Consider the following 72,089-nt stretch of genomic DNA (forward strand, 5'->3'; position numbering starts at 1 on the left):
TATTTATCTACTTGCACTATTTTGGCATGCTTTTGAACTGCTAGGTTGGCAGGAGCTGGGATTGAGCAACAGGAGCTCACCCCATTGTAGGGATTCAAACCGCCAACCTTCTGATCGGCAAGCCCAAGAGGCTCAGTGGTTTAGACCACAGTGCCATCCGCGTCCCAGCAAAGTCAGGTTGTGAGATTGCCTTACCCTAAATAGGTTTGACCACTTCAATCTGTGAAACTGGCACTGTTACAGGTGCCACAAAAGACCAGCTATGCAGTTGTAAGAAAGCAGGTAATTCCTGAGTGTGGGTGCTGCCACACTGAAAGATCCAATTCTTACAAACGTGGCATCTGTATTGTGTGGCACCAATTTCACAGAGGAGATGTTGGCAGAGGCTGCTGTGTGCATACTGAACACTGTAGAAAGAGACAGTGTTCTGTACTCTCACTGTGGCCAACCAGATGCCCCAAAACAAGGCCCAAAAGCCGAACCTGAGCAGGCACACCTGGTTCTACCCAACACTGTGGGTGCCTGGTGTATGTGTGTGTGTGTGATGTCATGTGCAGCAGCCATGGGGAAATGAGGAGGTCATCCAGAGAGAATATACAGAAGCAGCCTGTCCTATTAGAGGGAAGCCAAAGGAAATGGGAGAAAATGAAGAGAGACAAGGCAGTCCAAAATAGACCTAGAGGCAGACATAAAGCGTGAGTGAGCTGAGGCGTGTGTGTGTGTGTAGTAGCTGGGGAGGGGCAGTCTGTATAGAAAGCTGCTGCTGTCATTTGGGATGTTATTACGGATGCTCACAGTGTGACGCACACATGCAGATTCCCATCTGAGGAGCATGATTCCCCTTTCCCTCCCATTCTCTTTGGAAAACGGGTGTTAATTGGTCACAGAGATATTCATCAAGCTGCTGCCTCTTGGAGCAGGTCAGTCCCAGAGACATCTGGCGAGCCCGCTTTCCACCCTGCTTCCAAAAAAGCAGAGAGTCTGGCTTATGAAGAGCTGCAGTTCTCCCTAGTCCCCGCTCTCTGTCTGCTGGAAAAAGGCTGCAGGATGTAGCACTGAAATGGCTTTAACAACACAGGCCGAAAATATTTCTTTCTCCTCATCCTTGACCCAGAAGAAGGGTCCTGCAATGCTAAGTTCCCTGTGTACCAGGGATGGGGAACCTCAGGTCCAGGAAGGAGGAGAAGGAGGAAGGAAGGAAGCAGAACTCCACGTGGTGCTGGCTGGAGGAGGCTACACCAAGGGATTGGGGCCATGACTGGCTGCTGCTTCGTATCCCAGCTTGCCATGAATGTGTCTAATCTACTTTTGAATCGACATTGGTGGGCATCAACAACGGGAGCAAGTTCCACCGTTTACACTGTGTGAAGAGGGACTTTATCTGCCCTGAATCTTCCAACATTCAGCTTCATTGGAAGTCCACAAGTTCTAATATTAGGAGAGAGGGAGAAAACACTTGTCTCTCTACTCTTTCTCCATACCAAGCATAACTGTCTAAACGTCTATCACAGGCTTCCTCAACCTCGGCCCTCCAGATGTTTTGAGACTACAATTCCCATCATCCCTGACCACTGGTTCTGCTAGCTAGGGATCATGGGAGTTGTAGGCTAAAAACATCTGGAGGGCTGAGGTTGAGGAAGCCTGGTCTATCATGTCACCTCCTCTTCCTTGTTTTTGCTCTAAACGAAAAAGTCCCAAATGCTGCAACTTAAAGGATTTGTTCCCCTTTGCCATGCAGGCCCCTGCATTGACAGACATGGGAGCCAAACAATAAGGGTAGAGACAGAAAGAGCTGGGGAAGATTTAGCTCTTGTATTATCAGTAACCATGGGAAGCTCATGGTAGCCAGAAGCGCAAACCTGCCCAGCTTATACACTGTGCTTGACTTGGTCTCCCTTGAGCCTGAGTGGAGAGAGGGAATGCATTCGCGTTTCCAAAAACAATGAGACACCAGCTGTCCAAACCTTCCTAACCCAGCTCCCAACCAAGTTCTAACTTGGCTTGGCAAGACGCCAAGATGTAGCAAGCTTTTCTCTGCTCAGCTTGGAAATGTCCCACTATTGACAACCTTCCTTTGGCAAGTTGTCATGGAGCTTTGTAATGTGATGGCAATTGATGGTGCTTGCGGATTTTTCTTTTCTTTTTCTTTTAATTAAAACTAAACAGAACATTTTTATCCCTGCCCAAAGGCTTCCAGAATGGCTTACAGATACCCATGATAAGACAGCCCCTGCCTTCAGATTTACAATCTAATATACATCACACACGGTCCCTGCTCCTGCCAACCTAGCAGTTGGAAATCACCTCAAAGTGCAAGTAGATAAATAGGTACCGCTCCGGCAGGAAGGTAAACGGAGTTTCCGTGCGCTGCTCTGGTTTGCCAGAAGTGGCTTAGTCATGCTGGCCACATGACCCGGAAGCTGTACGCCGGCTCCCTCGGCCAATAAAGCGAGATGAGCACCGCAACCCCAGAGTCGGTCACGACTGGACCTAATGGTCGGGGGTCCCTTTACCTTTACTATACATCACACACAAACACAATGCCAGGGTGGGAGGAGGAAAAAGAAAAGCCCATGCTCTAATTCTTCGCTACAGAGTTGTACCAGGAAGTACTTTCTGTGGGCAAGATATTTTGACAGTGGAGCAGACTCCCTTGGAAGGTGGTCGACTCTCCTTCCTTGGAGGTTTTTACACAGAGGTTGAGTAGCCATCTGTCATGGATGCTTTAGTTCAGGGGTCAGGAAACTTTTTCAGCAGGGGGCCAATCCATTGTCCCTCAGACCTTGTGGGGGGCCGGACTATATTTTTGGGGAAAAAATGAACGAATTCCTATGCCCCACAAATAACCCAGAGATGCATTTTCAATAAAAGCACACATTCTACTCATGTAAAAACATGCTGATTCCTGGACCATCCGTGGGCCAGATTTAGAAGGCGACTGGGCTGAATCCGGCCCCCGGGCCTTAGTTTGCCTACCCATGCTTTAGTGGCAATTCTTGCATAGCAGGGGGCTGGACTAGATGACCCTTGGGGTCACTTCCAACTCTACAATTCTATGATTCTATAAGTTATGCTCTTAAACTCACCACCATCTGGCATCAAACAGAATTGATTGTGGGGCTGAGTCATGACAACCGCTAAAACCTCTATTTAACCAACCCGTGCCATTTTCTTCTAGTACGCAACAATTGCCGCAACTGAGATTTTTCTTCCTAAGCTTCAGTCTGTGATGTATTATTTTAAACTGTTCACCAATGATTTTGTCATGTCATCAAAGCTGACATTATTTTTAAAGTCAATAGCGAGTTCTCAGCCATGAAGCTCACTGGATGACCTTAGGCCAGTCACTTGCTATTAGTCTAATCTGCCTCATAGGGTTGTCCTAAGCAAGCCTTCTTTACTGGATTCCCATTTCCCCCACCTTTGGTGGTTCTAAACCCACCCACCACATCCAACGTTTTTCAGCCTTGCACCTTTATGCAAAGAAAAACTTCAAAGAATAGGAAGAGGTTATCAGCTTGGACCACCCCCTTGTGGCTTAGTAAATAACAGAGATTTAAATAATATGTGCTTGTTATGCCAGGCGTGTGTTTTGTGGGTGTTGCGTTGACTTCCCCTCCTGCAGTCACACAAGATTCCCTGAGAATGCTCGGCTTTGAAGGCCCGCTAATGAAGTCATTAATTGAACAGAGCCTTTGATAACTGCAAAAAGGCTTTTTGTGTGTGTTCCAGCAGCACTTTCCCCCACTGATGTTTCTCAAAACGTAATCCATCATGTTCTTGTTGTGAAGACTCAAGGTGAATGTAATAAAGTGCCAGTTCACACACACACACAGCAGACACCAGCAAGCGGCTTCACACTGTGGGTTGAAGCAAAAACAACCTGTACAACCTGTAGCATCTTAAAGAAGACTGGAGACCCTCTCTAGTCTATATAAAAAGGTTTTTTCCATATGCGAAGACCACAGGGGAGTTTGAAGTGTAAGAAAATAGCAGAACATATTAAGAAACATGTTAGAGAGGATGAATTAGATAAGACAGAACCTTAAAACACAGCTGCATGTCATTTGGGTTATAAGCATTGATGCTGGGTGAGCGGGAAGTGACTAGTTTTGTTCAATTGGAATATGATTGTTGAGTAACAAATGTAACTTTCCGCATGGAAAAAGGAACAAAATATTATTATATTTAGAAAGACTTCTGTAGCATCTTAGAGAGTCAGGGTGCATCTAGGCTGTTACTATTTTCATGTGGGATTCAACCACATACCAGAAAATTTAATGAGCATTTAATGTGTGTGTGTGTGTGTGATGATTTTAGTTCACAGGGAACGTGTTATGTACTGAGCTAGGATCCTAGACCAATAGGCAGGTAGGATCCTAGAATGCAATAACCGGATTGGCCTGCAGGAGCAGCCCAATCAGGCCCCAGGAGGAAGTTAATCAGCCTATTAGGTCAGGAGGATCCTAGAATGCAACAACTGATTGACCTGCAGGAGCAGCCCAATCAGGCTCCAGGAGGGAAGCAGAGTCAGCCAATCACACGGGACCCATTGTGTAAATAATGTATATAAAGCCTGACAGGGGTTTTTTGGGGGGTGGGGGGTGGGGACTCAATTCACTGTTACGAGATGCAATACAGAGCATGAAATCACTATGCAACTCCGAGTATATTTCAGAAGGGCTTTTAGCACCTCCCCTCTCACATAGGGAGCTATGATGGTATTCCTGGTTGGAACACCATCAGTCCAGAGCGATCCATTAGCAGCTGCTATCAAGTCGTGTGCTTCCTCTCACATTAGCACCTCAGCATCACCCGGAAAGTCTTTGATCATTTCCAAAGAAAGGGCACTTTTACAATCAGTTAAAACATGCTCCTCCACTGCTCAGGTGATGCTCTTCTCACTTCCCTCAGTTGTCATTGCCTCTGCCAGTCTCCAGTGTCACTTCCCATGCGACTCTTGTATCAAGCGAGTAACCACCCTGGAAAGTTGTGGCAATCCTTTGTGCCTGCTACCTCTCCTCTTATATAGTCCTCAGTTGCTGGGCACAGACTCTCCACCTGAGTCTTGGCTCCATCGGTTTCAGGTGCTGACCTGGCCCTTAACTGGCTTCAGGTGGTGAGTCATGAGCTCTCAGTCTGGCACTCCTTCATAACGGTTGCCTCAGCTGTTCTGCCCTCTGCCTTCTGGCCCTTGGAGGCAGCAGGGGTGGGGAGTTATGCTTCTCCAGCATCCTTTAAAAAAAATAAAACTACTCAATTTTACAAATATATTTTAAATTCAAATATCAGTCATACTCTTAAACAAACTAGGATTCCCTGAATTCTAAGACTTCTTTGTTAAAAAACCAGAAGCTTTTTTATTAGGTATAGCGGGTAGAGAGATACTGAGACAAGATAAAAAATTATTCTTGTATGCAACAACTGTGGCAAGAATTTTGTTAGCTCAAAGATGGGAACAACAGGAGTTACCAACAAAAGAAGAGTGGCAGATGAAAATGATGGACTTTGCAGAACTGGCGAAACTCACAGGAAGAATCCAGAACCAGCGAGACCAAGAATTCCAAAAGAACTGGAACAAATTTATATTATATTTGAAATACAACTGTAAGCAATTAACAACATTAGCAGGGTTATCTGAAGATCTGTAAGGTGAAATAGCTACCTATTCAGGTTGAGTAATATAATATATTAGGTAATGATATAACAAGGATAGGAAACGAAGCAAAATGTAAAGATGTACAGTTTAATTTTGTAAACCATCAGACGAGAGGGAGGGAAGTCCTTAGGCTCAGTCGAGCCAAAGAGATAAAACAAGAGGATATGATGTTACGTAATGTGATTATATGTAAAACCAATAAAAATCATTTATAAAAATCCTAAGACTTCCCTCCACCCCTCCATGGTTTCTGTTACTCTGTCAGAAGACATCTTAAGGCAGCCCTGTTCAGGGAAGTTTTTAATGTATGATATATTAGTGTATTTTTGGTATTTGTGGAAGCTGCCCAGAGTGGCTGTGGAAACCCAACCAGATGGGCGGGCTACAAATAATAAATTATTATTATTATTATTATTACTAGTCTTTTTCAACTGCATCTTATAATATCTTCCGTTTTTTCTTAAAACTCTTACCATAGGTCTTGTTACAAGTGTTATAACAGTCCTGCCAATGTTTTTAGTTCTTTAGAGTGTTCTCCAAGGGAACTTATAAATTCCCCCCATTCCCTATTAAAGTTCTTGTCTTCCTGATTTCTGATTCTCCTGGTCATTTTCCCCATTTCAGCATAGTCCACCAGCTACTCCAGCATCCTAGCTCCCTCTGTGTTGGAGGGCTGTGGGATCTCTTCTTCTCTTCTTCCTGCTCTCCCATTGGCTTCTCATCCACCAGCTCCTCTGATGCCCTTCCATGTTCCACTTGGGTGCTGAGGTCTCCTGGCCAGAGTCCCAAGGACCCCCAGTAGTTGCTGGTGTGACTTCCTCTGGGTCATCCTCTATCTGCCAGAACTGTGACCCCCACTGCTCCACAACAGGAAGTGGGCTTGTTGTGCAAGGCATTCCAATTGACTATAATGGTTCAATATAAATTTGCTGGTATGTGAGCACCGAGTGTGGCTGAGGGCTCCCATGTAGGAATGCTGTTCCATACAAGCAAAAATCCCGTCTACTAAAAATAAAATGCTGGAGGGAAGTGTTAGCAATTCATTTAAATAATGCTGACAGTGTCCAGAGAGGAAAGTCTGGATATTGCTTTATTGAGGAAACTGGACAGAAAAACAGTGTGTAATTTGTAGAGAAAGGAACGGAGAGGTTTTGTCATTCTTAGTTTAGACCAGTGGTTCCCAATCCTTTTTTTTTTGGCCATGCCCCAACTAAGCATCTCTAAAATCCTGATTACCCTGCCCCCCCCCCCGTGACATATAATTCTTATTATTCAAAAAGTGAACTCCGATTCACATGGAGGAAGCCTAAAACACCATTAACTTGGTGTTAACTCATTCTCAAATTGCCCCCCTTAAAAATCAAATTGCCCCCCTGTGGGGCATGTGCCTCACATTGGGAACCTTGTACATAGGGAGCACTTTTTACTAAACAGAGGGAAGACACCCTCAGAACCACACAGCCAACCAGAACACAGTGCTACCTCAGTGAAGATCATGTCACTCTGCTTGGTTGCTAAGCAACACCCCCCTCTTATTTAGCTGATGTACTGGTAACAGAATTAACCCTTAAATTGCAAGGAGAATGATCCCTGCTGTTGGCCTTTCAACAGGGTGGTGTTTCCACCCTACCCTTCTCCCTGATGTGATAGTTTTCTACAAAGGGTTCTTCTTTTTGCTTTGATACGAGGAGAGTTCAGTCAATTCAGACCTCAGCTGCAGTCTGCATTGATGCATCTCACATACAGGATTACCTTCTTAACCTGCCGCCTGTGAAAACCAGGCCTATATCCAGAGAAAGTGATTGTTGTAAGTGAGGATGGCATACCAACGTTTTAATAAAGAACTACAAGAAGAAACAGAAGGCAACAGTGACTTTAAAATAACTGGTTTAATAACAAATCAGCTAGACCACAGCAAAGCAGTCACTTGGGTGATCTGGAAAATTCAGCTTGTTTTTTGAACTCTGCAGTTTGATTCAGCTAGAGAACTCGGTCATGAGTTCAAATCCACCTCAAGTCTTCTAAAAGCTGGAACTCTTGAAACCAACTGCTTTCGGTAGGCACCTTCTACATACTACATCCCAACGACTTTTGTTAAGAAAGATAGAAAAGGAAAGAAAACCAAGCGGCCTTTCTAAGTCCACCTCAACCGTGTGTGTGTGTGTGTGTGTGTGTGTGTGAATTTCGTTTATTTTACATCGGCCACATTACATCTTCTTGAGGCCCTGGCATTTTCTCTTCCTGTAGAAATGTCAACAAACCCAGCCATCTAGTTTCCAAGGATCTTCGGTTCGCCTTTCTGCAGCAAGACGCCGGAGAACTTCTAGCGGTTTCCAGAAACCAAAGGGCACCCCTTCACTTAAGAAATAGTCACAGATTGAAAGGGAGAAGCTCAGTCGACATCTCTTGGATTGATGCCCTTGGAGAACCGGCCGTGGCTGCTACTCCTCACTCCTCACTCCCCTCTTTGCTTTTTCAGGCAGATCTAAGGATTAACCCCCACCCCTATTCCCCCCTTGTTACCACTAAGCCAAGAACACAACACGAGCCAGAAGTCTGGCTTCTTGGCCAAACAGGCCCTACCTACCAACTCACAACACTTGGCCTAACATTTAGTTGTCACGCTAAAGTACCCACACAAACCACAGTGACTTCCCAAGCTTGGTTTTCTTTTTGTGGGGTGGGGGGAGGCTGCCGTTAAGTACCAACCCCCTTCTGCACCCAGCCACTCTCCCCTGCCTGGGTCCGCTTCTCTCACCAGTCCTGTCCCTCACGTTCCACCCGCGAACACCAAACAGCAACACCATCAGAGGTTGAGCACAACCTGTACCCCGGATACAGGTCTCATGCATCCCCCATTCTGGACGTCAACAAAGAAAACCAATCCCACTACTGCCACCACCATCACCACTTGCTGCTCATCTGTGCCTCCCCCTCCCCCTTCCTCCCATGGGGCATAGCCTCTAGGAAAGTGGGTCCCCCAGAAACCCCATCCTACGTGGCCCCCTCGCACTCCCCCACAGTGAGTTTCAAGGCTCCTTGCTGGTGCAGCGCCTTCAGGGCTTTGAACTCCAAGGGCATGGTGTGAGGGCTGGCCTGCGACGTGTAGCCATATCTCAGAGTGTCATAGTAGTGATACTTCACGGGGTTGTGGTCTTGATCTTGAGGAAAGGGCCAGAAGCCGTACAGATGGATCCGGTTGCAGAAGCGAGTGGCCAGGGTGTACATGAGCAGTCCGGTGGTTGGGCGTTTTATGTACACTTTGTTTGTCAGCCAATACCTAGGAGGGAAAAAGAGAAAAGAAGGCTGGAACTCATCGACCAAGGAAAGTGGACTGCGGTGGGTCAAGGACAGACAAAAGGAAAATGCTGGCCACATCCAATGTGTAAAATTAAAGCGCTCTTAGACAACTTCAGCAGTCAAGAAGACTCCTGGGAACTTCAGTTTAAGGGTGCTGACCTCACAGAGCTATAAATCTCAGTCTGCCCTCTTCTTTCTTCTCTTCCCTCTGTATTTCCTGGGAACCTGTCTCTTTAAGGCAAGGATGGGGACTCCCAGGCAGGGAAGAAATTTGATTCAAATTGACCTCATTTGCACTTTCTGAAACTCTGTGCGATCTGAAACACAGCCATTCTTCAAAATGTGCACACCTCCAAATTTTGCAGTTACAGTTCTTCATGTGTAAATGGGGTAAATGCATCTCTTAGTGAAAATGACATACAAAAATGCATTGTACAGGGTAAATAGTGTGTGTGTGGTGTGTGTGCATGTGTGCATATGAGAAACATTGCAAAAATGTTTATATTAGGCAAAAGTGTGTACAAAATTGTGTTAGGAGGAATTTGCACTAAAATGCTGGAGAATGATCACAAGGATTTGTTTATTTTTAATCACAAACCTGTGTACCTGTGGAAAACTGAACTCGTTTGGAGAAATGAGAAATTGACAGATTTGCCCCTCCTTAGTGTGTTGCAGGATCTCTTGAGGGTGGTGCAGAGGGAGCACTGAGGGCAGAACGTTTGAACTAGGGAGGGAAAATATCCTGGCTAGACTTCTAAATGTGGAACAAATTGCTGCATTATCTCTTTCTTCACACTCAGGTCAGCTTTGACACTGTCCATGTAGGCGCCAAGCACAGCTCTCCTGTTTTGCAAAACAGCTGAGGACCGTAACAAAAGCTAATTAATTTTGCAGACCTAAACGAAGGTGCCTCAAGTGCACGTGGGATGCCACATCAACGATGCACCTTTTGCTGCTGGAGACTCCAGGTTTTAATTAGGAAGGGAGGCTGTCTTGAGGAAGACTGTAATTATTTCCCCCCACTGCCGCCAAATTGGTCATACCAATCAGCCTTGCTGTTAAAACCTGAGATTTGTGTCGACTCAGAAAGCTGGGAAAAGGGCTGAGGGCCTGCCGTTTGATACCTCTTTTCAGCAAGCCATAGTGGCAGGGAGTATTTTCTTCCTAAGCCAGAAGAAGAGAATTTGTAAAAATAAATATCTGATAATAGGGACGCGGGTGGCGCTGTGGGTTAAACTTCAGAGCCTAGGACTAGCCTATCAGAAGGTTGGCAGTTCGAATCCCTGCGACGGAGTGAGCTCCCGTTGCTCGTCCCTGCTCCTGCCAACCTAGCAGTTCGAAAGCACGTCAAAGTGCAAGTAGATAAATAGGTACCGCTCTGGCGGGAAGGTAAATGGCATTTCCGTGCGCTGCTCTGGTTCGCCAGAAGCAGCTTAGTCATGCTGGCCACATGACCTGGAAGCTGTACACTGGCTGCCTTGGCCAATAAAGCAAGATGAGCGCCGCAACCTCAGAGTCGGTCACGACTAGACCTAATGGTCAGGGGTCCCTTTACCTTTTAAATATCTGATGGGGGGCTTTAAGGGCACCCAAGAGGTCCTTTTTATTGTGCACCCCTGATGATTTTCTCATGTTGACATAGAAACAGGAGAAGAACCTTCCTTCTCCCCATTTCTGATTCCCAGCAACTGTCATTCAGAGACATATTGCCTCCAGCAGTGGAGGTAAGACCCCCTGGCATCACAGTGACTTAAGAGACCCCTCTGGACTGCTGTCCCCCCCACTGTCCCATGCATATACTGCAACAAGTCACTGATGCAACACTAGTGCATTAGTGGTAGAATTACACTCAACCACCCACCCACCATTCTGCTTTCTTAGCTCTCCTACACTGCTTTCCCAGCATCCCTGCATTGTTGCCACAGGGCACTCCTGTGCTAAAGCGCAACAAATTGGAGTATGAAAAGTTAAAAGAACTTCAGCAGGAGGTTATGGCGCACACACTGATTGCAAATGAAGCAGCAGGTCTGCCCCTAAACCTTTGCAGCAGCTAGACTGGTGACTGGGGGCGGCCGCCAAGACCACATAACATTTGCTCCCAGTACGTTTCCAAGCACAATTCAAAGTGTTGGTGTTGACCTTTAAAGCCCTAAATGGCCTCAGCCCAGTATACCTGAAGGAGCATCTCCACCCCCATCATTCTGCCCAGACGCTGAGGTCCAGCGCCGAGGGCCTTCTGGCGGTTCCCTCATTGCGAGAAGTGAGGCTACAGGGAACCAGGAAGAGGGCCTTCTCGGTAGTGGTGCCCGCCCTGTGGAATGCCCTTCCATCAGATGTCAAAGAGATAGACAACTACCTGACATTCAGAAGACATCTGAAGGCAGCCCTGTTCAGGGAAGTTTTTAATGTGTGATAGTTTAATTATTTTTAATTTTTGTTGGAAGCCGCCCAGAGTGGCTGGGGAAACCCAGCCAGATGGGTGGGGTACAAATAATAACTACTTCTTCTTCTTCTTCTTCTTCTTCTTCTTCTTCTTCTTCTTCTTCTTCTTCTTCTTCTTTGCAGGTACAAACAGCCTTGAAAGCTCTACCTCAGAGTTTCCCAAACTTGGATCTCCAGCTGTTTTTGGACGACAACTCCCACCATCCCTAGCTAGCAGGAGCAGTGGCCAGGGATGATGGAAACTGTAGTCCAAAAACAGCGGGAGACCCAGGTTTGGGAAACCCTGTTCTACCTTCACTGTCAGAGGCAAGATTGGAGAGAGATGTGCTGTTGTTCTCAGGTCCTGCTTTTGTGAGCATCTGGTTGGAGAACTGGATGAGAACTGGGCCTTGGCCTGATCCACAAGCTCTTCTTATCTTCTTAGACCCTCACCTGGAGAGTGCACTGGTCAACCAGGTATAGAAGGGATGGGATGATCTCTCGGGGCCCTTGTTACCTGGGCAGGAGGATGCCATGGCATCTTGGGTGCAAAGGAGCAGCGTTGTGTAGTCATCAACCATCTGTTTGCATCCTTGCCTTCCCTCCCCATTGGAGCAGAGTGACATATTATACATGCCCACAAGACAGCTGGTCATCTTGCTGCCTTTTTGGCTGCAAGCGTGGACCTTGTCCGTGGCTTGGAGCTCTAATTGAATTAGCTCTTCCCAGCCCCAGCTGTTGGCTCTCCTCACCCCGCCCTCCCATCTTATTCATTACAGCGCGGACGTGTCTTTGCAACAGACAAGCCCTCTGCGCTTCTCTCGCCATCTGACCTGCTAGCCTGCGGCACCGTTTCATGGGCGGAAAACCAAACAAGCAGAGAAAAGCAACCCCTTGACGGACAATGTACACAGAATATTTGTCAGCTGGACAGCCGGTTCCAAATTTAGATGCAAGAATCTTCCCCGCTGTCACCAATTCCTCCCCCTCCCCTCCCTGTGGCATAGCCCAGGTGGCTTTCAAGGCCCCCAAAATCCAACAGCTGTTGAATTTCTGCTAGGCAATGCCTTAAAGGCACAGGTCCCCTGCCAGAAACAAAGAGCTGGCAGTCCTACTCAATCCCTACCATGATCTGCACTATTACACTTTGGCCCCATACCTTCCTGGCTCAGGATGAATCAGAAAAGGAGATCCAGGAAGAAGAAACAATGGAAGAGGATTGGAAGAAGTTTAAGGACTATCTACAAAAACATTATAAGTTGTATGAATGTTAAGTATTTGCACGATTTAGAAAACACCAGTTCCAGCAAATAGACTTTGTAAAATAGAAAATTAAGTTATGAGTAAGAAAAGGTCGAAATTTAAGGTATCACTATGTTTAACTTTAAGGTATGAGCAATTGATAAAAATTATTTTAAATTTAGAAGTATAATATATGGAAAGTACAAAATAAGGTATGAAACAAGGTAATAATTTGCTGACATTCTTATTATAAATAATGCAGGGTAAGGAGATGTGAGGAAGTCCAGTTAGTTATATAAGAAAAGTTATTCTGAACAGTTGGTTATATTTTTTTCCTTTTTCTTTTTTCTTTTTTATTTCTTTCTTTTTATATGGTTTCTTGGTGTATTTGTTCTGGCTTTTTGGTGTAGGGATCTTGTATTATGTATTTGAAAATTTAATAAAATATTTATAAAAAAAGAAAAAAAGAAAAGGAGATCCAAATCTGCTCATCCTCCACCTTGTCTGCCCTGGTGGTGCCTCCAGGGATCCAGGGAGCCTCTCCAAATTGCAGCAAGCCTGGCTGATAGCTTATGGCACGAGGCGACAGATGCAAGCACAGGTTTAGGAACCAGTTGATATGCAAAGCTTCTTTCATGAAATCCACTTAATTACAGCTCGGAAAAGAGCAGATTTGAGTAACAGACCCTTGTTTTCCTTCCGGTCCACCCACCCACCAACCTTCTCCTTGCTGTGGAGATGTAGGATTAAGCCAGTGCTGGATTTACGTATAAGCTAAAGAAGCTATAGCTTAGGGGCACACTCTCTTGGGGGGGAGGCCCCCCCAAAAAAATTAAAGGGGAAAAAACCCTGGATGTACATTTCCAAAATATAAGATAAAAAGCATATAAAATAAAACCTACCTACAGCAACAGTGTTTTGTGTTGTGTAGGCTCTTATGATGTAAGTAATGGGCCCCACCTGCTAGTCTGCTCCCTAAAATATCACTGGTTTGCTCATTTCTATATATAGGGTGCCTACATTCTGCATGTGCAAATGGCTTTAGATACCTATTAGGTCCATAAATTACCATATAGCATATAAGCAACACAAACAACAGTGGTAATTTGTTGTAGGACAGCTAGACATATAAAGGGCCCCATTACCTTCAGTAGCTTAGGGCCTCATCAAACCCTGGGTTAAGCCTACTGCAAAATGGAATCTCTCTCTCTCGTATGTTTAGCTACTGTTGACAGTGTCATTCCTGTTGGCAGACAGAGCAAAACTTCACCTGTTGTGGGCTAGTGGGTTCTGCTGTGTGTGTTGCTGGAGCCATTCAGGCTTGTGCACCTGCATGCAATGGGCTGTGATTCCTCTTCTGCTTTTCCTTGTGTTGGCAACAAGGAGCAGAACCACAGCCAAGGGTCGAAATCCCCACCTATATCTCCTACCATAGATGAGGCAGGGATTAATTCATGCATATATGTGTGCATCAATATTTAGTGCCGATCCACACATTCAGAGTAAACATGCTATTAAGCCTGGTGCAGGAGCCAGGGAACACCATACATTTAAAGCACATCCCTCCCTAATAGTTTGCCAAGGGTGCTGGGAATTGTAGTTCTTTGAGGGGTAAACTACAGCTCCCAGAGTTCTTTAAATGTACGATCTGTATAGAGTTATGTGTGCACGTCCCTTCTCTAACCCAACCAACAAACCTCCCTGCACAAAGATATATAGCTCATGAAGAATTACCTTTGCACTAGTTTTTAGCTCTCTCTTTTTCTTTTTTAAAATGAGCATGGCATTTGAACATGAAACAAACAATCCCAGAACATGCTGTTTTGCTGAAGGCTCTGAACAGCGTACAGTTTTTAAAAGCCATCGCTCAAAACTGAATTTGTGAGCGTCATCCCTGATGGGAGATGTGAGGCAGGCTTGGTTTAACTGGGATGCCTCTGCAGGGGACTTCATCTTTGATCGGTGCCACCAGAGGATGGCCTGGGAAGAGGGGCATTGCTTTTTCCTTGCAGGCTGTTTGTCTGCTGATCAAAAACAAGCAAGCATGCAAGCAAGGTACCTCTTCAAACTGCTTTATCTTCCAGCAGGGGAAAAAGATACGTGGAGCTAGTATATATTCCCCTACGCGTTAAAACAACAACGACACACAGTTGGATGTTGGTGATTTTGCTCAGTAAAACAGCCCACAAGGAAAGTTAAGCATCCCTTTCTCTCTGCATCTCTGCTCAAATTCAGATAAATATAAGCTAATGCAGGAGTAAGGAACCTTTTTTGGACTGAGGTCTGCATTCCCTTCTCAGCAACCTGTTGAGGGCCACATGCTAGTAGTAGACAGGGCCAGAGCAAAGGAGAGCAGAGCAATGAAGGTGAGTTTTATTCTTGTAAAGCAGGGCCTGTGAGGGGCGTGGCCTAGAGATTAGAGGTGTGGCCTGGGGAATAGAGAGGCTTGGAGGGCTGGATTTGACCCCAGGGCCTGAGGTCCCCCACCCCACATCCCTACACTAAAGCATTAAAGACAAAGACCACCAGGAACTGTTCTGCATGTCTCCCAAGAGCCCAATTTTGAGTGCTTTTTTGGCCCGGGGTGCAGAGTTCCTCACCCTCTGACAGCGTGCAGCAGCCGCAGGGATGGATAGGCGGTGTGGACGTTGATGTGGTGCTTGAGGATGAGCTCGTTGACCCACTCCACACGCTCCTTGCCTCCTTTGGCCATGAAGGCTGGGATCCAGAGGATGCTGCCGTTGAGGCTGTGCAGGCGCTGGACCAGCTTCTCCCGCCAGGTATCGTTCACCAGGTCCTCAAAAGCACGCTGGATGACCGATGGGTTCATGGTCACCAGATCTGTCTTGGTCCCCACGTCCCGGGTGTACTCTTGGACTGGGGCGAGGTTGCACCTGGAAGGGGAAATGTCAGGGCACACATCCAGGAAGTGGACATTAGAGCAGGCACCAAAAGAGGGTCTGAAATGATCAGGGAATGGGTCTATTTTTTGGCGAGGAAAAAACCTTTCTGACCCGAGGGTTCTATTCCTTTCCAGGAAACTTCCTATGGGTTTCATGTCAGGAGTGGTGGTGCATGAGGCCATGGGCAGAAGAAGGTTGCCCAGCCAAGAACGTGGCACTTGGACAAGGAATCCCACCTCCCTGTGTAGCATGTCAGCAATGGTAAATCCACAAGAGGAATGAAGCACTGGTCTTATCTTGAAGCACTGGTAAATCCACAAGAGGAATGAAGCGCCTCAGCCCCCATTGCTTCATGCTTCCTTTCCCATTGTGTAAAAGTCATACAGACAGACAACCCACAGAAGTTAAGAACAAGGCAAGAAGAGCCCTGCTGGACCAGACCAATTCTCCAGCATTCAATTCTCACAGTGGCCAACCACATGGCCCAGTTGGGAAGCCCACAAGCAAGACATGAGCACAATAGCATTCTTCTGCTCAGTTTCCCAGCAACTGCTCTGTCTGATCATGAAGGTGATACAGCCTTCATGTAGTGGTGTAATAGTCTGGAGTCCTTGGAGGTTGAAGACCCTTTACTATTTCTTAATCAGGGTACCGGCATCCTAGAGCTGCCCAGTTAGCATGAAAGGGGAGCTTTTTAGCCACCGTATGTGGCTAAATGAAGCATTTAGGAACACTCAAAACACAAGGGGCTTCCGTTTCAAGAGAATGGTGTTCAAGTTCTGTTACATACAGTGGAATGTCAAGAAAAACGCATATTAATTCACTCTGAAAGAAGATACTGGAGCACTGCAAATCATTTGCCTATGTATGTGCATGGAAAGTTGCTGAAAGGCAACACATGGAGATCTGCACTGATGCATCTCTACACAGTGCATCTCTTATTATTATTAATGTGATTATTGTATAATTACAAGATTACTGTATAATTTTGGCAGGCGGTATCAGCTTAGAAAAGGTGTGGCTGTGAGTGGGGAGTGGCTGTGACTGTCATGCACTTCTGAATTTCTCACTAAACTACTGGCATCAAAGCTTCAAAGCCTTATCCTCCGTGAATTTGTCTACCCCCTTAATCTATTCTGCCTTTGACTAGATGATCCTTGGGGTTCTCTACCAAGTCTACGGTTCATTTAAATGCAAACAGAATTGGATTTCTCCCCCACCCCTAGTTGAGATGCATGGTTTGGTTGGGGGTTATTTTAAAGAGAAGGCCTTCTTCAAAGCCGAGTGCTGCTTCATGGAAACCACCATTACCTTATCACAAAGTTGTGAGCATCTATCTCCTCTCCACAGCTGCTGTTCAACAGGATGCCTGAGTTGCCCACAATGGCGCATGTCTGAAAGTGTTTGCCTTTCAGTGGTGAAGTCCTGGGCAGGAGGGCATAGAGGTTTTGGGAAACGTTCATTGTGCTGTCTCTGTCAAACACATAGTGGATAATATCCCCAGGCTTGAGAGTTCCCTTTAGCACTGAGATGTCTTTTTCAGCATCCAGAAATTTCAAGATGTGCTTTCTTTTTAAAAGAAAAAAGGAGGGAGGGAGGGAAAGAGGCAATAAGTCTAGTTAGGAACACAGGAAGCTGTCTTCAACTTAGTCAGAATCATTGTCCTTCTAGCTCAGCATTGTCGACACCAGGGCTGGTAAACCTTTGGTCCTCCAGCTGTTGCTGGACTAAAAAGGTAAAGGACCTCTGACCATTAGGTCCAGTCGTGGCCGACTCTGGGGTTGCGGCACTCATCTCGCTTTACTGGCTGAGGGAGCCGGCATACAGCTTCTGGGTCATGTGGCCAGCATGACTAAGCTGCTTCTGGCGAACCAGAGCAGAGCACGGAAACGCCGTTTACCTTCCCGCCAGAGCGGTACCTATTTATCTACTTGCACTTTGATGTGCTTTCGAACTGCTAGGTTCGCAGGAGCAGGGACCGAGCAACAGGAGCTCACCCCGTCGCAGGGATTTGAACTGCCTACCTTCTGATCGGCAGGTCCTAGGCTCTGTGGTTTAACCCACAGCGCCACCCACGTCCCACCGTTGCTGGACCGTTGCTAGTCCACCGTTGCTGGACTACAACTCTCATAATCCCTGACTATAGTCCATGCTGTCTGGGACTGATGGGAATTGTAGTCCAACAACATCTGGTGGGCCAAAGGTTCCTCAGCCTTGGCTGACACTGATTAGAAGCAGCTCTCCAAGGTTTCAGACACGGGACCTTCCCAACTGTGCATGGAGATGCTTGGGATTGAACCAGGGACCTTCTGCAGCTATAACCCTTTCAGAGTCAGGCAGCTAGTTATGTAGCTTGCGGACTCAACAAGTAAAGAAGATGAGATGCAAGGACCATCACACTTGAGTAATGTCATTTCTTGCAGTGTTGCTGCACTGTATTATGTAATCCAGAGTAACCAATGTGATGTTCTCCAGATGTTCCTGGATTGCACCTTCCATAATTCTTGACCAGTGGCCCTGCTGGGTAATGGGAGCTGCAGTTCACCTACATCTGGAGGGCATCATGTTGGCTACCTCACATGTAAGCTGTGCCTTGATGCTATGGTTGTGCTGTCTTAATGGTATGGTTGTGATGTTGAGGGCCCTGTGTCATGGAGCCATCAGTAGACTGCATCTAGAAGGTTGCAGGTTCCCCATCCCAGCCTTACATTTTTTGTATGCCACTCTGCAAGTCTTTGGGGCAAAAGGATAGTGTATAAACAAACAAACAAACAAACAAACAAACAAACAAACATTTTTACATATATCTAAAAGGCTGCCACATATGCAGCACAAGAAGCATCATTTTCTTGAAGGATCTCTTTACACACACAAGCCATGTGTGCACAAACCCCATTCATGATGATGACAGGCATTTCACTGTAATAATAGTGAGTCTGCTGTTTGGAATTTATAATGCGAGTGTTTCAAGCAGCTCACATCGAAATTATCTCTATACTGCTTACATCAGCCACCTTGGTGGCTGCATTACCTCCAGCTGGGGGGCTGAGATGAAGGGATTTGCTGAAGGCTGCCCACTGAGTTGATAGCAGAGACAACATTTGAAATGGCGGCTTCGTGCCTTAGATGCTGCACCAGCAATCCTCAGTCCTCACTTCCCATGGTACTCCTACTTTGGCCCCCAGCTCCCTGCTGCTGCTCTGTCTGGAATTGCTAGTAATGCTGCCCAAACTCAAAATAACCTGGCTTGTAGATCTAATGCTTTAGTTGAGATTCCTACATTGCAAGGGGTTGGACTAGAATTATCAGGGGTCAGCAAACTTTTTCAGCAGGGGGCTGGTCCACTGTCCCTCAGGCCTTGTGGGGGGCTGGACTATATTTTTGAGAGAGAAAAAAGAATGAATTCCTATGCCCCACAAATAACCCAGAGATGCATTTTAAATAAAATCACACATTCTACTCATGTAAAAACATGCTGATTCCCGGACCATCCGCAGGCCAGAGTTAGATGGAGATTGGGCTGGATCCGGGCCCTGGGCCTTAGTTTGCCTACCCATGGACTAGATGATCCCTGGGGTTCCTTCCATCTCTACAATTCTATGATTCCATGAAATCTGCCAAGTTTGTAAATTCCCAAATAGAGAACGAGCTTTGCTACAATGGAATTTTTTTTTTTTAATATTTATTAAAATTTTTAAATACAAGTGTAAAAATAATAAACAATATAACATGTATCATAACATAGTTTCATAACTTCTTTGGACTCCCTCACGTCTCCCGCTCCCACTTACATCATTGTAAATTTTTACCAGCAATTTATCATCTTGTTTACCTTCTTGTGCTCCGTTCATTTAAATATAATCTAATAGTTCTCCAGAAAGTTTATATTTCTCACTTGTCATCCCAATTCCATCTAATTTAGTGGTGCTGCTACAACGGAATTTAATATTTTTTCAATTTTTTTTGAATAACTGAGATAAGTTATGGGTCAACTTATTCTTATCTGGGTGAAGTGGTTGTTTTATGTTGTTGGGTGATATTTGTGGATGAATGCTTTTATTGCTTTTCTGTTATGTTATTAGTGCTTGTCTTCTTTATAAGTATTTTTATATTTTCTCCGTAAATGGCCTCAAGCCTTCTGCTGACTGTGTGAAATGATGCACAAATTGAATAAACTAAACCAAACGGAAAAAAACCTGTAGATACGTCAAAATCTCGAAACAAACGCCAAACTTTCATCCAATCTTGTAACACTGGATTTTGATGTGCCCATTCCTAGAAATTAGATAGTACCTGATCTTCAAAGAGAGTGTCTGGTTGTGTTGCCATTTGGACGGAGCTGGATGGTGCTTAATACTTTCATTGCTTCTGTCAACAACAGCTGGAGATAAGGAGCCATTTATTAACACTTCGGCTCTGGAGAGGAGAAAAAGAGAGAAAGGGAGAGGTAGTGGTGGAGGAAGAAAAAGAGCAGGATCCATTAGCACAGATTCCAGCAAGATCTCTCAAGATACCCAAAAGAATTATGGGCGCTGTAGTTCACCCTTCACAGAGTCAGTTTCCAGCAACCCTGAACAAACTGCATTGCCCAGAATCCTTTGAGGGAAATCACGTGCTTTAAAGATATAGTGTGTACACAACCCTTGTGGAACTCAGCAAAGTGAGGGGCAAAACTAGAATTGTTTGGTGCTGCCTGCCATTGGCTCTGGCGCCACCTACTGTTGATCTCCCTGCTTTCTGCCCAATCAGTCTCAATGACTACAAGCCGCTGGTGGTAATGAGATAGGAGAGTACTGCGGGAGAGGTGGACGATTCTGGGTGGACAGAGGGATGATTAAGAAAATCTGCAGCAGAACAGGAAAGGAACAGATATCTATGAGGTGTGTGGAAAGAGCACCATCTCACATAAAAGAGAAAGGAGGGGGGGGGGAGAGAATATGCATGAGAACGTGTGAGCATGAGTGTGTGTATGAGAGAGAGAGAATGAAGCAGATTAATAGCCCTCTTAAAGCAAAACACAAATGAACGCAACATCCAATTTACGAACCTATTAGGTTTGCCATGTAAGCTGCTCAGTGCCGATCTGATTGCACCTCTGCTTCCAGAATTCCTACAGGACAAAGGAAATGCATTATTCATCAAACTGGTGCCTTTTCGCAAAGCTTTTGCTCAACCGTCGGTGTGATCTCCTCTTTGCTGTATAGTCTGGAGGGCTCCAAAGTTAGAAGCTTTCATTTATGTATCATGTGTAGGTTCCAGGGCACAACGTAAAGGCACAATTTGTGACTGGAGGCATTTTCCTGTAATTAAATATCTTCCAAGAATTCTACAGAATTCTATTGGCCACAATAAAATATTTACCCTAGCAGGTGGACTCCAGAAGTGATGGATGGCTAACCCCCATGAGCCCAGCCCGCCCAGCTGTCACCTGGTCACTGGCTTCCTCACTAGGCAGAAATGGATTGTATTTCTATTTAAATTACAGGGTTGTCTCTAAGATAGCACAAAATGAAAGCCACTTATACCTGCCCAGCTGGCGAAATGTTTTGCACCAGCAGAACTTCATTGTGCAATTGAATTGTGGAGCAGGTTGCTGGTAACTGTGTTGCATAGTAGATTGTGCAATCTGTTGCACAAGAGGTTTCTGCTAGCACAACAGTTGCATTAGATTACTCTGCTGTGCAAGTGCTTCCATTTGTTAGCCCGAGAGTCCTTGCTAGAATTACTATGGATACAGACCATAGTAATTCTTTCTAAGCCTGCATATAAATATATGTTTATTAATATGCACACACACATGCAATTGCATAATTAACATGTGCAATTATATAATATGTATAATCGGTGTTTTTTTTCTAGGGGTAGTCGAGGGTATGCAGTACCAGAACCATTTTTTTCCTAGAAGAAAAGCAATGTATATAATATAATACACACACACACACACACACACACACACCTGTGTCCTTTTGGGGGGTTGATGCTTATGTGGACACCCTACTAAGGGACCCTTTACTCCGGTATCCACAGGAAGCGGGTGGCACAGTGGTCTAAACCACTGAGCCTCTTGGGCTTGCTGATCAGAAGGTTGGCAGTTCGATTCCCCACAATGGGCTGCGTTCCTGTTGTTCTGTCCCAGCTCTTGCCAACCAAGCAGTTTGAAAGCATGCCAGTGCAAGTAGATAAATAGATACCGCTGTGGCAGGAAGATAAATGGCATTTCCGTGCGCTCTGGTTTCCGTCACGGTGTTCCATTGCACCAGAAGCAGTTTAGTCATGCTGGCCACATGACCCGGAAAGCTTCCTGTGGATAAACACCGGCTCCCTTGGCCTGAAGGGAGATGAGTGCCACAACCCCATAGTCACTTTTGACTGGACTTAACTTTACCTTTACCTTTTTTTACCTTACTCCAGTAACAATAGTGACTGATCGGATGTTTCTGGGAAGCTGACTAGGGTGCTTGGAAGCCACAGCTATCCCTCCTATTGTTTGAACACCACCCTGAGCACCTGATATTCAGAGGTCCTCTGCCTCTTAGATCGTATCCGGATCATATATCTAAAGCAGCTGTACACCTCTTTAACAGTTGTGTGGCTTCCCACAAATAATCCTTGGAAGGGTAGTCTGTAAAGGTTGCTACAGGAGCGGGAAGCAACAGTGACCTTACTGTGGGTGTCTGCTATAGACCTTCAAGCCAGACTGAAGACTTGGATGATGCCTTCCTAGAGCAGATTACCAAACATTCCGAAAGGAGAGCTATAGCAGTCATGGGAAACTTCAGCTACCCAAATATCTGTTGGAAATAAAACTTTGCCAAGAATGTAAGGTCCAACAAATTCCTCAGTTGCCTTGCTGACAATTTCATTTCCCAGAAGCTGGAAGAAGCAACAAGCGAATCAACTATTGTGGACCTGTTCCTCACCAACAGGGAAGAACTACTCAGTGAGGTGGAAGTAGTGGGAAACTTGGGAGGAAGTGATCATGTCCTCTTGGAATTCAGGATGCAGAGGAAAGGGAAAGCTGAGTGTAGTGGAATGTGCACTCTAGACTTTAAGAATGCCGATTTCAAAAAGCTTATAGAACTACTGGGTGAGAGCCTATGGTCAGAAATGCCCCAAGAGAAGGGAGCTCATGATGGATGGGAGTTTCTTAGAGGTGAAATACTGAAGGCACATTCACAAACAATTCCAATACGAAATAAAAGTAGGAGGCATCTAAAGAAACCAGTGTGGTTGCATAAAGAATTTATGGATGAACCGAGATTTAAGAAGAGATGAATAAGAAAATTGCAAAGGTAGGGTATACATGACTAGCCAACACTCACAGGGAGAAGGTCAGGTGGGCTAGAGCCCAGGATTGCAAGAGAGGTTAAAAATAATAATAATAATGAATTTTTTTTTGGCTATGCTCAGAGCAAGAGGAAGAATAAGGAAGTACTATTTCCTCTGTGTGAGAAAAAAGGAGAAATGCTATTGACCGAGTGAGAGAAGGCAGAACTGCTCAACACCTACTTTCCCTCTGCCTTCTCCCAAAAGCAAAACAGCGCCCAACCTGGTGATAGTATAATAAATGATGCAGAGAGGGAGCTGCAGCTCAAGATAGGAAAAGAGGCAGTAAGGAAACACCTAGCTGCTTTGAACTGCATCCAAGGGTATTAGAGTAATGTGCAGATGTAATCTCAGAGCCTCTGTCTATAATCTTTGAGAATCATTGGAGAACAGGTAATGTCCCTGCAGACTGGAGGCAGACAAATATTGCCGCCATCTTCAGAAATGGGGAAAAGAGAAGCCAGGTAACTAGTGACAGCTTGACATTCAAGCCAGGAAAAGTCCTAGAATAGATAATGAAACAGGTGGCCTGTGAGCTCTTGGAAAAGGAAGTTGTGGTTACTAAGAGCCAGGCTGGGTTTCTGAAAAACAAGTCATGCCAGACTAAACTTATTTCTTTCATACACACACACACACACACACAGAGAGAGAGAGAGAGAGAGAGAGAGAGAATTACAAGCTTGGTGGATCAGGGGAATGCTGTGAATGTAACGTATTTGGATTCAGTAAGGCTTTAGGCAAAGTCCTCCATGATATCCTTGTGGAGAAGCTGCTAAAACGTGGGCTAGACAATGTTACTGTTAGGTGGATTTGTGGTGGTGGTTGACTGACCAAACCCAAAGAGTGCTTACCAATGGTTCCTTGTCAGCCTGGGGAAAGTGGCAAGATAACTTTCAATGTACATTGTAGCTGTAACCTGCATCTGGAGAGACCATTTAGGGCAGCCAAGGTTCAGAAAAGGGAAACCAAAATAATGAAGGGGATGGAGTGATTTCCTGATGAGGAAAGGTTGCCGCGTTCAAAATGGTGAGGAAGAAGTGACACGCAAGAAGTTCATTAAATTATACTTTGCATAGAGAAAGTGGATGGGGAAAAGTTTCCTCCCTCTCTTATACTTCTGGAAGCCATGAACAGCCAAAGAAGCCAAATGCCAGAAAATTCAGGACAGATGGAACAAAGTACATCTTCATGCAGCTCATAGTTAAACTGTGGAACTCCCTCCAGCAGGAGGCAGTGATGGCTTCCAAGATGGGTGGCTTTAAAAGAGAATTGGACACATTCATGGAGGGGAAGAACAACTGGAGGGCCACAGGTTCCCCTTCCTGGTGGTCATGTACACTGTACTCCATGTGTTGGCAACTTTGAGGCTGGACTACAGCAATGTGTTCTCTGTGGGGCTTCCCTTGGGCCTAGTTTGTAAGCTCCAGCTGGTGCAGAACCAGGCAGCCAGACTGCCGGTGGGTGCATCTGGCTGACAACATGTGACGCCGTTGTTAAAACATCTGTACTTGGCTGCCCATCTACTACTGAGCCAGGGTCAAGGTCCTTGAAAGCTCTGAACAACTGAGGCCCAGGATACCTTAGGGCAGTGTTTCCCAACCTTGTGCCTCCAGCTGTTTTTGGACTACAATTCCCATCATCCCTTGCCACTGGTCTTGCTAGTCAGGGATGATGGGAGTTGTAGTTCAAAAACAGCTGGAGGCACAAGGTTGGGAAACACTGCCTTAGGGAACCCCCTGAACCCTTATATCACTGAGATCGTGAGCAGGCGTGTCATTTGCTGCTTCCCAAGTCTGCTTCCCCAAGAAACTGAGCCATTAGTGCTCTGTCAATACAGATCCAGCAGGTGACTTCGAGTTACACCTTTGCTGGGAACTTTTATTTGTTCTCAGGCTTATGCAGACAAGATTAACAGTTTCTGTGTTAGCTAGCTGATGATCTAAAAAAACCTGAACCACCTGTGGTTTTTATTGTGTATGTATAATTGTTGTGAACCATTTAGATTTTGTTGTTTAAATCAAATTTCAGGTCCCCAGTATTTTTAAAAGACAAATAAATAAACTAAGTGCCCATGTGTAGCTTCTTTTCTACTTTACTTGACACCTCGCATCATTTTCAATCTCTGCCATTCCTCCTTCTGGGAGTTAAGTGCTTGATAAGTACTCTGAGAAACAGTCGGATGCCCATCTTCCCAAAGCTGCAGGCAGCAGCCGAATCCACTCTGCTGGTTCATGTGTATCATTTTCCTCAGCAGATTCTTCTTCCCCTTGCCCTCCCCCTGCATCCCCACCCAGACCTTTCATCTTTATGTGCTCAGCCATTCAGTGGCCTTGGGAAGAGAGAGCTCACTTTCATGTCTCTTTATTGTTTGCAAGTCCCAGGGAGAGGAAATCCAGGAGAAAGGGCCCTTTGTTTGCTAAAGAGCAAAGGGTGTGTGTGTGTGTGTGTGTGTGTGTGTGTGCATTCATTTTGGCTTTACAGGTGGCCTAGGGCACCCTTCCCCAACCTGGTGCCCTCCAGATGTTTGGAGTGAAGCCCCAGCTAGCACAGCTGTTTGATCCATGTGTGGTTTAAAGATTCTCAACCTTTATGAAAGGAGTGGAAACCTTTGCAGTTAGCAGCACCTAGACAGCTGATGGTCACATCCACACCAAACATTTTAAACTCAAATAATCCTGGGAACTGTAGTTTATCCTCCCAGTGCTACAATTCCCAGCTCCCTTAACAAACTACAGTTCCTGGGATTCTTTGCGGGGGGGGGCATGCTTTAAATATACACTTTAAATATACCAGGCAGAGGGCCTTCTCGGTAGTGGCACCCGCCCTGTGGAACGCCCTCCCACCAGATGTCGAGGAAAGAAACAACTATCTAACTTTTAGAAGACATCTGAAGGCAGCCCTGTTTAGGGAAGTTTTTAATGCTTGATGTTTTATTGTGTTTTTAATATTCTGTTGGAAGCCACCCAGAGTGGCTGGGGAGGTCCGGCCAGATGGGCAGGGTATAAGTAATAAATTATTACATTATTTTTATTTTTATAATTATGGATATCATCTGAACAGGTATAATTCACCTGCTCACGATCTGTAAGGTACAATGTGTTGTACTTCTGTCTAAATTATGTTAATTCTTTCCATGGATATGTATGCAAATTGGATGCAGACTGTGCAAAGAAAAACCTGGGTATTTGCAGAAAGGATCACTCTCCCATAAGTCTATCCTCACATAGCTCCTGGCCTTGAAGTTTCTCTACTCCATGGCTGTGGTAAGCCATCAGAAAGCCCGCTGCACAACATTTTTAGCAACCCTGATCAGCTCTGCTTCCTGGGCTGCCTCTTCGTGGAGCAGCAAAACCAGCCATGTCCTGTCACACATTTTGTGTTACTAGATGTGATGGTAGAGGAGGGTGGAAGATGACTGAAGGGGGTGCAGAGTAGCTGTGTCTCCTTTGAGTGAAGGGATCTCCCATTTGAGCACAGCCTCCCCAGACTTGATCTCCCCTGCCCAGGACAAGGGGAACCTCATATTCCTGCCTCGCCAAAAACGACTTGAGATCTCGCACATCAATGTTTAAAGGTCTCATCTGCTCACGTTGTCACAGCCTGGCAACGAGGTGTCTAAAAAAGCTCTCCTCCGAAACAGCAGGTACTCTCTGGGGAGCCGAATCGTTCTTCAAAGCCACGGCAGTGAATTCTAGCAAGTCAAGAATTGTCTTTCACTGTAGCTATACAGAACTTCTCCTTCTTCCCTTGGAACCATATAAGGAGGAGGAGGGTCAGGAAGCAGTTCAAATTTGCAGTTCAAATTATGCCCTGAAAGGAAGGCAAGATAACTCATAACTTTCAGGTTTAGACAACTGGGGTGGATGGCTTTATAGTGCAAAAATCCATACCCTACCAGGGAGACTCAGAATATTATGCTTGTTTTATGCTTTTCTTCATTCAGGACTGTGTCCACCACATTCTGTCTGCTAGCACAAAGTCTCTTGCACTTTTGGATGGGTGAGTTTTTATGTTGAGCGGCAGAGGAATTCAAAGCAACAGTTGTGCTAGAAGGAACTTGTTGCACAACAGATTGTGAAATTTACTGCACAGCAAAGTCACCAGAAAACCTGCTTTTGCATTCTTGTGTGCAACCACATTTTGCTGATGGCAAACCTTTCACCAGCAGACAAGTATGCCGCTAAGTGACTTTAATTAGCACCACAGCCTTTAGGTTTTACATAATTGTATTCAGAATTGCAAGCATTCATTTTTGTTTCATCTCATTTTAACATTTTATCTTTCTTTTTAAAGGGAAATTTACCAGAGAGAATTGGCATTTTACATCTGTTTGTGTGGCGGTTTATTCAGCTCTGAGTTCACTTGTTCTGTGATGACCAGATACAAATACACCAGTCTAATACTACTGCTCAGAAGTAAGGATGGGTAGAAATTTGGTTCACAGGAATTCACATTTTAATGTGAAACTACCTAATATTCATTCTCTGAAGCAATAAGAGAACTGAAACACAATTATCCCCAGGTTCAGTCATTTGCATCTTCAGGTAAAGCTGGAAAGTCACAAGCCGATCATTGTAGATATTATTGAGTTAGATAGGCCAGTGGTCTGACTCAGTAAAGAACGCTTTACTCTTGTATATGCATTGTTGTACACATGAAATACAATTGCAAAATTCAGAGGAACGCGAAATTTGGAAAAGGGCTGTGTTTTGGTTTGTGCAGTGCTTCAGAAAGTGCAAAGGAGATGGATTTGGATCGGATTTCTTCCCCATCCTTGCCTCTAAAGATCCCCCAGGAAACACGGAGGGAAGAAAAGAAAGAAGACAGGAAAACAAAGAGGGAGAATGTGGAAAGTGGGATCTAAAAGGTCTGCTTGCTGAGAATGGGTGGGAGAGGACCGGGGGTGGGGGTGGGGAGACCAGCATCCTATACATAAATATAGCCTGACATGATTGTCATTACACTGGGACCGCCAGACCAGAACCGGCCACCAGCCCATTTCACATCTCATCCCTGTCTCTTCCAGTGGTTGCTCCTGGTTAATTCAAAGGCAGGTTATTATCCCTCTGATAACCTACCTCACCTGCACCTCATCATTCACACTGTATCCTGGTGTAGGAGAAGGAAGGAGATGGTGAATTAATTTTTGCTGCTGTTGGGGGGGGGGGGAATCGGGAATAAAATAACCGCAAGCTGTGTGCCAGGCAGACACTGAGCACCCTTCCTAAAGTACTCTCTAGTGCCTAATTGATTTCATGATAAAGGGGAATGATTAGGACACAATGTGATTTTTTTCAGGGTGGGGTGGGGGAGAGGGACAGAAATTTGGATGGGGAAGTGATGCTCTGCTTCTCCTTAGATGACCCAAGTTTCCAGGTGTAGAGAACTCCTGGGCCTCCAGATGTTTCAGCGTGGTGCTGATAATGCCAAGGTTGCAGGTTCGAGTCCCATAAGGGACAGCTGCATATTCCTGCATTGCAGAGGGCTGGACAAGATGATCCTCAAGGTCCCTTCCAACTCTATGGTTCTGTGATTCTATGATTCTCTGATCTACAGCTCCTTTGGCTTCACCGACAGGCACTGATGGGTGTCCAAAAAGATCTGGAAAGTCACGGGTTCCCCAGTCATTGAGACCATGGCCTTCTATGGAGAACCCTCTGGTGTATTTAGGTTAAAAACCTGAGCCATCTCCACAGTCTCACAGCTTTGGGGGAGGGATTAAGTGCCTATAGTAGGTGTAAATGTAAAGGTAAAGGGACCCCTGCCCATTTGGTCTAGTCACAGATGACTCTGGGGTTGCGGCACTCATCTCACTTTTTTGGCTGAGGGAGCCGCTGTACAGCTTCCAGGTCATGTGGCCAGCATGACTAAGCCGCTTCTGGTGAACCAGAGCAGCGCACAGAAACGGTGTTTACCTTCCTGCTGGAGCGGTGCCTATTTCTCTACTTGCACTTTGACGTGCTTTTGAACAGCTAGGTTGGCAGGAGCAGGGACCGAGCAATGGGAGCTCACTCCGTCATGGGGATTCGAACCACCGACCTTCTGATCAGCAAGTCTTAGGCTCTGTGGTTTAACCCACAGCGCCACCCACGTCCCTATAGTAGGTGTAGGTTTGCACAATTAAAGTGCAACAAATGGTGCAACAAATCCATTTAAAATAATAATAATAATAGACTTCTGGCGGCTTGAAAAATGATAGGGAAATCTGCTGTAAAGTATAGTCTGAGCAAATTACTAATGGGACTAATGACTAAACAGAAGAAGAGGAAGAAGAAGAAGAGTTTGGATTTGATATCCCGCCTTTCACTCCCTTTAAGGAGTCTCAAAGCAGCTAACATTCTCCTTTCCCTTCCTCCCTCACAACAAACACTCTGTGAGGTGAGTGGGGCTGAGAGACTTCAGAGAAGTGTGACTGGCCCAAGGTCACCCAGCAGCTGCATGTGGAGGAGCGGAGACACGAACCCAGTTCCCCAGATTACGAGACTACCGCTCTTAACCACTACACCACACTGGCTCTAAACAGCCCTCGAGCAAATCAGGATGAATACCAGGTGAGTGTTGATTGTCTTATGACTGCCACAGAATCAAATCAGCACAAATGCTCAATCAAGTTCCAGTATAGCTTGTTTCCAGGCTGTCACTGTTTTCAAGTGGGATTCAACCACACATGGACAAATTTTGGATGTGCGATTAAAGCTGATTGGGAGGTTTTTGTGCCACAATCTCACTTCCCTAAAAGATTGGACTTTTTTGTGATACGGAAAGTGATGGAGAAATGCCCTGGGAAGTGTGGAGTGATGCTCAATGCAACATCATCTAACCTTCCAGCAAACATATCAGGATGAATGCTCAATGAACAAATTATCTGGAATTGGGGGGCGGGGCATGCCCCATTTTGCTGTTTGAGGGCTCTTCTCCTTGGGTCTTGCTTGCAGGTTTCCCATTGGGGCATCTGATTGGAACAGTGTGCTGGACTGAGGCCAGAGATGGAAGGAAGAGATAACCCCGACTAGAGAAGAATGGCAAATCAAATTGATGGACTATGCTGAAATGGCAAAACTATCTCATGCAGGGATTTACTGGCCTTTGGGATCTGGACTTGGGTCAGGAGGAAATTGGAGTTGTGGGGACCTTCAGATTTGGAGGGATTTTGAAACGCGTCCTGAAATATCTTTTGGATTTTAGTTTTAACCACGGAGATGTGGATGACATGTCGAGAAGGAATAAAAACATTGCTAGGTTGGAGCTCCCCCGAGACCTACTCTTCAGCATCAAAGGAAGGAAATTAACAACAAGATCAGCAGAAGACAAAGTATACGAAGAAGACTTGCAGAAGGGACCTGGAAAAGAGTTAAGAGCCTCAGACAGAAGATCACCAGGTTGATGGACTATATGGATTTGATGGAAATGACTGGCAGAATCTGAGACCAGGGAGAAGAGACGGTGGAAGAAGATTGGAAAAAGTTTAAAGTTTATTTATAGAAATACGGTAAAATTAATGAGTGTTAGAAAAATGTTGGAATGAAATTATATGGCTTTAGTAGAAGTGTTATAAGGAGTTAAGCATAAATAAGTATTATAGTATTAATGGAAAATAAGGTTAAAATAAGTTAAGATATTTATATGACAGAAAATAGTGAAAGATGGAAAGGAATTGCTGAAACAATTAATAGAAGTGGAATACAAAAAGGGAGGTGAGAGGAAGTTGATGAAACAAGGGAATGAAAGATAAGGCATTGAAATGGTATGATGATTTTTTTAAAATTGTTTTTGTTCTGTTTTGTTTAGTTTAATGCATTAATGTTGTGTGGTGTATTGTTTATTATATTGTATTGTTTTTTCTTTCTTTTGTTTTTTCTTCTTTTTTCTCCTTTTCTTTTTCTTCTTGTTTGTAAGGTTTAAAAGCAATAAATATTCTTTTTTAAAAAATGAAATGGCAAAACTAACTGGGAAGCTTAGGAATCAAGAAGACACGAAATTTAAAAAAAGAATGGGAAATGTTTATAATGTATATATATAAAATCATTGTGAACAAGTCAAAACATTAGCAGGATCTTAAACACACTTGTGGGATGCGGGTGGCGCTATGGTGTAAACCACTGAGCCTTGGGCTTGCCGATCGGAAGGTCGGCAGTTCGAATCCCCACGACAGGGTGAGCTCCCTTTGCTTGGACCCAGCTCCTGCCAACCTAGCAGTTTTAAAGCATGTCAAAGTGCAAGTAGATAAATGAGTACCACTCCAGCAGGAAGGTAAACTGCGTTTCCGTGCGCTGCTCTGGTTTGCCAGAAGTGGCTTAGTCATGCTGGCCACATGACCTGGAAAAATTGTCTGTGGACAAACATTGGCTCCCTCGGCCAGTAAAGCGAGACGAGTGCTGCAACCCCAGAGTCATTTGCGACTGGACTTAACTGTCAGGGGTCCTTTACCTTTTCAAAACACACTTGTAATGTAATAGAACGTATAGATAACCTAGGAAGATGAAAAATTGGAGAAGTATTGATATGTAGCTGAAAATAGAATCAATAGGACCCATGGAAGGGATGGGGGTAAGTCAGGAGCTTCAGAGTAATCTCGATAATTAGATTGGGAATTGTTTTTGTTGTATGTTCATATTTTGGAAAATCAAATAGAAATTCTTTTTTGTTTTTTTTAAAGGAACAGGGTGCTGGACTGGATGGGCCATTGGCCTGATCCAAGAGGACTCTTCTACTGTTCTTCTGTCCTATCCCATTCCAGTTTGGCAAGTACCAAATCTCAGACCCTCCTAGTGTCCCTATTTTCCAGGGGTGGTCCTGAATTTACAGAAGCCATCTCGGTTTCTGATTTGATCCCTGAATGTCCCGCTTTTCCTTAGGATGTCCCTATTTTCTTTGGAGAAATGTAGGAGGGCATGAATCTCTCCCTGACCACTGAGACTCTTCCCTTCTGATTTATATCTATTTTCACAATTGCACCTCTAAGGGTGTACCTTTTAGTTAGGGCAAGTAAGGAGCAGTCCCTCTTCTGGATACCTGCACAAGAAACTGCTCTGCTTCCTAATTGGAAGGAAGAAGGTGGTGCTTTGTGCCAAAATGCAGCAGACAGTCTGCTGCATCAATGGCTACTCTGGAGTCACAACAGTCTTTAATTACGTGATTGATTTCTCATGGCACAGTCTGAGAACTACATTTTTACACATTGCTCCATCCGTATCTCGACTAGCAGCTTCCCCTTCAACTTGATGGAGTGCTCCTCCCTCCTTGGTCTAATCAGGACCACACGCTCCATCACAGAATAATAGGAAAGTGGAAGAGCTCTCTTCATTTTATCCTCTACTCAGCCTAAGACAAGACTGACAGCAACATCTAAGGCAGAGGTGGAGAGACTCTAACTTCTGTCCTCCCTCCCTGACTATTCGCCAAACCCATCCCTGACCGGGAAGTGCCCACAGCAGATATCCACCCAACCCTTTTCTCCAGAATGGCAGAATATAAGAAAAGCTCTGCTGGCTTAGGGAAGAGAACTGTCTACTCCAGCATTCCTTTTCCATGGTGGCCGACCAGATGCCCCAGTGGGAAGCTTGCAAGCAGGACCCGAGCACAACAGCAGCTCTCTCCTTTTGGGATTGCCAGCAACTGGTGTTCAGAAGTCATCTTGAATTAGATTGACAAATGGTCTCAATCAGCACAAGACACTTTCCTATGTCCCCAAACAGCCTTTCCCATGGGAGTTCAAGTCCACAAGAACATAAGAGCCCAGCTGGATCCAAAGGCCCACCTATCTAATCCAGCCTCCTATTCTCACAATGGCCAATCAGTTGCCCCAATTCGAAACCTACAAGCAGCATCTGAGCATTTAAAGGACATTTGGAGCATGTGGCTTCCCCCGAGGAATGCTGGGAACTGTAATTGATGTGTTGCAGAGCTGCAATTCCCAGCATCCTTAGCAGTTTCCAGTGTTCTTTGGGGGAAGCAATGCTATTTAAATGTATCGTGTGTATGGTGGCACCGTAAAGGCACCATACATTTAATGCACACTTAAAGAACGTGGATCTGAAATTATTATTCCGTATTGAGAGAATTGCACTCAGTACCTGCCGTGGGGCACTGGTGTCTCCTCTTACTTCAGACATTCCCTTCAAAACAAACACCAAGGCTGGGTCCTGCAAGTGTAGAGTAGGTACACAGAGAAGGGGAGAACCATCGCAAAGGGGGAGAACCATGTCACATGCACTAGGGCAGAAAAAGGATAAGTGCAATGAATGGTTATTGCCTCTCTGCTAGATATACCTGAGGGATGTTCGTGGCACTGTGGTCTAAACCACTGAGCCTCTTGGGCTTGCCGATCGGAAGGTTGGCAGTTTGAATCCATGCCATGGGGTGAGCTCCTGTTGCTCTATCCCAGCTCTTGCCAACCTAGCAGTTCGAAAGCACACCAGTGCGAGTAGATAAATAGGTACCGCTGTGGTGGGAAGGTAAACGACATTTCCATGCGCTCTGACACCCCTCATGGTGTCCCGTTGTGCCAGAAGCAGTTTAGTCCTGCTGGCCACATGACCTGGAAAGCCATCTGTGGACAAACGGTGGCTCCCTTGGCCTGAAAAGTGAGATGAGCACCGCAACCCCACAATCGCCTTTGACTGGACGCAACTGTCAAGGGGTCATTTACCTTTTACCTACACCTGAGCATGATGCCTAACACTTTCCAGCTTTGCCAACAATGCCATTGTTGTCAATGGGGTGTGGTGAATCCATGTCTCCCACTTTAAACTTCCAACATTTCTCAAGTGCTAAACCTGGAGCTTTTCAGTACTTCTTCCATGAAACCAGCCCTTGTACAAGTCCCTATCTCAAGATGCAGAGATGTAGCTCAGTGGCAGAGCATCTCCTTTGCACACAGAAGGTCTCGGGTTCAATCCCTGGGGTCTCTAGGTTGGCCTGGTGGGATAGACCCCTGCCTGAAACCCTGGAGAACTACCGCCAATCAGCGTAGGCAATGCTGAACTAGAGGAGCAACTGTATCTTTCATAGAACCAGAAAACTGTGGAGTTGGAAGGGACCCCAGTCTTCATGTAGTCCAACCTCCTGCAATGGAGGAATCACAGCTAAGAAAACCCTAACAGATGGGCATCCAAGCTGTGTTTAAAAGCCTCCTGCGAAGGAGAGTCTACCACCTTCCCAGCTCATCTGCTCTACTGTTCGTACCATCAGAAATTATTCCTCAAGTTTTGTTGGAATCTCTTTTCTTGTCACATGAATCCATTGGTTTGGATCCTCCCCTCTGGAGCAACACAAAACAAGCTTGCACCTTCTTCCACATGACAGCCCTTCAGACATTTAAAAGACGGCTATTGCGTCATCTCTTAGTCTTCTCTTCTCCAGGCTAGGCATACCCAACTCCCTCAACTGTTCCTCATAAGGCTTGGTTTCCAGACCCTTGATCATCTTGGTTGCCTTCCTCTGCAACCAAGTTCTAGTTTGCCAATATCATTCTTAAATTGTGGTGCCCAGAACTGAGCACAGTACTCAGTGGGGTCTGATATAAGACAATATAATGGTACTATTACTTCCCTTAAACTGGACTATTACTTCAGTTGATGCAGCCCAGAATTGCATTAGCATTTCTTGCTGCAGAATCACACTAGTGACTCATGTTAAGCTTGTTGTCTACTAAAATTGTTGTCTACTACTGTAATTCGCTCTATGCGGGGCTGCCCTTGAAGCTGTCCCAGAAACTCCAGCGGGTACAGAATGCTGCAGCGAGGCTCCTCACGGGGTCTCTGCCATGGGAGCATATTCACCCAGTGCTTTTCAAGCTGCACTGGCTCCCGGTGGAGTACAGGGTCAGATTTAAGGTGCTGCTTTTGACCTTTAAAGCCCTTCACGGCCTAGGAACCTCGTACCTACGGGACCGCCTCTCCCGGTATGCCCCACGGAGAGCCTCAAGGTCCATAAATAGCAACACCCTAGTAGTCCCGGGCCCTAAGGAAGTTAGATTGGCTTCAACCAGAGCCAGGGCCTTTTCAGCTCTAGCCCCGACCTGGTGGAACGCTCTGTCTCCTGAGACCAGGGCCCTGCAGGATCTGATTTCTTTCCGCAGGGCCTGTAAGACAGAGTTGTTCCGCCTGGCCTTTGGCTTGGAGCCAATTTGATTCCCTCCCTCCCTCCCCCTCTCTCTCTCTTTCTTTTCCTTCTCCTCCTGCGATGAGGCTACATTTTAATATTTTAATGTTCCATTATTTTAATGTTGTATTTTATTTTTGTTTTTAAGTTGTAATCATTCATGTTGTTTTTATTATTGTTTGTAAGCCGCTCTGAGCCTGGCCTTGGCTGGGGAGGGCGGGGTATAAATAAAAAATTATTATTATTATTATTATTATTATTATTATTATTATTATTATTAAAACCCCCTAGATCAGGGGTAGGCAACCTAAGGCCCAGGGGCCGGATGCAGCCCAATCGCCTTCTAAATCTAGCCTGCAGACGGTCCAGGAATCAGCGTGACATGAGCAGAATGTGTCCTTTTATTTAAAATGCATCTCTGGATTACTTGTGGGGCATAGGAATTTGTTCATCCCCCCCACAAAAAATATAGTCCTGCCCACCACACAGTCTGAGGGATGGTGGACCGGCCCATGGCTGAAAAAGGTTGCTGACCCCTGCTCTAGATCCTTTTCACATATACTACAGGCAAACCAGGTGTCTTCCTTCCTATATTTGGGCATCTGATTATTCCTGCCTAACTGTACAATCTTACACTTGTCCCCATTGAAATGTCATATGTTAGTTTTGGCCAGTGGCGTAGCGTGGGTTGTCAGCACCCGGGGCAAGGCAAGTAATTTGCGCCCCCTAACCCGTGGATTTGCGCCCCCTACCCCTACCCCTAACCCCCAGATGTTGCACCCAGTGCGGCCGGCCCCCCCTGCACCCCCCACGCTACGCCACTGGTTTTGGCTCAGTTCTCCAATTTGTTAGGGTCATCTTGAATCTTGATTCTGTCTTCTGAGGTACAGTATTAGCTACCCCTCTCAATTTGGTGTCCTATGCAAATCCTCTTCAATTCCTTAATCCAAGTCATTTATAAAACTGTTGAACAACACCATGTCCAGGACAGAACCTTGCAGCACCCCACTTGTCACGTCCCCCCCGCCCGGATGACAGGGAGTTCTTGGTGAGTACTCTTTGGGTTTGGTTAGTCAACTCCCTACAAATCCACCTAACAATAACATTGTCCAGCTTCTCCGCAAGGATATCGCGGGGGACTTTGCCAAAAGCCTTATTGAAATAAAGATGCGCTACATCTACAACATCTCCCTGATCCACTAAGCTTGTAACTATCGAAATAAGGCATGAGGTTCTCCTGTGTCCCAGAGGAGAGACCAGAGCTCAGTGGTGGAGCATCTGCTTTGCACACAGAAGATCCTAGGTTCAACCCAGGGGCATCTTCAGGTGGGGCTGGGAATTTTCCCTTCTGCCGGTTAGGGCAGACAGCACGGAGCTAGATGGACTTGGTATCCAAGGCGGCTTTCTCATTTCCCGTTTCTCTCTCCCCCCCCCCCAACTTCCAGCCGGTCCACGCCCCCCTCTCCTCTCCCGCTTTCCAGATCTCCCCAAGACCCACATCGATTGACTCCTTAACCCCCCAACCCCCCAACAACTGCAGCTGATAAGCCCGACCCCACCCTCGAACCTCACCCCGCGCTGGCTGGTACAGGGGTTGGGGGCTCGGTCCGCGAGAGGCTAGAGCGAAAGCGCTCCCCCCTCGCTACTCAGAGCTCCAGCAGCCGAGGCAGCGCGCGCGGAGACAAAGAAACTCCGGAGTCCCCCCCTCGCCCAGCCCACCCACACGCTCCTTCTCTTGCAGCCCCCCTTCCACTCCATTGCGCCCCCTTCCTCATCCTCCTTCCCCAGAGAAAAACCATCCTTTGTAACCGCACTCCCCCCCCCCGCAGAGGTTTCCCTTCTCCTTTGTAAACCCCCCGCCAGCATCATTTCGCATCGATCCCTCTTTTTGGAAAGCCACCCCCGAGCTAAAAAGTGTCACCTACCTTACAAGCCCCCCTCCGCCACGCCCCCCTGCCCGAACCAAATCAGAGCTTGATTTCCCACCCTACCCCACCCGGCTACTCCAGCCCGGGTCCAAGCCCCCTGCTTCTCCCAAACTGTTTCCCCTTAGCCCCCCCCCCAATCGCGCCCCCCCACAACAAGAGCCACCTGGATCAGAGCGCAAGGACGCGCGGGGGAATCGAACCCGGCTCCATTGTTTCTTTTTTTACCCGATTTCCAGCTCGATCTCGGAGATGTCCGCGAAGATCAGGATCCCCACCAGCAGCGTGAGCAGAGCCAGCGTCCAGCCCCGGCAGGGCAGCGGCGGCGGCGACGGCATGGCTCCGGGGCGCAGGGAGAGAGAGAGAGAGACCGGCGGGGCTCGGCTGGGCTGCAGCCGCCGGGGCGCCTCCTCTGCCGGTCCAGAGGCGAAGAAGGTCCCGAGCGCAGGAGTTTGGAGATCTCCCGAAAGAGAGACCCCACTCCCACCCCTTACACACACCGCTGCCTACAAGTTGAGTGCTCCCTCTTCTCTCGGGGGTCACCGCCTACTGCATCCCCAGGCTGGGAAGCTGGGCTTTCATCCTCGCGAAAGGGACCTGCCAGGACAGAGCCGCCTCCTCCTCCTCTCCAAGATTTCTTGACACTGAGAGGGGAGAGAATGAGTGAGAGAAAGAAAGAAAGAAAGAGAGAGAGAGATAAGCCTCCCCTCCTTCCCTCTCTTTCTCCTCCCCCTCTCCAATCCTCCCTCCTCATCTACAGCCTTCGCAAAGTTTCTTTCTCTCTCTCTCTCTCTCTCTCTTACACACACACACACACACACACACACACACACACACACACACAATCCCCCTCCAGTCCCAAGAAACAAAATACATCTGTCAGATAGACATCTCACAATGCCAGCAGTAGTAAGAACCGTTTAGAGAGCACTTGTCAGAAATCCACTTTCTTGTCACCCTTACAACCTGGTAAGGTAGGCCAGCGTTTTCATCTCTGTCCCTCTCCTTTGAAGAGTGGAGTTTCCATGCCCGGGAGATTGAGGCTTCAAAGGTGTGACTTCTCTAAGGACAGCTGAGTGGTGGGGGTGTTAGCATCTAGACCAGAAGTAGCCAATGTGATGTATTTTAGATGACTCCCATTATTCATGCTGGCTGGAGCTGATGGTAGTCCAGCAGTCAGGGCCCTTCCAGCGATACGATACAATAAACATTATTGTCATTGTCCCATACAGAACAACAAAATTGAAAAATCTACATAGGACATTCAAAAACCAACAAGCCTGCTATCCCAGCTATCCCAACCTGATTAGCCCCCTGAAAACTCTGATACCCTATTTTAAAATACAATATACTCCCATAGAGACTCCTTAAAGGTAAAGGTAAAGGGACCCCTGACCATTAGGTCCAGACGTGACCAACTCTGGGGTTGCGGCGCTCATCTCGCTTTATTGGCCAAGGGAGCCGGCGTACAGCTTCCGGGTCATGTGGCCAGCATGACTAAGCCGCTTCTGGCGAACCAGAGCAGCGCATGGAAACGCCATTTACCTTCCCGCTGGAGCGGTACCTATTTATCTACTTGCACTTTGATGTGCTTACGAACTGCTAGGTTGGCAGGAGCAGGGACCAAGCAACGGGAGCTCACCCTGTCGCGGGGATTCGAACCACTGACCTTCTGATCAGCAAGTCCTAGACTCTGTGGTTTAACCCACAGTGCCACCCGCGTCCCTAGACGTTCCTTACATTGTGTTTAAAACCAAAATCGCATTTGGGTACAAATTGTTTCTCAGGTGGCTAGTCCTAGTCTTTATAACCCTGTACCTTCTTCCAGAAGGCAGAAGCTGAAAGAGATCATTTCTGGGGTGCGCACTATCCTGCACTATCTCTGTAGCTTTCTTATGACACCTGGAAGCATAGATTTGATCCAAGGTGGGACGAGTGCACCCAATTATTCTCTCTACAGTCTTTACAACCCTGGGCAGCATTGTTTTTTCCCTGACCATGCAGCGGATGTGTTTATTGAACGTTCATCCTGATTTGTTTGCAAGGCGAGTAGACAGCCTTGGTTACTTAATGAGCATTCACAGAAAGATAAGAACATAAGAAGAGCCTGCTGGATCAGGCCAATGGCCCATCTAGTCCAGCATGCTGTTCTCACAGTGTCCACCCAGATGCCTGTAGGTAACCCACAAGCAAGACCCAAGCACAAGAGCACTCTCTCCCCCTGTGGTTTCCTACAACTGCGATTCAGAAGCATTGTTGCCACCGATTGTGAAGGCAGTGCATAGCCATCCTGGCCAGTAATCATTGATAGGCTTCTCCTCCATTAATTTTTCAGTCCCCCTTTGAGGCCATCCTATTTGGTGGCCATTGCCACCTCTTGTGGCAGTGAGTTCCATTGTTTAACAATGCGCTGCATGAAGAAGGACTTCCTTTTATTTCATTGGCAGAGGGTGGGGTGTTGGTGCTTTGTTGACGCTGTGCCAAAGCAAGTGCTATCCTTATACATTCTCTAGTGCCCTTCCCCTTGTCACTTTCCTTATGGAAGAAAGCTCAGTCTTTGGGGGAGGTCGGTTTGTTTCACCAGAGTTTCAGATTAGCTTTCATTGTGCAGCCTGTATTTGCTTGTGTGTGGCTCAATCCCATCCGAAAATCATGACAGCCTGGAAGTGCCCTTAGATTAAATTGGTACGAAATAAGATAGTTTATCGCCCTGGATTTTGACTCTCGTAGCCATTATGTTACATCAGTTCTCACTTATTTCATTTCTGTGTGTGGTTATTTCAACGGCATTATATCATATATTAATACCTTTTATAACTATACTTTTTTAAAAAAAGCAACCCACAAAATAAGCACTTTGTTAAAACGGTGCCAACAGACGAGACAGGAAAGTCAAAGTGTTTTAAAATCCTCCACAAATTGCACAAAAACACCTGTTCACCCAAGTGCTGTTACGTTTAATAATGAGTTTAACAAGGCAGGTGAAACAGTGCAAATTAACAGATCATTTAAAAAGAAAAAAGGGGGTAGAGAGCTATAATGGCTCAGACTGGGACAGAAATAGTAAAGATGTGCTGAGATAGGGACAATAGGTTCAAGTACCTACTATTTCCTTGCACATGAAAACCATGCTTCTCCCAAAAGATGGAAAAGTAACACAATGGCCACCTGTACCACCCATGGCTCAATTCTTTATGCATGCAAAAGTTCACTCTTAGCTCAGTCGGTAGAGCATGAGACCCTTAATCTCAAGGTCATGGGTTTGAGCCCCATGGGTGAAAGATTCCAGTGTTGTAGGAGCTTGGATTAGAATATTCTTGTGGTCTCTTCCAACTTTACAGATCTATGATTCTGTGATTCTGCAAGTCTGAAAACACAAGAAGGCAAAAGTTGGGTGCCAGTGTCTTGTGGATGCCCCATAAAAAGTGAGTGGCAATGCCACAGGAAACACACAAGCGCCCTGCGACTTTGGTATAAACATTTTATTTAGTATTACAAACTAGGGGTGTGCCCAATGTTTGTCCCACGTTTTTCACGGCCATTCCCCATCAACGAATGAGAAAAGAGATCACAATGGAAAATCATCAAAGGGGGGAGAAATTGTTCAGTGAAATTCTCATGGGGAAAAGTGCAGGATTTTTGTTAAGAATGTCAGAAGAGCCCAGATGGATTAGCCAGTCGCTCGTCTAGTCCAGAATCCTGTTCTGACAGTAATCATTGAGATGCCTATGCGAAGCTTACCTTACTTTTGAGGTGACCAAGAAGAGTTTGTGAGTGTTTTTCATTCTACAGATACAGTATTTTTCACTCTATAAGACGCACCAGACCACAAGATGCACCTAGTTTTTGGAGAAGGAAAACAAGAAAAAAAATATTCTGAATCTCAGAAGCCAGAACAACAAGAGGGATCGCTGCGCAGTGAAAGCAGCAATCCCTCTTACTGTTCTGGCTTCTGGGATAGCTGTGCAGCCTGCATTCGCTCCATAAGACGCACACACATTTCCCCTTACTTTTTAGGAGGGAAAAAGTGAGTCTTATAGAGCAAAAAATACGGTAATTGACTGGTTGTGTGTCTTCTGCAGCCTTCCCGGGTGCTCACACTTTGCAGAATCACAGAATTGTAGAGTTGGAAGGGAGGACAAGGTTAATCAAGTCCAACTCCTTGCAGTGCAGGAATCTTTTGCCTACTGTGGGGCTCCATCACAGCCCAGGGGGATGCGTTGTGAATAGCTCATCCCATGATTTGTTTTTGGGTTTTTTTAGTTCAGGAAGTGTGAGTGGCCAGGGATGCTGCACCATGCTGGAAAAATGTTTATTGAAAAGAAACCAAACACCCCCACACCCCGACTTTGACCAAGTCACAAAGTGAGATAATCTCAAATCTCCACACCCACTGATATTCTAAATGTATTCTAAAGTGCCCTGAGAAGTGAAGCAGAACAATGAAAGCCTCTTTTGCCAGGGTAGAAGAAAAATGTGACCATATTACATTTGCTCCTAATTTAGAAATGGTGTTATTTTATTGCTAAACCCTTTCAATTTGAATTGTTGGTGGACTGTGCAATTTTGAATTTAATGGGATGAAGAGTTTTTGATTGATTTGCTGATATGCTGATTGCAGGCTTAAGTTCGGAAATGAATTGTTAATGATTGGGTAGAAATAAGATCATACATTGGCTTTGTACTATTGGCTTCTCTGTATTTCAGCTTGCGCTGACAGAGTATTTAGCTGTTAACTTGGATTCTTAGGATTTTTATTGCAAAGCTTCGGTATTTTCCATTGCACAGTCTCTTGAATGTATCGAAGTTAGATGTTTTAATGGGCCGACTGAAATGTTGATTCAGTGCTTATATTTTGCTGATATGTTCAGAATTGTTCAGGAATCATCATGGAATGCTGTGGCAAATTCAGGCTGAGCAGTTAAAACAGATTTGGCCTCTTGCACAACAAAGCCACTTCCAAAAGGAGACTTCTTCCTGTAAAAAAAGTGATGAGGGAATGCTTGGTAAAGTGTAGGTTGGTGCTTGACAAAACATTTTCTACATCCACACCATACATTGAAAGTACTATGATACCCCCTCAGACAGTCACGCCATTCCTCAGATAATCCTGGGAGCAGTAGTTCATTAAAGGTTGCTTCCAACTCTACAGTTCCATGATTCTATGAAGGGCAATGAGAGTTGTTGTTGTTGTTGTTGTTTAGTCATTTAGTTGTGTCCGACTCTTCGTGACCCCATGGACCAGAGCACGCCAGGCACTCCTGTCTTCCACTGCCTCCCGCAGTTTGGTCAAACTCATGCTGGTAGCTTCGAGAACACTGCCCAGCCATCTTGTCCTCTGTCGTCCCCTTCTCCTTGTGCCCTCCATCTTTCCCAGCATGAGGGTCTTTTCCAGGGAGTCTTCTCTTCTCATGAGGTGGCCAAAGTATTGGAGCCTCAGCTTCAGGATCTGTCCTTCCAGTAATATAATAATAATAATAATAATTTATTATTTATACCCCGCCCATCTGGCTGAGTTTCCCCAGCCACTCTGGGCGGCTCCCAATCAGTATTAAAAACAATACAGCATTACATATTAAAAACATCCCTGAACAGGGCTGCCTTAAGATGTCTTCTGAACGTCAGGTAATTCTTTATCTCTTTGACATCTGATGGGAGGGCGTTCCACAGGGCGGGCGCCACTACCGAGAAGGCCCTCTGTCTGGTTCCCTGTAGCCTCACTTCTCGCAATGAGGGAACCGCCAGAAGGCCCTCGGCGCTGGATCTCAGTGTCCGGGCTGAACGATGGGGGTGGAGACGCTCCTTCAGGTATACAGGACCGAGGCCGTTTAGGGCTTTAAAGGTCAGCACCAACACTTTGAATTGTGCTCGGAAACGTACTGGGAGCCAATGCAGATCTCTCAGAACCGGTGTTATGTGGTCCCGGCGGCCACTCCCAGTCACCAGTCTAGCTGCCGCATTCTGGATTAATTGCAGTTTCCGGGTCACCTTCAAAGGTAGCCCCACGTAGAGCGCATTGCAGTAGTCCAAGCGTGAGATAACTAGAGCATGCACCACTCTGGCGAGACAGTCCGCGGGGAGGTAGGGTCTTAGCCTGCGTACCAGGTGGAGCTGGTAGGCAGCTGCCCTGGACACAGAGTTAATCTGCGCCTCCATGGACAGCTGTGAGTCCAAAATGACTCCCAGGCTGCGCACCTGGTCCTTCAGGGGCACAGTTACCCCATTCAGGACCAGGGAATCCTCCACACCTGCCCGCCTCCTGTCCCCCAAAAACAGTACTTCTGTCTTGTCAGGATTCAACCTCAATCTGTTAGCCGCCATCCAACCTCCAACCGCCTCCAGGCACTCACACAGGACCTTCACCGCCTTCACTGGTTCTGATTTAAAGGAGAGGTAGAGCTGGGTGTCATCTGCATACTGATGAACACCCAGTCCAAACCCCCTGATGATCTCTCCCAGCGGCTTCATATAGATATTAAAAAGCATGGGGGAGAGGACAGAACCCTGAGGCACCCCACAAGTGAGAGCCCAGGGGTCTGAACATTCATCCCCCACCACCACCTTCTGGACACGGCCCAGGAGGAAGGAGCGGAACCACTGTATAACAGTGCCCCCAGCTCCCAGCCCCTCTAGACGGTCCAGAAGGATGTTATGGTCGATGGTGTCAAAGGCCGCTGAGAGATCCAGCAGAACTAGGAAACAGCTCTCACCTTTGTCCCTAGCCCGCCGGAGATCATCAACCAGCGCGACCAAGGCAGTTTCAGTCCCATGGTGAGGCCTGAATCCCGATTGGAAGGGATCCAAATGGTCCGTTTCCTCCAGGCGTGCTTGGAGTTGTTCAGCAACCACCCGCTCAATCACCTTGCCCAAGAATGGCAGATTTGAGACTGGGCGATAGTTGGCCAAATTGGCCGGGTCTAAAGATGTTTTTTTAAGAAGCGGTTTAATGACCGCCTCTTTCAGCGGGTCTGGGAAGGCTCCCTCACAGAGGGAAGCGTTCACCACCCCGCAGAGCCCATCGCCCAGCCCTTCCCGGCTCGCTTTTATCAGCCAGGATGGGCAAGGATCAAGGAGACAGGTGGTCGGTTTCACTCGTCCAAGCAGCCTGTCCACATCCTCGGAGGTAACAGATTGGAATTGATCCCATGTAACAGGACCAGACAGAACTCTAGCACTCTCCCGCCCTGGCCCTGCTCCCACGGTGGAGTCTACCTCCTTCTGAATCTGAGCGATTTTATCTGCAAAAAACTTTGCAAAAGCATTGCAGGAGATCTTGGGGTCCCTACCAGGCCCCGTTGGTACAGGTGGTTCTGATAGATTGCGAACCACCTGAAAAAGTCTCCTGCTGCTGTTTTCTGCAGATGCAATGGAGGCGGTGAAGAAGGCCCTCTTCGCCGTCGCCACTGCCACTTGGTAGGCTCGACGTTGAGCTCTAACCCGTGTCCGGTCTGATTCAGAATGAGTTTTCCGCCACCGGCGCTCTAGCCGTCTCAACGATTGTTTCATCACCCTCAGCTCCGGGGAAAACCACGGGGCTGTCCGGGCTCCATGCAATCGGAGAGGGCGCTTCGGAGCCAGACAGTCAATAGCCCTGGTTAACTCCGCATTCCAGCGGGCCACCAGGGAATCAGCTGAAAGGCCATCAACTTGGGATAGAGCATCCCCTACCACTCTCTGGAAGCCAACTGGATCCATTAAGTGGCGGGGGCGGACCATCCGAATCGGTCCCACCTCCCTGCGGAGGGGAAGGGTTGCGGAGAAGTCCAGTTGCACCAGGAAGTGATCTGACCATGGCACTTCTTTTGTTTCACTTTTAGTTAATGTCAGATCACCAGCATCCGTAGAGGTAAACACCAAGTCTAAGGCATGTCCGTGGCTATGAGTTGGGCCAGACTTATTCAGGGACAGCCCCATGGAGGCCATGCTTTCCACGAAGTCCCGAGCGGCCCCTTGTAAGGTCGTGTCGGCATGGATGTTAAAATCCCCCAGGACAACCAAGCTAGGTGTCTCCAGGAGCATATCCGCCACGACCTGAAGCAGCTCGGGCAGGGAATCCTTGGTGCAGCGGGGAGGTCGGTACACCAGTAGGAATCCTGTACTGCCCCTATTGCCCAACTTCCAGAACATGCACTCAGAAAACTGGGTCTTCCCAATAGGACGCCTGGTGCAGACTAATGACTTCCTAAAAATCACTGCAACCCCCCCTCCCCGCCCACATGACCTGGGTTGCTGTGCGTAAGAGAAACCCGGTGGGCAAGCAGCGGCAAGGACAGGCCCATCTGCTTCATCCAACCAAGTCTCTGTTACACATGCCAGATCAAATCCTCCATCCATGATCAAGTCATGGATGGCAGTGGTCTTATGAATCATTGACCTGGCATTGCACAGCAACACTTTCAGGTCATGTGGGTATCCCTTGCTGATTCTAGTATCCATCCGGTCAGGACCAGACCCGGAGGCAGGAACAGTCCTCAGACAACGACTAAACCTGCCTCCTCTGTAATGACATGGTCTGGTCTTAGCGTAACTCCTCCTCCTACCCGTGAGCACTCAGGGCTGATTTCCTTCAGAATGGAGAGGTTTGATCTTCTTGCAGTCCACGGGACTCTCAAGAGTCTCCTCCAGCACCATAATTCAAAGGCATCAATTCTTTGGCGATCAGCCTTCTTTATGGTCCAGCTCTCACTTCCATACATCACTACTGGGAAAACCATAGCTTTAACTATACGGACCTTTGTTGGCAAGGTGATGTCTCTGCTTTTTAAGATGCTGTCTAGGTTTGTCAATGAGAGTTGTTAGGCGACCCCTATTCCCCCCCCCCCACAGAGCTACAGTTCTCAGAGTTCCCTGTTGTGTGGTTGTTTTATTTTTCTGATTAATGTTCATTTTTTCACATCACACATAAAACACCACAAGTCACAACGCATTAACTAAATTGCTTAAAAATATCAAATCTAATTCTTTCAGTTCACTCCAAAAAATCTTTCCACTTATTACCATGAGATGTCGGAGGGTGATAAACACAACCTTCTTGATGCATATAATCCCAAAATGGTTGCCACACATTAGAGAAAAGATGGAGGTTAGAATTCCCTTTGTCACATGAATCTGGCATGCCAGCTTTTCAGCCAGGGCCATTGTCCATGCTCTGGAGCACCATGCTTCAACATTCAAGTCCAAGGCAGTGCACCATCATCACATGAATATTTCCCTATCTGCTGCCACAAGGAGAAACATGAACAGTTCTTTATGAGCAACTGGTGGAGCAGTCATGTCCTTTATTCCAAATAAAGCAAGTTGGAGGGAAGGCTGTAGCTCCAGTAATAATAATAATAATAATAATAATAATAATAATAATAATAATAATAATTTATTATTTATACCCCACCCATCTGGCTGGGTTTCCCCAGCTACTCTGGGCGGCTTCCAACAAAACACTAAAATACAGTAACCTATTAAACATTAAAAGCTTCCCTAAACAGGGATGCCTTCAGATGTCTTCTAAAAGTTTGGTAGTTATTTTTCTCTTTGACGTCTGGTGGGAGGGCGGGTGCCACTACTGAGATGGCCCTCTGCCTGGTTCCCTGTAACTTGGCTTCTCACAGTGAGGGAACCGCCAGAAGGCCCTCGGAGCTGGACCTCAGTGTCCAGGCAGAACGATGGAGGTGGAGATGCTCCTTCAGGTATACTGGACCGAGGCCGTTTAGGGCTTTAAAGGTCAGCACCAACACTATGAATTGTGCTCAGAATATTAAACTCAATTCTTTAAATACGAGAACCCAAAATGGGTAAACAGATTTGCAAAACCACCACATATGTCTGTAGGATCCAGTCTCTCCATATCCCCTCCAACAGGTTGATGTTGCCCCTGGTATCATGTGGGATATTCACAAGGGGGAAAATGCCACCTATGTAAGAGTTTCAAAGAAGATTCCCTTAACTGGGCCAAAACTGTTTTAAAATGTGTTTTCCCTGCAAAGCAGGTTTCATTACTTGAAGGTCCGTTTCCCAGGGAATTTTGTGGACATAAGATGGCCAGATTCTACCTCCATTAATATTTTATCTATAGTTGATACTACACCCTTTGATGTAGCAGAAACATTGACCATAATTTATTCTAAAGAGGTCAACTCTCTGTCCGCTTGAATGGTTTTAACAGAAATAAAAACAATGGATTAAAATTAAACCACAACCACATTACATTGGGAATTTTAGCTAAAATCTGTTATTTACGAAGTGGGGAACCATGTGCATTAAAATCCCTGCGTCTATATAGACCTGCTTGTTCCCCCTCTTCCCAATCCATCATATCTCCAGCTTCACAAAACCTGGGGTGGTATTTAAGTGGAATCAGCGGGGAGATTGCAGGAATGGCTTTCTTGTGTATTGTTTGCCAAACACTTAATGTACTGAGTAAAAAAATGGGTTTTCCATTTTGTGAATTGATTTTTGAGTAATAGTAAGAAAGGGAAATACCCTAAACTTCCGATCTTCCAAGCCTATATCAATCCGTGGTTTTCCTCGTGGACCTTGAATCAAAGAGAGACCAAGTTCCTGACTTGGAATGCCTTATAATATATAAGCAAATGGGGCACTCTCAGATCTCCCTTGTTGACATTATTATACAATATACTGCTGCATAACTGGACTTTCTTTCCCCTATGAATGACTTTACTCAATGATCTCTGCTGAGTTTAAGATGTTTAGGCATGATAGTCATTGGCAGAACTTGAAGCAGATAGAGAAACTTTGGGAGGATCAACATCTTTAATAATAATAATAATAATAATAATAATAATAATAATAATAATACCCCGCCCATCTAGCTGGGTTTCCCCAGCCACTCTGGGTGACTCCCAACAGAATATTAAAAACAGGATAAAACATCAAACATTAAAAACTTCCCTAAACAGGGCTGCCTTCAGATGTCTTCTGGGAAGAGGGATTGATGGTTAAACCACTCTGGGACTTGTAATTTTCTGTTGAGAATGAGGGGTCTCCTGGCAACTCACAGCACCCTTAACAAACTACAGTTCCCATGATGATTATTTTTTGGGGGGGAGAGCCATGACTGTTTAAAGTGATACCACAGTACTTTAAATGTATGGTGGAACCTCCTTGAAAACAAATCCGAATGAATGCTCAATAATCTGAAAGCAAACATAGATGCATCTTCTCCTTTATTCAGGGTGGGAGAGTGAAGTGAGGTGGTGGCGAAGAGGAGGAGACAGAGGGAAGGATTTAGCTGGCTGGTCACACAAGAGGTTCATTTCTTCCAGTCCTGTCATCTGTGAGCTGATCATCAAACATTCAAGTGGGAGAGGTGAGCCGAGGCCAAGCTATCCTCCCACAATCCCTGTCTCCGTCCAAATGAGCTAAAGGTTGCCAAAGTTAACAGTGAGCTATCTGGCAGCAGGACCTGCCCTCTCCACAAAGTGGAAAGCAGCAGCGGTGTCAGGGAGAGAGATTGTCACTGTCTTGTCGCTCCTTGCCTATCTAAAAAGCACGCACTTTAAACTTCCGCGGGAGGTACCATTAAGCCAAATATGTGTCTGTGTGTCCTGAATTTGCCTAAATTAGAGGATGCCAGCTTGCTGTCGGCCAGATTTCCTCCTTCCCCTTTTTGCATTAGATCATGAGATTAAATGTTGTTACGGAAATTACGGGGGAGGGGGCATATCTTTAAAGTTACATATTACAAATGTTATGCCTGAATGTATCCTTCCAACTTGACAGCTCAGGGAAGTTACCTAGCTTTAAAATAAAATAAAATCATCTCCTTTCCCAGTTTCCTCCATTCCAAAGCTATTTTCCCCTTGAAAAAGGACTCCAAGACGTTCCCAGAGGTGAAAATTGCTGGGCTCATTGTTAGCCAAAGGAAGCCAAATCTCATCACCTGAGTCGCCTCAGGTTCCAGACATGCAAAGGAACTTCTATTGTACTTTTGGGTGGTGGGTACTTAAGACATATTTGTCTATGCTAATCTTATACCTGAGTCTTGCCCCGCCATGTCTGCTTATGCTAATCTTGTACCAAGGACTTGTCTGGACATGTTTGCCAAGGTTAACCCCTCCCCTTCAAACTGTATTCTGGGATGTGGTGGGAAAGTTTTAAAAGTCTTTGTCACCCCATCCTCGGGGTTCAAATTTGCTCTTTGAACCTATTGCACAATAAACTTTGGTCTACAGCTATTTGCTCCGGTTGGCTGGACTCCTTCCTTTATTCCGCAGGGACCCGCGGGCTCTGCCCCATGAGCTGGGTGACTGAGCAGCCTCACACCTAGATTTTTCCTTAACAATGTGCTTGAAACCATTTCTTCTTTCCATGGGAGACGGATGTGTGATGTTCAGCATGGTTACAAGCAAAGGGAAAATGCCAGAGAGGAGTTGGAGGGACAAAAACAAACTTTTGGCCAGTTGGATGATTACCACTAAGTCCCCTACTCTCTTGTGTAGGGCAGCTTTTGTTAACTTCTTAAATTTCCTGCACAGTTCTCCAATTTTTAGAATCTGAATTCGGGATGAGACAGAGCAGTAACACCTTCCCCACAAGAAAGTGTATATTTGAAGCACCTGGTGGGGTGTAGTAGTAGCAGCTGTCCTGCCATTTTGTATGTTATTTCACTAATATGTGATTTTTTTTTTTTTTAAAATGCACATTTAACTGTATGGATTTCTTCCTTGCTTGGAGAACTGAACTGTAAACTTTGGGGAAGTGTGAATCTCAAAGGATGGCTGTGTTTCAGTTCACACATTGCTTCCGAAAGTGTGAATTAGATAGGTTCACCTCTAAATGCACACTAAGTCAACTATCTCCCCCATCCTTAGCTGTGTGACTCTGCAACAGTCTTGTCCTTCCTTACTTTCCAGTGCAGCTGGGGATCCTTTGAGCAGACTGTGTCTAAAAAAAAGTGTTCCTTTGGAAATGTCAGAGGCATTGAGAGCATTTGAGGCAGAGGCCCAGAGACTCCAATTTGCATAAAAGTTGCAAATGCTAATCTATACATGGAGATACACATCTATAGACTTCAAACCAAGCCTTATGAGGAGTGGTTGAGGGAGTTGGGTATGTTTAGCCTAGAGAAGAGGAGACTGAGAGGAGATATGATAAGCATATTCAAATATCTAAAGAGCATTCACAAGGAAGATGATGAAGAAGAGAAGAGTTTGGATTTGATATCCTGCTTTATCAACTACCAGAAGGAGTCTCAAAGCGGCTAACATTCTCCTTTCCCTTCCTCCCCCACAACAAACACTCTGTGAGGTGAGTGAAGCTGAGAGACTTCAGACAAGTGTGACTAGCCCAAGGTCACCCAGCAGCTGCATGTAGAGGAGCGGGGAAGCGAACCCGGTTCCCCAGATTACGAGTCCACCGCTCTTTACCACTACACCACGCTGGTGGAGCAAGCTTGTTTTCTCCTCCCCTGGAAGCTAGGAGCTGAACCAATGGATTCTAATAACAACAAAGGAGATTCTGGCAAAACATCAGGAAGACCTTTCTGGCCCAAAGAGCTGTTCCACAGTGAAATGGACTGCCTTGGAAGGAGGTGGACACTCCTTCATTGGAGGTTTTTAAGCAGAGGTTGAATGGCCATCTGGCCATATGCTTTAGCTATGATTCCTGCATTTCAGGGGTTGGACTGGATGATCCTAGGGGGTCTCTGCCAACTCTGCAATTCTGTTTCTATGAAATGTCACAGGAGGCAAGCCAACAAATTCCCCTCTCCACATTCATTTGTGGTGCAAATGAATTAAAGAACCCACATACCTGTAGGTTCTTTAATTCATTTGCGCCCCAAGCTTGGTCACCCCAAATCACTCCTTCAATTCATTTACCTCCCATTTAATCGATCAGCAGATCCTGCTCAAGTTAATTCCATTCTTTCATTTCCCTCAAATCACCTCTGGTTGTAGTAATCTTAAATTAATTTATTTTCACAAATTAATATCTTCTCCAGGAACTCAGTTCACCCCTCAGTTCAATCTCCTCCTTCATCACCCACCCCAAAGTATCCAGGGTACTCAGAAAAAGGCTGCCCAGAAGTACTGGGGGCAATCCTAGTCCCCACAGAACCACCCCTAGCGAGACCCCTTGGAATTGGCAATCTTTCTCTCCCTCTCACTGATTAAGCCTGTGAACAATCTTATCCTGGCTCCAGAAATCACTTTCATTGGCTGTGGTCACCTACTGCCCTGTACAGGTAAGTAGGAGGAGAATTTGCCTTCCTCTGCACATTCTGTTAACCAATAGTCCAATCCTATGCATGCTTTCTCTGAAGTAACCTCCAACTAAATGCAGTGGGGGATCTGGTCCCATGCAAACCTAAAACGGTAAACGTAAAGGACCCCTGGACAGTTAAGTGCAGTCAAAGGCAACTATGGGGTGCAGCACTCATCTCTTTTTCAGGCTGAAGGAGCCAGCATTTGTCCACAGACAGCTTTCTGGGTCATGTGGCCAGCATGACTAAACTGCTACTGGTGCAACTGAACACCATGACAGAAGCCAGAGCGCATGGAAATGCCGTTTACCTTCCCGCCACAGTGGTACCTATTTATCCACTTGCACTGGCGGGCTTTCGAAGTGCTGGGTTGGCAAGGAGCTGGGACAGAGCAACAGGAGCTCACTCCGTTGCGGGGATTTGAACCGCCGGCCTTCCAATCAGCAAGCCAAGAGGCTCAGTGGTTTAGACTACAGTGCCACCCATGTCTCTACAAATGTGCAGTATGCTGGTAGGGTGGAATTCAGGGAGATGCACAGCAGGGGGCACCAGAGTCAATGAGAGGCAGAGCCAATCAATTTGAGGTTTGACTCCACCCACTCCCTGCTGAGTTCTAGAAGGGCAACACTTGGGATTAAGAAAGGGAAGGACTTAATTATGCATTTTATAACTGCAGCTCCTCTTGCTGTTGCTAGGCACTGCAGGACACTGAATGCAAATTTATATGCTATGCTCATGTTTGGGACTTAATCGTGATTGAAGGGTTGAAAAGGTACAAGAAAGAAGATAACACAGAATCTTAGAATGGTTGAGTTGGAAGGGAACCCAAGAGTCATTTAGTCCAACCTCCTGCAATGTAGGAATCACAGCTTAAGAATCCCTGACAGATGCCCCCGTCCCCCAACAGATGGCCCCCTATTTAAGTGAATCTACAAAATGTCTTACAAAATGTGGTCCACTTTGGTAAATTTTTGGGAGAAGGCAATAGAAACGATTAATGTGATTATACGGAAAAACCTTAAATTTGCAGAGGAAAATATCCTTTTGAATTATATTCCCAATACATGGAATCTAACTAAGGGATAGTATGAATGGATTCTCCGTGCCCTTAAAGGTAAAGGGACCCCTGACCATTACGTCCAGTTGCAGCCGATTCTGGGGTTGTGGTGCTCATCTCGCTTTATTGGCTGAGGGAGCCGGCGTACAGCTTCCGGGTCATGTGGCCAGCATGACTAAGCCACTTCTGGTGAACCAGAGCAGTGCACGGAAACACTGTTTACCTTCCTGCTGGAGCAGTACCTGTTTATCTACTTGTACTTTGATGTGCTTTGGAACTGCTAGGTTGGCAGGAACAGGGACCGAGCAACGGGAGCTCACCCCGTTGCGGGGATTCGAACCACCGACCTTCTGATCAGCAAGTCCTAGGCTCTGTGGTTTAACTCACAGCACCACCCTTGTCCCTCCATGCCCTTACTAGGGCAAAAAAGACTGGCATTGATGAACTGGAAGAATAAAAATATGGCTCCCTTCAACGGGCAGATAGAAGATATGCATAAATTTGCAACACATGAACAAGTTGGGTATAAATCTAGACTTGCCATGGACAAATTCAACAATATCTGGAAATCATTTGTATAAACACTGTATTAGGTAAAGTTTAGAATAAGTACAATAACAATCTTGCAAGTTTATAAGTTTGAAAAAGATTCTAAAGAGGATGGGACAGCCACGATATGAGAGTTGCTCTGTCCCAGCTTCTGCCAACCTAGCAGCTTGAAAGCACACCAGTACAAGTAGACAAATAGGTATTGCTGTGGTAGGAAGATAAATGGCCTTTCTGTGTGTTCTGGTTTCCGTCACGGTGTTCTGTTGTGCCAGAAGTGGTTCAGTCATGCTGGCCACATGAGCTGGAAAGCTGACTGCAAACGAACACCGGCTCCCTCAGCCTGAAAGCAAGATGAGCGCCACAATCCCATAGTAGTCTTTGACTTGAACTTAACCATCCAGAGGTCCTTTACCTTTACCCTCGGACCAGAGCTTTGGGGCAGATGTCAGGACCTTCAAATGTGGCAGGGCTGGCTGACCACACTTTGCAGTAATGCACATTGCCATTTAAAGGTGGTGCATGTATCTCTGAGACCATTAAAGTACCAAGTTTAAAAATATCTAACTGCCCTTCCAGATCCAATTAAGTCCAGTGCCACCTAGTGACTTGACTGCAATGGCATTTTCCCTGCAGAAGGAAAATCACCGCATTTAAAAGTCTCTACTTTGAAGCAGGCAATGATACCATTAAGGACCAAAGTAGCAGTTCACCGAAGAGACAGAGACAAGGTAACCAAACCAAACAGAGACTCCCCTTGGCAGGGCACACAAGAAGCATTTGTGTAGCTAAGGGTCTTGTCAGGTTCTCTCCTGCCTCTCCTGGCCTTTGAATCAGCTTTAATAAATCTATCGTCAACCTTGGTCAATGCAAACCCATTTTTGCAGTGCGGTTTGGGACAGTTGGGTGTGGTGCGTTGGATGTGATGAGCAGGCCTGGCTGATGATGGCAGCAGCTGGGTTCTGCTGCAGGATCCCATGGTGTTGCTTTCTGCAAACAACTTTCAGTCAAACCTTCAAATCTTCAGGCCTTTTTTTTTTTTTTTGCAAATCCCCAAAAATCTCTCTAGGGGCAGAAAAGAACTTCTCTCCTGGAGAAATTCGTTAGAAGGATTCAGTAATGCTAATCTGAGCAAAGCCCTCCATCTTCTTTTGGGAATGCTCTTGACAATAAGATAGCCCCTGCCTAGGAATCTGACCAATGCCACAACTCTTGCAGGATGAACCTTCTCTCCCCTGCCTGCACCATTGCATGGATATGTCCTGAGCAATTCCACTCGCCTGCCAGAAGTGCAAAACGAGCAGGAAGCCCAAGACTTTTGTCACTAATCTGTTTCCACAAAGGGCAGACATTTATCTAAAGATTGCATTTTTAAAAAACACATCCTTAGCAAGGCTTGTGAGAAAACAGGCAAGCTTATGCAGAAGACTGTTGAATTTAAACAGAATGCTAATCCTTAAATCTGGGGCACAGAATGTCTTGGGCCATTGCGTACTGAAGGGCAAACTATAAAAATAGTTAATTGTTGTAAGTCAGTGTAACCCAAAAACGGGGAATCAGTTTCTCATCTCTGAGCCCACACCCTCCTCCAAGGCTGACATCTGACCTCCTTGTCATGTTCCCAACCCGTTTTTCTTCATGGATGTCACAAAGTGTTAATTGATCCTGTGAGAATTCCAGGACATGTGCTTCAATGAGCTAAAAAAACAGGATTCCATTATGTAACATAGGAGGAATGTAGGAAGCTGTCTTATACTCAGATCATGGGTCCATCTAGCACAGTGCCTTTTACACTGACTGGCAGCAGCCCTCCAGGGTGGCAGCAGGGGACAGTCTGGAGATGCTGACGATCGGAGCTGGGACTTTCTGCCTGCAATGAGTTGCTCTACTATGGAGCCACAACCTTCCCCTGTAAATGAGATGATGTTTCATGGTTATATATACACTGATGATGCAAAATCACTGACTGCGAGGAAGCAATTCTATGCCACCATTGTCTGCAGAATGAAATATTGTAATGACATATGATGCTCCAACTGCGTGGCATGATTCAAATATTTAACTGAAGATGCACGAGAAGATTTTGTTATGTGCCACTAGGCTCTCTGAGCAGTTAGTTGTACCAGACGTGCCTGCATTGTACCCTGGGTACAGTTTCCTTGCAATGAGGGTCAGCAGAGATACACCCTGAGCATAAAGGTAAAAGGTAAATAACCCCTGGACGGTTAAGTCCAGTTAAAGGCGACTATGGGGTTGCGGCGCTCATCTCGCCTTCAGGCAGAGGGAGCTGGCGTTTGTCCACAGACAGCTTTCCGGGTCATGTGGCCATCATGACTAAACTGCTACTGCTGCAACTGAACACTGTGACAGAAGCCAGAGCGCACGGAAATGCCGTTTACCTTCCCGCCACAGTGGTAACTGTTTATCTACTTGCACTGGCATGCTTTCGAACTGCTAGGTTGGCAGGAGCTGGGACAGAGCAACGGGAGCTCACCCCATCATGGGGATTCGAACTGCTGACTTCTGTTCGGCAAGCCCAAGAGGTTCAGTGGTTTAGACCACAGCGCCACCCGCTGAGCATAAGGTGGAGGGGCTCACAGCATTGACACTCCCATAGATCTTTCTTATCCTTTAGGTTTACAGTTAAACTCCAAAGTCCAGCACAGATCAGCATATAGAGCAAGATATGCCCCTGCCTCTCCAGCCTCCAACATTCAGCTTCCACCTCTCACACACAGTAATGCTGGCTATCCTTATTTTACGTAGGATCATGTGGCCTCCACCAGGTGAGAGGGTTTGGGGAAGATGCCTACTCAATTTCCTGGAGAGCAGCATCACTCAGCTCATTCTTTTAGATGCAGGAGGAGCAGTTAACTGGCCATCTGAAACCATGACCTAGACAAAGGGATCAGTTTGACATGGACACTAGTTTCCCTGATGTTGATGATTTTTTAACATCAACTTTGTTGGACTGGTCATGTTGTGCGGATGCCTGATTATCGTCTTCCAAAGCAACTACTCTATTCTGAACTTAAAAATGGAAAGCATAATGCCGGTGGTCAGCAAAAGAGGTTTAAAGACTCTCTCAAGGCAAATCTAAAAAAATGTAGTATAAACACTGACAACTGGGAAACTGGTCTGCGAGTGCTCCAATTGGAGAACAGCCTTTACCAAAAGTGTCATGGGCTTTGAAGATGCTCAAACTCAGAATGAAAGGGATAAATGTGCTAAGAGGAAGGCACATTTGGCAAACCCTCACCATGATCAACTCCTGCCCAGAAACCTATGTCCCCACTATGGAAGGATGTGTGAATCCATAACTGGTCTCTACAGTCACTTATGGACCTACTGTTAAAACCATGTTTATGGAAGATAATCTTACTCAGCTACGAGTGGTCGCCTAAGAAGACACTTCCCTCTTCTACATTATAGCCTCACAGATACAGGGTCAAAAGAACTGGAAGAGACCCAGGATATCATCCAGACAGATACCCCCCAACCCCACATAACACTATGTAAGGATGCTGAAGATGGGGAGCTTGATTATGCAGGAGTTTCAAGGAAAGGCAACACCTACTATTAGGTAAAGAATAAAGAGTTGGGACATTGAAAATCATCTGGACCAACCCAAAAGCAGGGTCTGCAGTGCAGGAACTTGCAACAGTAACATCTCTGATAGGCACCCACCCAGCACCTGATTAAATGCAGCAGCTAGACTGGTGGCTGGGAGTGGCCGCCAGGACCACATAACACCGGTCCTGAGAGATCTGCATTGGTTCCCAGTATGTTTCCGAGCACAGTTCAAAGTGTTGGTGCTGACCTTTAAAGCCCTAAACGGCCCCCGTCCTGTATACCCGAAGGAGTGTCTCCACCCCCATCGTTCAGCCCGGATACTGAGATCCAGCACCGAGGGCCTTCTGGCGGTTCCCTCATTGCGAGAAGTGAGGTTACAGGGCACCAGACAGAGGGCCTTCTTGGTAGTGGCGCCCACCCTGTGGAACGCCCTCCCTTCAGATGTGAAGGAAATAAGCAGCTATATTCTCTTTAAAAGACATCTGAAGGCAGCCCTGTTTAGGGAAGTTTTTAATATTTAATGCTGTATTGTTTTTAACACTTGATTGGAAGCCGCCCAGAGTGGCTGGGGAAACTCAGCCAGATGGGTGGGGTATAAATAATAAATTATTATTATTATTATTATTATTATTATTATTAAATGCCTCCATCACAGGAGAACTCGCTATCTTCTGTGGCTGACTTCCCCACATCCAAATAGCTTCACCATTAGGAGGTTTGTCTGAGGACGACTCCTGATAACCTGTTGATTCAGCATCCATACTATTGGGGTTAACCTTTGACAGAGCCTTTTCAGTGGTGGCTCCTCATTTTTGGAATGAGCAAAGAATGAACCCAGAGTGGAACTAGGGGTGAAATTTTCTGAAGATCTCAATGTCAAGTTAATCTGCACAGATTCCATACACCCACATACCCCAATCTCGCAGTTGTATTAAAAATATGAACAATTCTAGCATATTATATGCATTATTCTATGTGTTATTATACACATAATATTCTATGCATTGTTATACATATGTGCATATGCACTCTGGCTTACACTCAGCACACAGATACCTACAACAACATATATAACTATGAAAATACATATGTGCCTCCCTCAGAATCAGCCATGTAGGGAAGGTTCTGTTCTTTAGCCTGTAGCTAAAGGAAAGGAAGATGTGGGTGGCGCTGTGGGTAAAACCTCAGCACCTAGAACTTGCCGATCGTCAGGTCGGCGGTTCGAATCCCCACGGTGGGGTGCGCTCCCGTTGCTCGGTCCCAGCGCCTGCCAACCTAGCAGTTCAAAAGCACATCAAAGTGCAAGTAGATAAATAGGAACCGCTTACTAGCGGGAAGGTAAACGGCGTTTCCATGTGCTGCGCTGGCTCGCCAGATGCAGCTTGTCACGCTGGCCACGTGACCCGGAAGTGTCTGTGGACAGCGCTGGCCCCCGGCCTCTTAAGCGAGATGGACGTGCAACCCCAGAGTCGGACACGACTGGCCCGTACGGGCAGGGGTACCTTTAGCTTTTTAAAGAAAAGGAAAACAAGAAACTACAAGCTGCTGCCTGTCAGTGTGAACAATATTGAGTTATGTGGATACAAAATCTGATGCAGTCAAAGGCAGCCTCCAATTCTCCTAACATATCCACTGTCGGGAATTGGGAGCCAACAGCCATCACATCATCTAGGAGGAACCTTGCACAAAAAGATAGAACAAAATTGAATTATACAAAAAAAGATAAGAATCAATCAGTAGGGAATAAGACTCTACTTCTCAGGCACTAGGAGAGAATTACAAATGAAAGGGGGGGGGTGTTAACCCACTTATTTTAGAAAATGCACCAATTTTCCTTTCGTTGGGGAAAAGGAGAAATTAAGCAGGCTGTATAAACAGCCAATTGACTTCCATTTGGGATGAATGCACAATGACAATAATCACCTGTTTTCCCTTCTTTCTCCCAATGTAGCATGTTGCAAAATAGGATGCTCCTCTTTGGATAGCCAAAGGTTTTTATTTTTATGTGTGTCTATTCTGCATCGTGCCATTGATGCAATAGCAGTGCATTTGGTGGTGGAGTTCTATTGGGGTGGCCACACATTTATTAGTTGCTTCGCAATGGTCCCGCGATGTTGTCGTGTTGATGCCATCTGGAAAGGCACTCTTGCCCCACAGAGCACAGCAAAAGCAGGACCTGGATCGTTCAGAATATGAAAAACTACAGGAATTCAGCAGGGAGTTATGGGACATGCACTCACTGGAAACCAGGCAGTACTTTTGCCCCTAAACCTTTACCCCTGAAACAGTATTGAAAGCGGGATCATGATAACTGTCCCAATACCACAATGAGCACAAATCAACATGAATGCACAAATGGCCCTTGGTTGTATGCAACTTGCCTTTTCTGGAGCACAATGTTTGCTCTAAAATGGCAACAATGTTTTCTCATCTCCCCGTTCTTGAAATTCTGTTTGTTTGGCTTTTTGCTCGGAGTCCCTGCCTTCATGAATGGAAATCTTTCCTTACACAGATATATTTGCATGTGAAAAGATCCCAACTGGTTCAAAATATGAAGCCTCCCCCATCTCTCTTGGCACTTCTTGTACAGACCGATAAGGTGGATTTGCCTCTTGTTTCACAATTAGCTAAAATGCAGACAAAATTAGGAAAGTAGAGTGGAAAGGGGGTTCCAACCACCTGTCGTCCAGGATTAGATGCAAATGCATTGGCATTGCTGTTCATTTGTCTGGCACTAGACCAGGGTGATTATGGCATGGGCACTATTACTGGGCACCTCCAGTTTAAAAAGGTAAAGGGACCCCTGACCATTAGGTCCAGTCATGACCGACTCTGGGGTTGCTGCGCTCATCTCACTTTATTGGCTGAAGGAGCCGGCGTACAGCTTCCAGGTCATGTAGCCAGCACAACTAAGCCGCTTCTAGCGAACCAGAGCAGCGCACGGAAACACCGTTTACTTTCCCGCCGGAGCGGTACCTATTTATCTACTTGCACTTTGATGTGCTTTCGAACTGCTAGGTTGGCAGGAGCAGGGTCTGAGCAATGGGAGCTTACCCTGTTGCGGGGATTCAAACCGCCGACCTTCTGACCGGCAAGTCCTGGGTTCTGTGGTTTAACCCACAGCGCCACCCACGTCCCACCTCCAGTTTAGGAAGGCAGAATTTATTTCAGTGAGGTGAGGGTTGTGGCATTGCCTTCTGCTGCAAGCGGGAATGGATGTCTGTTTTGGTTCTGCATTTCTCCAATCTTAAATTCAGTTTGCGACATTTCCAAATCAGGTTTTTCAGACCCTGAAAAATGCTGCACCACTGAGACACAGCCCTTAACCCCCCTGCCCCGGTCTTGATCTCCAATATCAGGCGGGGGGGGGGATCATGTGCAGGGTCAAGTACAGATATCCTCAGCTGCTCTGAAACCTTTCTGTGGACCACTCAAAAGCAGTTTATGGACCACAGTTTGAGAAGATCACTTTTGGGGATTTTCCCCCATGGGGAAGTGTTCTGGCATATAACCTAGCTAGCCCACAGCAGACCTACCGCCTGCAAAAAAAGAAAAGGAGAAAGAAATTAATTAATCCATGAATACCAGCAGAGTGCTTCCTTTCCCCAGCCATTCTGATATAAGTGGCAGGTGTAAACCAACACAAACTGCCCCATCTGCTGGTTTAATCCCAGGAAATGTGCCTTTCCTCTCTCAGATCACATCAGGACAAGGAAGGTGGGGATGCTCAGACAGTCTGGCCCTAGAAGTCTGATTCTAACCTCAGGCACTCGCGTGAAAAGACAGCAATGAATGTCTGCAGATGTCAGTTAATTGACACAACATTTTCCCAGGAGAAAAGAAGGCCATTCTGATGCAATTTTGAAACATGATGTAGCTTATTATATTTGAATTCCCTGGCACTCTGTAAGGCAGCAAGCTGACTGCAAAAACAGAGGTCATTTTTAGGGTGTGTGTGTATGTATGTGCAAGGATTCCCAGATCTAGAATCTGGCATTCACAACCTGAATTTACACCTGCTAAATAATAACAGTCTGTAAGTGGCCTTAGTATTATTGAGCCTGAAATTACTTATACCAGTAAAAAGAAAAAGTCTTGAAATGACTACAAATGCAACCTCATTTTACCTTCATCTCTCATATGGTGCATTGAATAAGTCTCTCTCTCACCTCTGCAGACTTCTGAGTACAGTGGTACCTCGGGTTAAGAACTTAATTGGTTCTGGAGGTCCGTTTTTAACCTGAAACTGTTCTTAACCTGAGGTACCACTTTAGCTAATGGGGCCTCCCGCTGCCGCCACACCACTGGAGCACAATTTCTGTTTTCATCCTGAAACAAAGTTCTTAACGTGAGGTACTATTTCTGGGTTAGCGGAGTCTGTAACCTGAAGCGTATGTAACCTGAAGCACCTGTAACCCAAGATACTACTGTATATGCAGAGGTTCTTACAGCTTACTAGTGTCTCCCACAGAGACCTGGGATAGATTGCTGGACTCCAGTCCCTTTGAATCACAGCCCCTGCCTTAAAGCCCTGATCTGTTTTCCCCCATGCATATTTGGATTTTCTAAAACCATCACCACGATCATTTGTTACTTTCAGTTCAGCCCTGTGGTGAAAGTCAAAAGAGTTATCTCTGTTTCTGGCAGGCCCAATAAATTCTTTATTCTTCTTTCATGTACCAAAAAGTTCAATTGCCATGTAACGTAATAACTCTCACTAGTCAATTAGCTCGCAATTAAGTTGCCTTTAACATACATGCTGAACATTTTCTGTGGCAATTAAGGACACCTAATGAACTCGCAGCAGTGATGAGATTTACACAGATAAGTTGTAGGAAAATCCTTTTGTGCAACTCCAGAGCACATTAAAATCAGCACATGCTCTGATGAACATTTAGTTACTTTTCCGGAGCTGTTATTACTTCAGAGACTGCAGAGGTTTACTCTGACATGCAATGCGTACACACAGTAAAATATGGAAGGCACAAAATGTGCATGGAGGATGAATAGACACCTGTTCAGATCTTCTCTTCCATGGAAACTTTTGGCATCTGATTGCCTGACCCATTCAGAGGTCCAGAATTTTCTTCCAGTCTCCAAACAACACCAGAAAACTGCCAGTCTAGGTCTCCCATTCCATAGTACCTCTGCCCATTACAGTAGGGATAAACAGCATTCAATTGTGGGATTTCTAGAGGCATTTGGTTGCTTGCAACTGAAAATGGAATAATCCCAACAAGGCAATTCTTGTGCTTTTAGGTGTGCCCTGTGTATTGTGTTTCTGAAGCTAACTTGACTAGATTTATTCAGTAGGTTCATAAAATTTGCATACAGCTTTTTATCTGAAGATTACAGGGCGGTTCACAACAAAATAAATACAAAAGGAGAACACAGAATACAAGGTAACCAAAGAGAACAATGGGGCACTGTCCTCTTCCACACTTGTGCGGAAGTGAGAAAAGGTGCCAACTGCCTGAAGCTCCTGTTTGATCTTGGTGCCTCAAATTTAATTTCATTTGTTTTTGTGGTTTATAGACTGTTGCTTTTCTAAAAGCTCAAAGTGGAAAAACAAAACCAGACCACTAAGGAACAACAATAATTTAAAACGTAAGAACGGGAATAAATAATATGAATGAGTAAAAGAAACAATTCAGAAAGAGAATAACTTCAGGAGACTGCAATAAGAACTTAACATAATTCTATTGAATTAGACCGGACCAGAGGCGCCTCTAGTTTCCCTCCCTCCCATTCCTCCCAGTGTCCACTTTACTCATAGCCAGTTTCACCTGGCCCTCTCCAATTCCTTCACAGTCCTTGCTGCCAGTCACCAGAGGACTCAAGGTAAAGGTACCCTGACTGTAAGACCCAGTCACAGATGTCTCTGGAGTTTGTGCACTCATCTCACTCTATAGGCCGAGGGAGCCGGCGTTTGTCCACAGACAGGTTCTGGCTCATGTGGCCAGCATGACGAAGCCGCTTCTAGCAAACCAGAACAGCGCATGGAAATGCCGTTTACCTTCCTGCCAGAGTGCTACCTATTTATATGCTTGCACTTTTAAAAAATATATATACTTTCATTTTGACATGCTTTCGAACTGCTAGGTGGGCAGGAGCTGGGACCGAATAACGGGAGCTCACCCTGTCATGGGGATTCAAACTTCTGACCTTCCGATCAGCAAGCCCTAGGCTCTGTGGTTTAGACCACAGCGCCACCCGCGTCCCTGTCATACTAACCAGCCCTTTCTCATTTACCTACCCTCACCACCACACTGTTTTGCCAGAGCAACCTCACCCCGCCCCTGCCTTTAAACCTTGGAAAACAGCAAAGGAAAACAGAGTGATGACACCCTTACAACTCTATTATATGCTAAGATAGCTAAGAAATGCTTAAGCTGTTTTTTAAACTTATAATTTAAAAAAGAAGCAATAGAAATGCAAAGAGTAAATCAAACAAGAGTCTTTCCTGGTGATATGTGGAGAAAAGCATGTTTGAACTTGGGTTGTCAACAGATCAGAAAAACCCCCCAGCACCTGGCCTGGTCTCCTTCTCTGTTTGTAACAGCTGTTTGATCTATGAGGCAGATACCACCCTTCATTTAAAGCACACCCAATGCATACTTAAAGCATATGACTTTCCCCCAGGAACCTGCCCCCTGCTCTACAATCCCCAGCACTCTTAGCAAACTACAGTTCCCAGGATCCTTTGGGAGAAGTCATGTGCTTTACATGTGCATTGAATGTACTTTGAATGTATAGTGTGGATGTGCTAAAGACACCAGGAGGCAAACCTTGTCCAGCATGAGGATCATCTAATATCTGTGGGCAAAACTGAAGCTAAAGACACAAGAGCACAGAGACTGGTAGAGAAGTTGGCAACCTTAGCTGTAATCAGCTGCAAAAGCAAAGGCAGCTTGAAGGAAGGCAAAAGATTAATCTGTATTTCAAAGATTTATTTGGCATTTTGTCTGTCGATGGAAAGAAAGAGAAGCCCTCCCCTCACCGTTTCCTTGGTGCTATGAGTTTGCCTCTTGCTCCCATCAGTGATTAAAGATGCCACGCTGAGGTAGGGGAGGGGAAAATTGCGAGCTGATTTGCATTTTAATGAATTTTTAATTGAACCGAAATCTGTTGTTTCTCTTTAAAAGATGCGCTGTTGACTTGGCGCTCCGCACAGCCGAGAGACAAGGGATGGGGGGCGTAATGTGATAGAAACAGTGATAACGTCAAGCTTAATTAGGTTTGGAAGCCTGTGTGGTGCAGCCGTCGTGAGGAACAGTGGGATGAAAACGACTCTTTGGGATTGATGTGGGGTTGAAACACAAACTTTTTGGGGGCACTCTTTGATTTCTCCACACAATAGTTGTATGCTTCTTTACTGGCAGCTCAATGTCTGAACTGACTCCACTGGACAGAGATGATATGAATGATATGTCAGCCTCATTCACACATGCACGAAAGAGCCAGTTTGGTTTAGTGGTTAGTTGGATTTCAACCCCAGAGGCCAGGGTTCAAATCCTTGCCTGGCCATGAAGTTCATTGGGTGACCTTAGCCTGACCCACCTACCTCACAGATTTGTTGTGAGGATAAGATGGGTAGGGGGAAGAAACAATTATACTGCCTGCTCCTTGGAGGGAAATAAATAAGCATGTCAGTCTGATCCTGCTTTATGTAGCACCCTCAATGGACATTGAGCTTCCCCTGAATTTCACAGTCAAACCCAGAGAGATCTGCACACTGTTTAAACCAGACCTGGCATGGACAGGCCTAAGATAAAGGATACTTATTCTGACAGGCCTGCAAAATGGAGGATCATCATCTGTAGAATACGACACAGGGCCACCCTCCTTGTCTATCTGCTTGTCAGGAGTGGGCGCCAGGAGGTCAGCAATAAATTGCACGGCATCTGTGAAGTTAACTCTTTAATCAAGAAAACAAGGTTGACTCAGGAGGCCAGGCCTAGTGAGCAGAGCAACTCGTCCCGGTACCTCGTCCACTGGGTCCTTCCCAAGCAATCTGACACCCTCTCACCATGCCTGTTTTTGCTCCTCCCTCTTCACCACTTCTGGTTCTGGGAGGCCAGGAGGGAAGAGAGCTGGTTGCAGCAGGAGGGGGAGACACCCTGGCTTCTTCAGCAGCCTGCTTCATCTCTACCCCTTCATCTCTACCTCTCCTCTCCAAGCTCCGCCTCTGATTCTGGACTGCCCTCTGCCCCAGCCTCTTCCTGCTCACTAAACCCTGTTACCCCTCTAGTTTCTGACACTTCCTCCTCCCAGCCTGCTTTCTCTTCTCCCTCTGACCACTCATTACCGTCCCATCACCAACCCCCTGGCTCTGAGCCTTCTTCCCTTGGGGTTTCCCTAGCTGGCACCTCCCACCACTCCTCAGCGTGTAGCCAAGTCCCTACACTGCTGCACCACCCTTGTTCTAGGAACAGAGGAAACTGTCTTACATGGAGTCAGACCATCTTCTTCTTTGGCGATCCCTCGTAGCCGAGTCTTTCATGAACACAGTCTTAACAGTGAGTCCGTAAGTGACTGTGGAGGCCAGTTCTAGATCCACACGTCCTTCCACAGTGGGGACATAGGTTTCCGGGCAGGAGTTGATCACTCTGAGGGTCTTCCAAATGTGTCTTCCTGAGTTCAAGCATCTTCAGAGTCCATGACACCTTTGGTAAAGGCTGTTCTCCATTTAGAGCATTTGCAGGCCAGTTGTCAGTATCCAGGGCCATCTAGCTTGGTATTGTCTACCTGGACTGGCAGTGGCTCTCCAGGATCTCAGACAGGACTCTCTCTTCCCCAGCCCTACCTCTCTAATAGCTAGTAGCCATTAGAACTATAGAATTGTAGAGTTGGGAGGGTGTCCACACTCTGCAATGCAGGAATAAGCAGCTGCCCCATATGGGGAATCGAACCTGCAACCTTGGCATTATCAGCACCACACTCTAACCAGCCAAGCCATTGATGTCCCCCATGAATTTGTCCAAGCCTCTTCTAAAGCCATCAGGTCTGTAATGCAAAGTACTTTGATACTTGAAGACTTGAAAGGCGCAATTTGAGTTGCCAAGCATCATTATTGTTAAGCTGATGGCGGCCTCTGTAGGGGCTCATGTCTGTCAAAATCCTGCAAATGGGATTGAGGAGGAGCGCTGCCTCACTTAGCCCTCTTCACCTTCACGTCCTCCTCAAACACAACACCCTTTTGAAGGGCAGGAGTCTCTCTCTCTCTCTCTCTCTCTCTCTCTCTCTCTCTGTGTGTGTGTGTGGCAAAAGAGAGACTAAGATGAAGCGGCTCAGTCTTTTCGTGTAACATTCTTCTTTGTCCCCAAAGGTGCCTGGTTGTTCAAACAGTGAAGTGGGCAAGCAAGCCGGTCCCGCTGCCCGCCCTCAGAAACCTCTAATTCAAACGTGTCACAGCCGAGACAGGGCATGTTATGCTTGTGGAGAGATCAGCTCGATAAAGTGGGGTGGGGGTGGGGAAGCAAGACCAAATTACCCTTCATAGGCACGTCGTGGCTCTTTCTGTTCAAGAGGGAAGGCTTCCATTTGCAAAACATTTATTCCAGGCTTAATTGCACATAAATCTGCGCATTGGAGACTCTCTTTGTGGAGAGATCACTCAGTGCAGAGGAATAAGGACAGGGTTGTGTGTGTGTGTGTGTGTGTGTCTGTGTTCTGAAGCAACAGCTTCCCTGGCAAATTAATCAGCAGGTAATATAAAGGTTGGGGCGACTGGTGGGTGTTGCAAACACCCACTGCTGGTGGGTCAAGCTGTCCCACTTCCTCCCCGCCTTCCTCTTTGCCATGAATTAGATGTTCAGATCTAATTACTATCAGTAGCAGTTGCCCAGACAGAGAGATACTTACCCAGGCTCCGTTTGCACTGCCCATTTAAAGCACTATCATACCACTTTAAAGAGCTATGGGGTGCATTCGGGGGGGGGACTGTGTCAGTTTCATAGAATCATAGAGTTGGAAGAGACCACAAGGGCCATCGAGTCCAACCCCCTGCCAAGCAGGAAACACCATCAGAGCACTCCTGACATATGGTTGTCAAGCCTCTGCTTAAAGACCTCCAAAGAAGGAGACTCCACCACACTCCTTGGCAGCAAATTCCACTGTCGAACAGCTCTTACTGTCAGGAAGTTCTTCCTAATGTTTAGGTGGAATCTTTTTTCTTGTAGTTTGGAACCATTGCTCCGTGTCCGCTTCTCTGGAGCAGCAGAAAACAACCTTTCTCCCTCCTCTATGTGACATCCTTTTATATATTTGAACATGGCTATCATATCACCCCTTAACCTCCTCTTCTCCAGGCTAAACATGCCCAGCTCCCTCAGCCATTCTTCAGTTTCCCCAATTATAATGCTAGCTTTCTGTCCCATTTTCTAATGTTTCTTTCACACTACGGTAGTACCTGTTGTGTAATGGAATGGGGTCTTTCTGACTGATATACAGTGGTACCTCAGGTTACATACGCTTCAGGTTACAGACTCTGCTAACCCAGAAATTGTGCTTCAGGTTAAGAACTTTGCTTCAGGATAAGAACAGAAATCGTGCGGCAGCGGCGCGGTGGCAGCAGGAGGCCCCATTAGCTAAAGTGGTGCTTCAGGTTAAGAACAGTTTCAGGTTAAGAACGGACCTCCGGAATGAATTAAGTATTTAAGCCGAGGTACCACTGTACTGGAGCGTCTCACTAAATTTCATTTGCACCAGTGGGCACGGTGTGGCCCAGCATGGAATGCCATTGGACAATGGCGCAACTCCCCCAGCCATTCTGCACATGTGTGTTTGATTCCTCAGTGAAAATGGCAGGAAGGAACTGTATGCCAGTATAATGCCCCAAATTCTGTCACTTTACTCCCTCAATTATCTGGGTCAAGGGAACTGCAAACAGATTTATTTTTCTCCCCCACCCCCCACAATAAAATAACACAGAAATGAGCATTGAACATGTACTATATTCCACGAGTTTTCCAGAAGTGGCTTTTATTCATGTGAAAATTCGAACAGAGTGGGGAACTAACTAACTGTTAACAGGCAGGGAAACGTTGGGGAACTGGAATAAACCATTATATGAATGCAGTCTTAGGGCTTGTCCAAACTTAATATTCAAGGCACTTATAGGCACAGATTCAGGATTTCCAGATCTGCCTTTGAGTGCTTCTCCCCCCTTATTTTTTCGCCTTCCCACTTTCCCCACGAAAACCTGCTCTTTACTGCTGAATTGGAGCAAATGGCAACCTGCAGAAAACCTGAATTGCTGTTTGCTCTGATTCAGCGTTAAAGAGTGGGTTTTCCTGGGGAAAGCAGTGGGGCAAATTAAAAGGGCACTCAGGCATGGACCAGGAAAGGGCATAACTGTGCCTAGAAAGCATGGGGATAAAAAAAAATAAGTGCGGATAAGCCCTTATTCAGGTCCCATCTGCACTATACATTTAAAGCACTATGATTGAACTTTAAGCCTTTGTGGCTCCCCTGAAGCAATAATGGGAGCTGTGGCTTGTTTAGGATGCTGGGAGTTGTGAGGAGTTATTCCATTCCACTCCCAGAGCTGCAATTCAGAGTTCCCCAGGAAAAGGGATTGGATATTAGAGTTGCTGGATGTCCTCTTTTTCATGAGTAGAGTCGTCGTAGTGATCCATAGTTAAAAGTAGAAGTCAGCAAATATGTCCTCTTTTTTTGCTCGTCAAACTTTGACAACCCTATCACAGGGCCCTAAGCCAGTGATGGCCAAACTTGGCCCTCCAGCTGTTTTGGGACCACAACTCCCATCATCCCTAGCTAACAGGACCAGTGGTCAGGGATAATGGGAATTTGTAGTCCCAAAACAGCTGGAGGGCCAAGTTTGGCCATCACTGCCCGAAGCTACTGAAGGTAATGGGGCCCTTTATATGTTCAACTGTCCTTTGTCAACAATAGATTGTCACTGTTTTTTGTGTTGAATATATGCTATATAGTGATTTAGATAATAAGTATCTAAAGCCATTTTATTTGTTTTATTTGTTTTGTTTTTTATCTTACATTTTGGAAATGTACATCCAGGTGTTTTTTGGGGGGGCAAGAGAGTGGGGGTCCTGAGCTATAGCTTGTTTAGCTTATACGTAAATCCGGCACTGCATGTCACTGAGAATTGTCTGTGGTTTTTGTACATGCAATAGTGGTGAAAGGCATCTTATATGTCACCTCAGCGGGGCCTTGTTTTTCAGTCAGAGCTCACCAGAACTCAGTTCTGGCTCCTCTCAGGTGGGCACTGTTGCCATTATAAGAGAATGAGGGAGGTGTTCATGATAAGTTCCAGCACTTCTTTTTCTAGAAAAATAGCGCTGCACCTTAGGCAGCAAAATGTCTGGACCGTCAATGAACAGATCTTTCCTTTATGATCCTCTAGTTTGGAGTTTGTTGTTATTTCAAACGAAAGGAAGACGCACGAGCATCTCAGGACACATCTTCTCCTCAGCTGGGCCTCATCAGAAGTCATGCACAAAACCCTCTGTGTACCCACAACGGGGAGGAATGCGGTACAGACACACCTCTTCTCTCTGTTTCTCTAGTCTAGTGTGAAGCAAAGCCAGGATAGCATGTGACTGAACAAAGCTGCTGTAGAAGCCTTGGAATGGAGCACTCCAAAACGGGCCAACTGGAGCTGGCAAGGCCTCTAAATGCCTTGGATGACTTAATTAGAGAAGACGTTTGTCGGAAGGAAAAGGCTGCATTCTGCATAGGTGTCAGAATATGCTTCTGTTGTAGTGTGTGGGCCTACCTGAATACCAGGGTTATACCCTGGTGTTTTTGCTGGGATTCAATCCATAGGTTCCTTGCCAGGTTCAACCCCCTTAACTCCAGGTTTTGTTCCCAGCATCTCCAGGTAGGGATGGGAATGTCTCCTGTCTGAAACCCTGGAGAGATGCTGCTGGTGAGACTGGGCTAGATGGACTCACAAACTGATTCAGTAAAGGGCTGCTTCCTGTGTTCAAAGAACTAGGATGGTGCGGCAGATGGATAAACCGGTCAAAGGGAACTACATTGCCTCCTTTCCTCCTTTCAGGACCCTCCCCCCTTTGTCCATATGTGAAAAATCACCTAAAATATACTCAGAGTCGCGAGTGGATTTCATGCTCTTTATTCAGCTCATATTGGTGAGGAGGAATGGAAGTTCCCCCAGAATGTCTGCTTTATATACATTATTTACACACAATGGGCCCCACGTGATTGGCTAATTCCGAGATTCTCCTGTAGGCCAATCAGGTTGCGGATTCACTTCCACCTGGAGCTGGATTGGGTGGCTCCTGTAGACCAATCAGACTGCTGCATTCTGGATCCTATTGTTCTAGGACCAATCAGACTGCTGCATTCTAGATCCTATTGTTCTAGGACCACTCAGACTGCTGCATTTTGGATCCTATTCAACTCAATACATAACACCACCCCACCTCACTACAGTTACTATCTTATCAGGTAGTCCATTCTGCACAATGTAGGAGTGGGACCTTTAGTGTTATGACCCGTGCCCTTTGGAATTCCCTCCCATTGCACAGCAGACAGCCCCCATCTTAGTTCTCTTTTTGGTGCCTGCTGAATTCACCTTCCAATGAAACCTTTTAAGTAATGCTCTTTTCTAGCCTGCATTTGGATTGTTTGAAAGATGTTTGGAAGATGCTTCTTTGTTTTACCACTTGTTGATTGCTGCCCCGTGCTCCTTTGGGAGGAAGGATGGGGTATAGAATTAATAATAAAACAACACATGGAATTTTGCTCCACCAGAGCCAGATCAGTGTTTCTGTCCTCCATCAGCTTCAGACTGCAACTCCCACCAGACCCAGCATCATACAACCATGCTTGCTTGTTCAATCCTCTTTTGAGGCAATCCTGTGGCAGTGAGTTCCACAGTTTAACGATGCGCCACATGAAGAAGGACTTCCTTTTATTTCCTTTGCAGAGGGTGTGGTGTTGCATGAATGCATTCTTTGGTCTGTTCTAAATCTTCCAGCTTCACTGGGTGTACATGAGTTCTAGTGTAATGTGAGGGGTGAGAAAACATTTTCTCTGTCCATTTTCTCCATGCTGTGCATAATTTCACACATTTCTATCATGCCACCTCTTAACTTGCCTTTTCTCTAACCTAAAAAGTCCCAAATCATGCAGCCTTTCCTCATCAGGGATTTGCTCCACCCCCTTGATCAGTTTGCTCCTGCTATTCTAAACCCTTTCTAACTAAGCCAGCTCCAGAGAAAGGGCTTCTGGAGCAAAGGCTGTTATTTTCAGACAAAATTTCTAACTTAAGAGGTATGTAGAATTTATCCCTGCAGGTGACGTCCAACAAAAGAGCCTTTTTGCTAGTGTGGATGGGCATCAGAAACCTCCTTCCTGTATGTAGCAAGAGAGTATTTAGCAGTGGGGATTGGAGGCACTTGGCTCCTCCGCAGTCTTCAGGTCTCATCAAATGCTCAACCATGGATGGTGGCAGCTATGTCGCTATCCACGAAGCAGCTCCATTTGCCCCCCAGCAAGGCAGTCAGTCACTGCTCGGCTGGAGGGGGCATCAGCAAGGCGCCTCCATCAACACACAGCCTCCAACCAATTGCTTATTAAGCAGAATGATTCATGACGGCAGCCCCTGGAATGACACAGCACGGCTTCCGGCCCAGAATGATCACTGCTGGCTACGGGCAGCGAACTCTGGAAGTGATGCCATATGCTCTGTAATAAAGGCTGAGCTTTCATGGCACGACTTTGATGCAAAACAGCAAAACCGGGAAAGAAAAGTGAGAGAAGCTTCCTATTTAATCTTGGGGGTAGGGGGGTGTACTCAATAATAATATTATAATAATTTATTATTTATACCCCGCCCATCTGGCTGGGTTTCCCCAGCCACTCTGGGTGGCTTCCCACAGAATATTAAAAACAATACAGCATCAGACGTTAAAAACTTCCCTAAACAGGGCCACCTGCAGTTGGCTTTTAAAAGTAAAATAGTTGTTTATTGCCTTGACATCTGATGGGAGGCATTCCACAGGGCAGGCGCCACCACCAAGAAGGCCCTCTGCCTGGTTCCCTGTAACCTCACTTCTAGCAGTGAGGGATCTGCCAAAAGGACCTCAGTGATGGGGGTGGAGACGCTCCTTCAGGTATACAGGGCCAAGGCTCTTTAATGGTTATAGAAGTATATGAAACTGCCTTATACCATTGGGCCACCTTGCTCAGTATTGTCTACACTGACTGGCACTGGCCCGCCATGGTTTCAGACAGGAATCTCTCCTAGCTCCAACTGGAGATGCTGGGGATTGAACTCAGGACCTTCTGCAAGCAAGGCGAATGCTTTACCATTGAGCTATGGCCCTCCTCTGCTGCAACAGTTGGATAAAATATGCTAATGTGAGCCGTCATACATTCCCATATATTTGTATTTCAGAAATCCGCTCCACTTCCCCGTGGGGAGGAGTTGCAGTGGACCGCGTGGCCACCCACTCTCCTCTGGGGGCGGGGGACGTATTCCCGCATTGCCCGGGGGATCCCGGCCGCGTTAGCGACCGGCCAGCCAATCCACTGGCCAGGACCATTAAAGCAGAGGCGCGAGCCGGAGGGCTTCCTCTTTGGCTCGCTTCTTTGGCCTTGCTATGGACCTTGGTTGGTCGCTGTTGAGGGGCCTGGTAGGAATTTTTCCACTTGGCAAATTGGCACAGGTCATTTGGTTTTCGCCTACCTCATAGCAATCATCACAACTTTGTTAGGGTTGCGGTTAGGCATTGTTTGACCTTATGATGGGGGAGGTGAGGTGTGGCCACCATCTGCCCCTCCGAGCTTAAGGGTATTCTGTTAAAGG

At 46.1% G+C, this 72,089-nt stretch overlaps 1 protein-coding gene across 1 annotated transcript; it reads right to left on the minus strand.

The window, feature by feature from the left end:
- Positions 1 to 7,529: 7,529 nt before the first annotated feature.
- ST8SIA2 (ST8 alpha-N-acetyl-neuraminide alpha-2,8-sialyltransferase 2) lies at positions 7,530 to 37,577 on the minus strand. Its single transcript, XM_081839186.1, has 6 exons — positions 37,107 to 37,577; positions 20,573 to 20,635; positions 19,819 to 19,941; positions 16,837 to 17,094; positions 15,223 to 15,516; positions 7,530 to 8,939 (listed from the first exon to the last, which is right to left on the minus strand). The coding sequence occupies exons 1-6, from the start codon at positions 37,214 to 37,216 to the stop codon at positions 8,654 to 8,656; spliced, it is 1,134 nt and encodes a 377-aa protein (XP_081695312.1). The 5' UTR covers positions 37,217 to 37,577; the 3' UTR covers positions 7,530 to 8,653.
- Between the last annotated feature and the right edge of the window lie 34,512 nt (positions 37,578 to 72,089).

This window comes from Podarcis erhardii (assembly GCF_964252035.2).
Source record: "Podarcis erhardii genome assembly, chromosome: 14".
Classification (NCBI taxonomy): domain Eukaryota; kingdom Metazoa; phylum Chordata; class Lepidosauria; order Squamata; family Lacertidae; genus Podarcis; species Podarcis erhardii.

What these genes read in the sequence shown, in the direction of transcription:
- ST8SIA2 (XM_081839186.1), bottom strand. Translation starts at nt 37,216, where the DNA reads ATGCCGTCGCCGCCGCCGCTGCCCTGCCGGGGCTGGACGCTGGCTCTG. An exon ending in TTACATGGCAAACCTAATAG is followed by an intron (nt 19,942 to 20,572) that starts GTTCGTAAATTG and finishes TCTCCTCTCCAG; the next exon opens with AGCCGAAGTGTTAATAAATG. An exon ending in ACACTCTCTTTGAAGATCAG is followed by an intron (nt 17,095 to 19,818) that starts GTACTATCTAAT and finishes TCTTTTAAAAAG; the next exon opens with AAAGCACATCTTGAAATTTC.